Here is a 72,089-nt window from a genome sequence, read left to right as displayed (position 1 = left end):
TGCATATCGCTAAATGAAAAAGTCAGAAACTGTCATGGAATTCAATTGCTGTGATATTCTGGAAAAAGTAAATTATAGAGGTGGTAAAAAGATCAGGGGTTGCTAGGGTTTTGTGGAAGGGGGATATTTTTATAGTAGTTAAGCTCTTACATATGATACATAAAGCTGAACCTATGACACTTTGCATTTGTCAAAACCTGTGGTAATTTACAGCCTTAGTGTACATAAGATTAAATTTAAAAATCATTTACAAGGTTGGGAGGATCCCAGAATGGAATACAGGCTGTGACAAAAAGAAATCTAACTATATTAAAAATATACTAAATATCCTCATTTATGAGGGTAGAAGAGAACATTCCAAGCTACGTAACTTTGGAAATGATTGGTGATTGTACATTTAAAAGCAAAAGGAACTACATGTAAGCACTGTACTCTAATTGGTACATTTTATCATGGCTAAAATCTCACATATAATGGAATCAAACAGTTGAGTAAATTTGTGGCAGATGGTGAGATCCAGTTTTATCACAGTTGGAATGGAACATTATAAATGAGCAAAGAGAAGGCTAGAAAGACTTATGTAGTATTAGAGTTAAAGACATTAATATTAACACATGCTAAGCCTAATAGAGAGTAAGGTAGATACACATAAAAATATTTGCAAATGTGGGTATTTACACAGGCTAGAATATACATATGCTTTCTTGTTCTTTTCTTTGAGAGGTTCTAGAACAGCCGTGGGCAAACTACGGCCCGTGGGCCGGATCCGGCCCGTTTAAAATGAATAAAACTAAAAAAAAAAAAAGACCGTACCCTTTTATGTAATGATGTTTACTTTGAATTTATATTAGTTCACACAAACACTCCATCCATGCTTTTGTTCTGGCCCTCCGGTGTAGTTTAAGAATCCATTGTGGCCTTCGAGTCAAAAAGTTTGCCCACCCCTGTTCTAGAAGCAAGAAGAGCTCAATAGCAATGAGAACACTTAGAGTCCAGATTTTGGGTTCTAATACCACTCTCCAATCAAAGAAAACAAGGCTCCTTGGATAAATGTCTGATTCTTGAGCTGGGGCAAGAAATACATTAGATGAAGATGAGGCTACAGTATCTTATAGTGCTAGAAAGTAAAAAACAAAAACAAAACAAAAAGTTAAAAATAACACAACAATGGAAAGTTGTCAAAGGGACACAGAAGCCAACTGGAAGAACTCCCAAGGGCTGATGCTGGAATAATTTGAGCAAGAAAAAAAAAAAAATAAAGTAGTATTTATTATATAAAAAGCCTGTGGTCATCACACCAACACGCCATAACGACCAATCAGCAGGAGGCTGCGTGTGCGGGGTGGGCGTGACTGTGTGTGCAGCAAGGCGCTTATGGGTGGGCGGGAACTTGACTCTGGAGGACTTGACCAGAAGCGTGGGCGGGTTTCTGGGTCCTGCCTCCTGTGGTGGCCATGGGACTCTTTGTAGGTCCCACCTCCTGTGGTGGCGGTTGGAGCAGTGCCGGCAGCAGTGGCCACGGGGCTCTTTCTGGGTTCTGCCGAGCCACGGGACTCTGGGTCCTGGGTCTTGCGTGATTTCACACGCTGGGCCCCCTAGACTATTTATATAAAAACCTAAGTGACCGTTATGATAGATTGACCAAACAACCAGTCAACTGGTCGCTATGACATGCACTGACCATCACAGGCCAGACGCTCAATGCAGGATCTCCCCCCTGGTGGTCAGTGTGCCTCCCACAGCCAACCTCCCGTGGCGGGCTGGCCCTGATCGGCCCTGATCACCAGCTAGGCCGAGGGACCCCACCTGTGCACAAATTCATGCACTGGGCCTCTAGTTAAATTATAACTCAAAGTACAAAATAAATATCCCGGAGTCTACACTGATATAAATAAATGAGTAACTTTAAAGGTTTTAAGCTTGACAAACAGTAACTTAATCAATTGGTCAGGGCCAACATCAACAGTGTTAAGTCATATCGATAGCTTGTACCTTGAGATTATGTGATGAGAAAAGCACTTTATTTCTGTTGTCTTTTTCCCCAAAATACATAACTTCAGTCTAACCATAAGAGAAGTATCTAATAATAGATATTGGATGTATCCAGGAGGGTTTAATGCATTTATAAATGCTATTTTATAAAATAACTTGATCAGTAGCTCTCAAAACCATCAAGGGGTCATTAAAAAAAAAAAAGCAAAGTCTGAAAACCTGTTACAGCCTAGAGAAGCCTAAATAATATAATTAAATGTATTATGGTAGCCTAGATGGCATTCTGGAACAGGAAAATGACATTAGGTAAAAACTAAGGAGACAAATAAAATTTATACTTTAGTTTATAATAATGTATTAATACTGCCTGATTAGTTTTGATAAATGTATCATTCTTATGTAAGATTCTAACAGGAGGAAAACTGGTTATGAAATACATGTGAAAACTCTATATTATCTTCACAAATTTCCAGCTAATTTAAAACTATTCTAGAAAAAAATATTATTTTTAAATCATTACAATCATGAATTGATTGTACTCTTATGGAAAAATAGGTAAATTATTAAGTTTTGAACAAAGATATTTTTCTAGAGAATGTCCTAAGAATAATCAGTATTTACGTTGATTACCAATATGGTTATTGCCAATTGTATTTATTGCCAAAATGTATATTCTTTATACCTTCCTATGCTTACATATAGATGTAGATAAGTTTAGGTACTAAAACTCCATCTTTCTTTCAATAATTCAGTGTATGTCATTGATCCCATTATCAATTCACTAGAGGCCTGGTACATGAAATTCGTGAGTGGGGTAGGGGGTCCCTCAGCCCGACCTGCACCCTCTCTAATCTGGGAAAACTAAACTGGCAGTTGGACATCCCTAATGCAGTCTGGAACCACTGGCTCCTAACTGCTCATCTGCCTGCCTGATCACCCCTAACTGCCTCTGATTACTGGCCTGGCCGCCCCCTAACTTCCCCCCATGCCGGCCTGGCCACCCCCTAACTGTCCAGAAGGAAGTCGGATGTCTGATCAACCTTGTCTAATTAGCATGTTACCCTTTTATTAGTATAGATTTTACCTCTGTTCATGATGATTGGTAGCATATTTATATACAAGGGGCCTGGTGCACGTATTCATGCACCTTTGAAAGGAACTGTGGGCCATGAGGCTGTGGGGGGACACAGGGGCAGGTCTCAGCCCATCCTGCAACCCTCCTGCCTGGTGCCTCTTGCTCCGGTTGCCTGGCCCCTTCTGCTGTGGCTGCCAGGGCTCCTGTCTGCCTGCAGCCCCACTCTCACCACTGCTGCCGCTCCCACACGCTGACAGTGCCCACCCCACAGGCACCCTCTGATGGAGCAGAGCAATTGGGGCTGGCACCAGCAGCAGGTGTAAGCGGGATTGGCGCTGGCACCGTCAGCGGGTGTGAGTGGCGGCTGCTGCCCCAATCGCCCCTCAGGAGCAGGGGGAGGTGGAGAAGCCTTGAGAGGCGATAGGGGCCAATAGCCATCACTCACACATGCTGATGGCGCTGAGAGATTGGGGCCGGTGCTGGGCACCAGCTGCAGGTGCGAGTGGCAGCTCTGGCTCTGGCAGCGGGTGCAAGCAGGGCCAGTGCCGGCAGCAGCTGTGAGCGCTGGGTGGGACCGCGGCCCACAGGAACAAAGAATTTTCAATAACCACCAGAGGCTTGCCCTGATGACAGCAACAGGTGCCCTGCCTTCGTCTGGTGACCCCACTCACCTGCTCCACTATCCTGTTGCAGCCAATTCCTGCCATGTTCCATGCTCTGCTGCCTTCTGCTGACACCCACCATGTTTTATGCACGCCCCCTGGTGGTCAGTGCACATCATAGCAACTGGTTGTCCAGTTGTTCGGTTGTTCGGCCATTCCTTCTATTTGCATATTAGCCTTTTATTATATAGGATTATTCAGACTATCTATATTTAAAACTTAAACAACTGATATTACAACGTGCAGCATTACTTAAAGTTACATACATATGAATAAAATTACATCAAATTAAAATTGCATAAACTTATACTTAATTTGGTTAGGAACACATTTCTGTTCTATAAAAATATAGTAGTAGTCCTTACAAATTTGGGTTTCATATAAAATGATAGTAGTATCAGCATTAATAAAATGAATCTTCTACATTTTGTAATCTATTTCTAATGTTTTTGAGCCAATCACTAGATTATAACAAGAAAGTGAAAGAGAAGTCATAGAAATTTATGAAAGAAAAATAGAATAGATGAACAGATAGCAACCAATTGTTGAAAGAGAAAATGTACCTAAACTTAAGATTCAGTCTACAGCAAATTATTTTTTAAACCCATTTTCCATTCTTTCTCATCTTTTATACCTATATTAAGTGAAGAATATATAACATTGAGTCCTAAATATATATCCAACATGATATTTATGTGATATAAATATAGTATCACCTCTAACCCAACAATCCAAGAGTAGGTAATAGTAATAGCTCCTTCATACAAATTAAGAAATTTAAGCAAAAAGAGATTGAGTGATTTACCCAGAGGTATACAACTAATAAATAAGAATATCAAAATATAACTGAGGAAGATTATATTGAAGACTTTGCACCTCTAAACAACTGAGGAAAAATTTCTACTGCTTGTTATCTGTCTTCTTCAAAGTCTTTTTTTAATCTGTTCCCTACACATTGTCTCCAACACTCTCTAACCACTGCCATTAGTAGCTTATCATCAGCCCTTCCCCACTTATCTCAGCCTTATTAAAATGATTTATCTATAAATATGATTAAAAATTGCATGCATTATTTCTTTCTATCTATTAAATATAATGTCCCTCAAAATGTATTTATTGCAACAATAATTATTTAAAATATAAACTATAGCTTTCAATTTTTTAATAACTTAATGCTCAGTTAACTTGGTTACTAGCTCACTTATTTAAAATTTTAGTGAGTTAACATAGTACAAAAAGGACTTAAAGTTAATTGACATATTACTTAAATAAAAATAATGATTTGTTCTATAAAATGTCTAAACTATCTTTCTGCTTCATAAATTGTAGCTCTATCTGGGGCTCCTTCCTTTTGACATAAATAAGTGCAATATAAGAGAATATCACTGTCACATTTCCTTAGGCAATTTGACAGTAATCATTTTGTGTGTTTTTTTTTGTTTTTTTTGAGGTTGAATGTAACTATTGTCTTGGTTTACCACAGCTCTCCACAAAAGCCGAATAGTCATTAAATAACACCTCTCTCAAATCAAGTATTTCATAAGGAATCAATTATATGATAAAGTAAACAGAAAATGCCCTGAATGTAAGAAATTATTATTGTTGTTGTTTTTATTTATCTTTATTGTTGAAAGCAGCTCTCATATTATTCATTTCTGAGTCTTAGTCTATAGCTTTTCTATTAATGTGAACCCAATAGGCTTCTAAAATAAACATATAAAGCAAAATAAAACAAAAAAACCTTGCTTAAATTAGCAAGAATTGGTTTTGTTGTAACAAAAGAATCTAAGTCAAGTTGATAAAAACCAAGTACCCATTAAAGGACCAGCTAATATTCCCTAGTTACTCACATGCTTTTTTGTTGTCCTAGTCACACGTTATTTCCTCCATCATAAATTTCTTGCTCCGAAATAACAACAGACCCCACAGAAATAAGATTGTAAAATTATATTGCCTAGCCGGTTTGTCTCAGTGGATAGAGCGTCGGCCTGTGGACTCAAGGGTCCCGGGTTCGATTCCGGTCAAGGGCATGTACCTCGGTTGCGGGCACATCCCCAGTGGGGGGTGTGCAGGAGGCAGCTGATCGATGTTTCTCTCTCATCGATGTTTCTAACTCTCTATCCCTCTCCCTTCCTCTCTGTAAAAAATCAGTAAAATATATTTTTTAAAAAAGATTGTAAAATTATATATATATATATATTAAAAAACAACTCTATTCCAACAAACTGGTCAACCTAGAAAAAACGGACATATTCTTAAAAAACTATGACCTTCCAAAACTCAATCAGGAAGAATAAAAAATCTGAGTAGGATGATAACTATGGAGAAAATAGAAGCAGTGATCAAAAAGCTTCCAGCAAACAAAAGCCCTGGTCCAGATGGCTTCACAGGGGAATTTTATCAAACATTCAAAGAAGAACTAAAACCTATCCTCCTCAGACTATTCCAAAAAATTCAAGAGGAAGGCACACTTCCAAGCTCTTTCTATGAAACCAACATTACCCTAATCCCAAAATTAGATAAAGATTAGATAAATACCAAAACTACAAAGAAAGATAATTACAGGTCAATATCTCTGATGAACATAGATGCTAAAATCCTCAACAAAATTTTAGCAAATCAGATCCAGCATTACATTAGAAGATCATACACCATGACCAAGTGGGATTTAGGCTGGGGATGCAAGAATGGTAAAATATTAACAAATCAATAAATATGATACATCACATAAACAAATTGAGAGATGAAAATCACATACTCAAATCAATCAATGCAGAAAAAAGCATTTAACAAAATTGAACAAACTTTCTTGATAAAAACTCTCATCAAAATGGGAATAGAGGAATTATACATCAGCATAATAAAAGCCTTATATGACAAACCTACAACCAACATCATACTCAATGGGAAAAAACTAAAACCATTTCCTAAGAACCGGAACAAGATAGGGATGCCCACTATCACCACTTCTATTTGACCTAGTACTGGAAGTGCTAGTGAAACTAAAAGAAGAAATAAAAGGCATCCAAATTGGAAAAGAAGAAGTAAAACTGTCATTCACATATGACATGATATTGTACATAGAAAACCCTAAAAATTCCATAAAAAACTACTAGATTTAATAAATAAATTAGGCAATGTAGCAGGATACAAAATTAACACCCAGAAATCTATGGCATTTTTTATAGACCAATAATGAACTCACAGAAAGAGAAACAACCAAAACAAACCCATTTACCATTGCACCAAAAAAATTACGATACCTAGGAATAAACTTAACTAAGGAGATAAAAGGCCTGTACTTGGAAAAGTACAGGACATTGAAAAAAGTGATAGAGGAAGACATAAACAAATGAAAGAATATACCATGTTCATGGATTGGTAGAATCAATATCATTAAACTGTCTATACTATCCAAAGCAATATATAGATTTAATGCAATCCCCATTAAAATACCAATGGCATATTTCACAGACCTAGAACAAACTCTCCAAAAGTTCATTTGGAATAAAAAAGACCCTGAATAGCCACAGCAATCTTTAGAAAGAAGAACAAAGTTGGAGGGATCACAATGCCAGATATCAAGCTATATTACCAAGCCACTGTTCTCAAAACTGCCTGGTACTTGCACAAGAACAGACATGTAGATCAATGGAACAAAACAAAGAACCCAGATTGACCCAAGACAGTATGCTAAATTAATATTTGACAAAGGAGGCAAAAGCATACAATGGACTCAAGACAGTCTCTTCAATAAATGGTGTTGGGAAATTTGGACAGATACATGCAAAAAAAAAAAATTGAAACTAGACCACCAACTTACACCATACTTAAAAATAAACTCAAAATGGATAAAGTACTGAAATGTAATACGGAAAGCCATAAAAATCTTAGAAGAATCCATAGGCAGCAAAATATCAGACATATGTCATAGCAATATCTTTACCGATTCAGCTCCTAGGGCAATGGAAACTAAGGAGAAAATAAACATATGGGATTACCTCAAAATAAAATGCTTCTGCACAGCAAAAGAAATCATCAACAAAACAACAAGAAAGCCCACTGCATGGGAGGACATATTTGTCAATGTTATATCTGATAAGGGCCTAATATCCAAAATTTATAAGGAACTCATATATCTTAAAAGGAAGATAAACAATCCAATAAAAAAAATTGGCAAAGAACTCAAATAGACTCTTTTTGAAAGCGGTCATACAGAAGGCCATCAGACACATGAAAAATGCTCAAAGCCACTAATCATCTGAGAGATGTAAATTAAAACGACAATGAGGTACCATCTCACATCTGTCAGAATGGCTATCATCAACAAATCGACAAATGACAAGTGTTGGTGAGGATGTGGAGAAAAAGAAACCCTCTTGCACTGCTGGTGGGAATGCAGACTGGTGCAGCCACTGTGGAAAACAGTATGGAGTTTCCTCAAAAAATTAAAAATAGGAGTTCCATTTTTAATTTTTTGAAGAAACTCCAAATATTTGACCCAGTAATCCCACTTCTAGGAATATATCTCATGAAATCAGAAACGCCAATCAGAAAGGATATATGCACCCCTATATTCATAGCAGCACCATTTAGAATAGCTAAGGTTTGGAAACAACCTAAGTGCCCATCAACAGATGAATGAATTAAAAAACCATGGTACATCTACACAATGGAATACTATGCTGCTGTAAAAAAGAAAGAACTTTTACCATTCGGACATGGAGATGCACATGGAGAGCATTATGCTAAGCAAAATAAGCCAGTCAGAGAAAGATAAATATCACATTATCTCACTCATTGGTGGCATATAATGAACAACATAAACTAATGAACAAAAATAGATCCAGAGACAGAGAAGCATCGAACAGACTGTCAAACTTCAGAGGGAAGGCAGGGGATGGGGTGGGAGGTGAATAAGAGATCAACCAAACTTGTATGCATGCATATAAGCATAATCAATGGACACAGACACTAGGGGGGTGAGGGCATGTGCTTGGGGGGTGAGGGTGGCTGGGGAGAGGTCAATGGAGGAAAAGGAGTCATATTTAATACTATATGTAATACTTTAAACAATAACAAATTAAAAAAATTATTTTTCCCAATGTCCAACATTAAATGTATGGTTGCTGAAGCCAGACTGTTGAGTTTGGATTCTTCTTCATCCACTTAAATAGCTATGGGTTATGTCACTGTCACCTAACCTCTTTTATTCTGAATTTTCTTTTTCAAATAATGATAACAGACATACCTAACTCATAAGGTTGTTATGATGATAATTAGTTAATAAATGTAAAGCCTTGGAATAGTACTTGACATACAGTAACTACTTCATGAATGCCACAATGTGTAATAAACCAAAATGCACCCTAACCGGTTTGGCTCAGTGGATAGAGCGTCGGCCTGGGGACTCAAGAGTCCCAGGTTCAATTCCGGTCAAGGGCGCATACCCAGTAGGGGGTGTGCAGGAGGCAGCTGATCGATGTTTCTCTCTCATTGATGTTTCTAACTCTCTATCCCTCTCCCTTCCTCTCTGTAAAAAATCAATAAAATATATTTTAAAAAATTATTATGAGTGGATTCTTACATATCCTTTTGCTAGTCCCACAAACAGATAGTGATTTATTACCAACATGTCCTTATTGTTTTCATCTGTAATCAATATAAAATTAGCAAGAAGACATTTTTATTTACTCTCTCATAGTAAGTGTTTAAGTCTGGTGTGTATTTTGCACTTACTGCACATTTCAAGGACTCACCAGCCACGTGTGAGTAGTGGTTACTATGTTGAACAATGCAGACATGGGTCCTAATATTTGCTTAACTTCTGGCTCAAAATTAAGCAAGTACTGTTTTTATTTGTTTGCTTGTTCTACCCATTTATATCTACTGAATTTTGCTTTAAACTAAGAAACTCTTTGATTCAAGATGGCAATTAATGAAATGAAGTTCTCTGCCTATCTAAATCTGAGAGTTCCGTCTTATATACGCCCTACTCTCCAGTGGATGTGGTATTCTATGTAATTTGTGTGTGTGTATTTTACCTACATGTTTTAGAAACAAATGACAATTTTTAGTGGGAAAAACAATGGCCCAATCCTACAATGATCCCAAGAAGCACTTCTAAATAACAATGTTTATTCTCCTAGAAGAAAGAGTTAATTAGTATCATCTTGTAATAATTTCCTAGGATGAATAATGTAATCCGATTTGAGCTCATGTAACTTCAACTTTATAATTTAGCTTTGTAGTGTATTCAGACCAATTAGTGTGTACTTCTGACCCGTGGGTTTTGTTATTTACTCAACACAATCAGTACAGTCTCTTACTGGAATTGCTCACCATGACTTCTCTCATCTGAGAATACCAGGTCCTCTTGAGCAGTTGTTTTTAAACTTTTTAATGATGATTTTTTCTTTAAATAAAATCTCTAAACATTAAATATGATTTTATTGAAGAGAGAAAATAAAACCTCAATTTAGTTTCTCCTACTTTTGTCCCCTGAGACTTCAAAGAAGTTCTCTATGGCATCCCTATGGTGGTTGGAAATCACACTGAGAAAACAAATGGAGCAATTAAGAATGTAATTACAGTCAAATTATGAGTTAAGTTTCTCTCTTCATCAACTGTAGACATTCATGTACACAAAGGGAGAATATCCATCTTACCCCAAATCCCCCAACAGAAAGGTAACTTACATAAGGTATCCAAAATCAGAACCTAGCCAATTAAACATAAGTATAATCTGTCATGTGTACTTATATTTTGTCATGTAAGATAGCCACAAAAATTCACACGGAAAATCCTGAGTCTTTACAGAAATAGAGGAAGTCCACATGGCATTACCACAAGTTTCTTTCTCCTTGCTATCTTGCTTTTTGTGGTATAGCTCTGGTTATATTTCTTTTCTGTGGTGTGCTTCTGAAAACTAATGAGGAAATGCCTCTCCACTGTAAACAAGCTATGTTCAGACTCCTTGGTGGCTACTAACTACAATGGGAGCCGTCACACACAAATGGTTTGTAACATACTGTACAGAATGGGGAGATAAAGTTGGCTATAACTAATGCCAAGGATAACATGCATTCTGAGATCATAGACTCTAGTTCCAAGGATATTGATTACTATTTCTTTCCTCCACTATTTGACAGATGACTCTCTTCAGCACAGCTATTGTAGCAAGTTAGCAGAAATATGACTTTGTTCAAAATATTATTTCCAATTCCATGGATCAAAAGTATCTTTACAGAACTATCAGATTTTTAAAAAGTCATTGGAGTTAGTAAAATATTTTAAATATCCAGTTCATTTTCCTAAGAAAATATAGAAGACTATCTCTTTTTATTCACATTACTAGAGACCCAGTGCACGAATTTGTGCAAGGGTGGGTTCCCTCGGCATGGTAGGCAATCAAGGCCTATTGGGGCCGATCAGGGAGGGTGGCCAGATGAGGTGGGGAGGGGCCGAGGGCTGGCTGGTTGGGGGAAGGGGCTGCGTGAGGTTGCCTGTGGGAGCGCACTGACCACCAGGGGCAGCTCCTGTGTTTAACGTCTGCCTCCTGGTGGTCAGTGCACATCATAGTGACTGGTCAACCAGTTGTTCTGGTCATTCCAGTTGTTTGGTTGTAATGGTCACTTTGGCTTTTATATATATAGAACATAGGTGGTATGAATTGAAACACACAAAATACATTTTAAATACATTTTTTCATGTACTGTTTGTTGTGCTTTGGAAAAAATTAGACTACAAGTTCTCTATGTATAAATAGTTGTTTATATGTACAAGTTTCTTTGAAATTGTTAATCTTTCATAAAAAAGAAAAGCAAAATTAAAGGGATATACATTATATGAGAACAAAATTTATATGGGGTAGCAGAGACTTAACAAACAAGTTTTTAAATGATAAAACATAGAATGATATTTTGATATGCTGGTCTCTGCAATTAATTGAATGCTTAGCTCTTACATTGTACACTGTATTTCACGCACATTCCCTGCTGAAGAGACTTAAAAATAGTACAAAGCTCAGTCTCTGCCCTCTAGAATATTATCAGTATATTCTCAATTTTATATTTTACATTTCATAATAATCATACAAGTTTATAAATAAAAATAGGTCTTATCCAACAAAAAATCAACTTTATATTAGAATTCATCATTTATAATACTGGCAGCTAAAAACAATACAATAGTATCTACACACATTTATTAAGTAGTACAGCCATCTTTTTAATTCCTATCACTTCTCAATATAGTAAGTGGCTGTTTCCATTGCCCATTCCAAATTTTAATTTTACACTATTTTGTGGGTAAGATGTGTGTTTTTCAGGGCATTGTTTCATTGCACCTGAAATAAAATAGGTTCCTTGATCAAATGCTATGTAAGCAAAAGGTCCAAATTGAGCTATTTTCTGCTTTAGGCATTAAATAGTGTTAGAGGTATTTTTCCAGTTAGTGGGTAAATAAATCCAAATATAGAATAAGTGTCTAACCTGATCAAGGCTTTTTGGTATCCATCCAAAGTCATGGGTAATAAGCCAATGTGATCTACAAACTATGGGTCTGCCCGGATCTGCTCAATATTCAGCCCATGGGTTCTTTCAGTTTCTGATGTTCCTGTTGACAGACAAGCAACTGCTGTAAGATCCACACTGTTCCTCATGCTGCATGTTCTTGAATATCCCATTTCTACTTACCGGGGAAAGTCTCTTAGTGAAAGGAGTTTTTAGGGGTAAAATAGGCAGGTTTAGGGAGTTTTAGGAATTAGGGGGCCCATGGGGGAGAAAGGCATAGTTGGTTGGGGCTTGGAGCTGCCAAAAGGCATACATTCACAGAGAACAAAAGGTGCCACAGGATAAGGGGAGAGGAAGGCATCCATTCACAGAAGATAGGGAAAAGCCGCAGGGTATGGGAAGAAAGAGGAAACAAATTTCCACAGAGAATAGAGAAATGCTGACAAATGGGAGAAAGGAAAAACAGATTTTCATAGGAGATAGAGAATTCTACCACTGAAAGGGGAGAAAGAGATGGGGCACCTTGTGGGTTTTGAGCTTTGAAGTTAATATTCTACCAATTGAAAGGCAGCATCAAGAAACAAAGAACTGTAGCTTTTATAAACCTTAGGAAAAAAAGGACTTAGTAGTAGGCTACCCCCTTTGGGGACCCCCTCCCTACGTGGGAGTCTGTACTTGTTTCCAATAAATTTCTATCTTTTCATCTACCACTTTTTGTCCGTGGCTTCATTCTTTGAATCCACCTGGACAAGGACCCGGGAAAGAAATCACCCTTACATCCTGCTCAGGAAAAAAACCATCGGACTCATTAGGACTTCCTTCCCTGTTCCAATGATGAGCTGATATAACACAGACCATAACAGGTATTTAATTGTATGACATTCAACAGTAAAAGTTTCAATTAAAGCCCAATAACTAGTCAGCAATTGTTAACTAAATATGTAAGTACATTCAGTACCGGTGCCCAGAAATACTAATAAAGTTTCTTCACAACTCCCAAGCCATTTTGCCTATTCAGCCATAAATGACTTGTAACTCCTGATGACTTAATTGCTCCATCTCTAAGGAATTTAGATTAAGTGATCTCTACAGTCCCTCAAAATAAGAGACTTCTGAATATCTTGAGATAGTTTTTCCCTTCTTTAATTTTATTTCCTTAGCCATCCAGGGGAATTAATTATGTAGATGAACCAATCAACCAGTTTCTTTCTAAGACCATGGAGAACAATCAGTTCTACAAAAATTTGTCTTAAGAGTTAGTTCTACAAATAAATTGCATTGTTTTATGTTTACTTTGTGAGATTTCAGAAACACAGTTTTAGTTACAGCTGAGCAGATAACATTTTTATTGCCAAATAACAAATCACGTAATCAAAAAGAGCAGTGGTAATCATCGCATAGGCTAGGATCACAACTTTTCCATTTAAGAATGATTTACTCAGGTCGCCACCCTCCTCCAAAATATTACTCCTGATCTCTCCAACACAATAAGACAGAAAAATATCAATAAGTCTATTAATCTAGTATTTCCAGAAAAATAAGTTTAAATCTCTGGATAAAGATTAATAATCTGCTGAGTAGAATGCAAGACCTCAGGTTGAATTAAAAGTCTGCCATGTAGAGTGGAAATTATCTCCTAAGGTTAGAAAAAAATTCGTAACCCCACTTTTCACACCTCTACTGGGATTCAGGAGGAAGGCAAAAACAGAGTAAATGTGGTCTTCTGGTGCCCCAGCATTTTAATAGTCCTGCCAGTTTCCAACAATGGGGTTGTGTGTGTGTGTGAGTGTGTGTGTGTGTGTGTGTGTGTGTGTGTGTGTGAGAGAGAGAGAGAGAGAGAGAGAGAGAGAGAGAAATATCAATTGGCTGCATCCTGCATGCCCCCTACTGGGATCAAGCTCCCTACCCGAGCATGTGCCCCACCTGGGAATCAAACTGGTGACCTCTGGGTGCATGGGATGACAATCAACCAACTGAGCCACAAAGGCCTGGAAAAAACTTCCCATTTCTTAAGAAAAGTTGACAGAATCCAGAATCCAGTGAGTACAGCATCCTTCCACTCAGTCACACACTCCATTTTTCTCTTTTCTTCCCTATTTTACTCTTTATAATACTTGCTTGAATGTCAAAAATGCTAATAGACTGTGGCTCTAGGACAGTGATGGCGAACCTATGACACGCGTGTCAGAGGTGATACGTGAACTCATTTTTTTGGTTGATTTTTTTCTTTGTTAAATGGCATTTAAATATATAAAATAACTATCAAAAATATAAATCTTTGTTTTACTATGGTTGCAAATATCAAAAAATTTCTATATGTGACACGGCACCAGAGTTAAATTAAGGTTTTTCAAAATGCTGACACGCCGAGCTCAAAAGGTTAGCCATCACTGCTCTAGGAGAACAGGATTCATATCTGACTGTTTCATTGCCACATTCTTAGTATTTGGTACAGCTCCTGGAAAGAAGTATATTCAAGTCATACCTGAGGAATGAGTGGGACAATGAATGAACAATGACTACCCTCACTACTACCCTGGAATACAGAGAGAAAGGCAGATCTGGAAGGAAAAGCATGACCTGGGTTCCTCTTTTCTTCTGAAAGGAAAGATCTCTTTAAGCTCCTTGCATTGTAACTACTTCAATTTCATAATTACCATTTATTTTTTGTCATATCATCTACACCCACACGTAAATCCAAGGAAAACAGAATCACAGACTTATGATACTCTGTATGGATAAATAAAGCAAAAGTGTAAACTGAATGAATTTCTGCACAACCAAGTAATTTTACAACTTAAAACACTTGATCAAAATATACATAATTACCAAATCACTGCAATGATCCATTTTATTATATTTTTATTTATTTTAATGTATTTTTTAAATTGATTTCAGGGGGAGGGAGAGGGAGAGAGAGATAGAAATATTAATGATATAAGAAAATCATTGATAGATTCACTGCTTCCTGCACACCCCACACTGGGGATTGAGTCCACAACCCAGGAATGTGCCCTGACTGGGAATTGAACCATGACCTCCTGGTTCATAGGTTGACACTCAACTACTGAGCCATGCCAGTTGGGCAATCCATTTTATAATTTTAACTAGTGGCCCGGTGCACAAAATTCATGCACATTAAAAGGGGATTAATTAGAGGACAATTTTAATATTGCTATTTGCCCTTTCTCTATAATAGAAGTGTCAGAGATAAAAGAAAATTACTAAAATATATATGAAAATCTTCCTCCTGTCAGAGTCTGGGGCATGCCACAGGAACCAGACCCAAGTCCCCGCCCACCCACAGTGCCTCAAAGTCACGCGAGACCCAGACCCAGCTGGACCCACCCCCACTGGGCGAGATCCAGACTCAGCCGGCCCCATCCTTGTCAAGCCCAGATAGGCAGGGGGCACAGCCTCAGGATCCCCCATTGCACCCTCAGGTCCCCTGGCCCAGCGCTGGGGCAGGGGGGCATGACCTGAGGTGCCCTGTCAAGCCCCGTTGGGAGGAGGACACAGCCTCTGGTCCCCCAGCCTGGCATGGAGGTGGAGGCGCAGCCTCAGGGCCTCCATCAAGCCTCACCCAGTGGGGGAGCGCAGCCTCAGGTCCCCTATCAAGCCCTGCTGGGCGGGGGACGCAGCCTCAGGTCCCCCGGCCAGGCACCAGGCAGGGGTCATGGCCTGAGGTCCCCTGTCAGGCCCCACTGGGCAGGGGGTGCAGCCTCAGGTCCCCTGCCCCAACCCAGAGCCACTCAGCCTCAGATCCCTGCTGATTGCTCAGTAAGGCTCGTTACGGGAACTCGGCCTCTGTGGTGGGTGCAGCCATCTTGTGTTACGAAAACCCCGCCTCTTCTGTGGGTACAGTCATCTTTGTGATAATGTGACAGTCAATTTGCATATTCCCTCTATTAGATAGGATAAATGGTGTGTACCATAGAAAGAAATTTTTAAAAATTCATGATTTGATTAGGGAAGAAAGAGGCTTTCATTTGTAACTCAAGTAATTTCTAGGTGGTAAATTGGCAGAAAGAAGTAATTTGCCTTTAAAATTTGTTTAATTTAGAATTAGTAAGCAGGAAATATGAAATCTCTGTTAAAATCGCTTATCATTTATCATATATTTTCACAGGCCTCTTTGGGAAATAATAACCTTTGATAATTACCACGTTCAGCATGCATTTACCTTGAAGCAGGGTTTTGTCAATGTAATTATCAGGTTGCCTCAAACTTATTTCTATACACTACTGTTTTCATCATTAAAAATATAAAATGGAAAATACTAGTCATGACCAGTCACCCTATGTCCATTTGTGCCATAATCATTGCAGGATTTTTAAAGAACATATTCTGAACTGGGAAATTAAACAATACAGAATATTCACAAATTAGAAAGTACCTCTGTTTGAAGTAAAGCAAACTCCCTAAGATTCATTTTACCTGAAAGCATTTAGATGAAATGCACAACAATAACAAGAGGGAAATAGCTAATACTCACTGAGATCTCCATCTTGCCTAGTGTTGTTGAAGGAATCCGTTGAAACCACTCATCCTTATAATTACTCTGTAAAATAGATATATATTTTAATTTTAATTTTCAAATGAGAAAACTGAGGCTGGAAGATTCCAAGTGTTTTCAGGAGATTGCTAAATGATGTTTAACACGAAATCCCTGCACGCCTACCCCAAGAAACTAATAAAGGAGAGCGTAGCCTCTGGAACACACGGATGCATTGTCTATAAACTCTATCTAATCGCAGACTATTTTCTCCAGCTCGCATTCCACAGTGCGCTCCAGCTCACCGGCTCCGGCCAAAGCTCAGAAGTCAGGCCTGCCCTCCTGCCCAGGAAACTAAGGATATTGCCGTTCATCTTCATCACTGTGTCCTCACGGTCAGGCCTTGAAAACCCAAGGGCCAAATGTGCAAAACTGTATAACAAAGTGTATGCATTTAGATTGCTTACAGGATACGTTTATACCAGAGAAATAAAGAAATCCAATTTTTGTTGTTGTTTTTTTTTTCAAGAAAATACAGCTCGCGGGTTTCTGGTTTACCCCCTGTGCGTCATGGCATGCCACCCAGGGCAGAATCCTCCAGGGGAAACCACCGTCTGTCCCGGAGACGGAGATTAGAGGAAGAGGGCGACTGGATTTGAAAGTGGGAAATAGACGAAAAGGGATCTGAGAAGTGATAACATAAACACACGGGCAGAAAGTTGAGTGAATTCCTAAAGCCAGGAACACAACACACCTGGCATGGCTAGCTGTGCCCACAGCCCTCAGCAAGCTACCCCGCTGCGCTCCCCCGCCCCCCGCCCCCAGAAAAAATCCCCTGGGGTGTGCTTTTGATTTACCGGTGAACAGTTTAATTGGTTTAGAAAAGGAACAATAAACGCCTGAGAGGAGGGACCTCAGCAAAACATCTTGAAGTTAAAAGTGGAAAAACAATCTTGGAGAGATTTTAATTACATCTGTGACAGTGCAGCCCCTCCCGGAGCACGACCTCCCGCCAAGCCCAGCTGCTGGGAGGCGGGTAGCGAATGAATGAACTCGCAAGGGCGGGTGGAGGAAAGGAGCGCATCGAAGGGGTTGGTTAGCTTCAAAGCCCCCACGACGTCACCAAAGTGGGGGACTAGGAGACTATAAAGCGCGCCAGGCGCCCGGACCTCAGTGCTCCAGCCAGTGCGCGGAGCTCCCGCCAGGGCGAACCCCGAGATCCCGGCGGGTGACAGCCCTAACATCGCCCCAACCATCTCAATCCTGCCAAAGTCTCAAACTCCTTGGACGAAGTGGCGCCCGTCCTCCCCATTACTTGCTGGCTCGTCGCATCCCTTCACCAGCCAGGGGAGCCGCTCTCACCTTCCCTGCGGCGCTTCCAGGGACCAGGAGGCGAAGAACTTCAGGAGGCTCGGCTCGGGCTGGCCGAGGGCGAGTGGGCAGATCCAGGGCTCCAGACCCGCGGCGATGGCCTCTCTCCCCGCAGCCTGGAACTGGACGGCGGGCGCGGAAGGAGCTGGCGCTGGCGCCCCGGAAACCTGAGCGAGGCGCTCGCCGCGGGGGCAGCCGCGGGGGTGGCCGAGGCTGCGTGGCTGCCGCTGCTGGCCCAGGCCAGCAACCTGTCCGCCTCGTCCTCCACGCCCGGACTGCTCGCGACCTCCCCCGAGCCCTCGCAGCCCCGGGCCAACCTCACCAACCAGTTCGTGCAGCCGTCCTGGCGAATCGCGCTCTGGTCCCTCGCCTACAGCGTGGTGGTGGCCGTGGCGGTCTTCGGGAATCTCATCGTCATCTGGATCATCCTGGCCCACAAGCGCATGAGGACCGTCACCAACTACTTCCTCGTGAACCTGGCTTTCTCCGACGCCTCCATGGCCGCCTTCAACACCTTGGTCAACTTCATCTACGCGCTTCACAGCGAGTGGTACTTCGGTGCCAACTACTGTCGCTTCCAGAATTTCTTTCCCATCACAGCGGTGTTCGCCAGCATCTACTCTATGACGGCCATTGCGGTGGACAGGTAAGGAGGTAACAGGAAGGAAGGAGGGAGAAGGGAGCAAGGAGAGCTGGGCTGGGGGGATAAGGTTATAAAATGGTGACAAGATGGGTTTGGTGATAAAAGGAATGAGTCTGGGAAGGAGTTCTTGGAGAAGGGAGGTCAGGGACCCATGTGTAGTCAGTCCTGCAGGGGTGAACCAGTTTCTGTTTCTACGGCCTCCCCCACTCCACCCAACCTCTCCATCCGCATTAAGGGCATCTAGAGGGACTGAAGGAGGCCGATGAGGGAGATGAGAAAACCTGCCATTCCAAGTAGGACAAAGTCAGCTAGAAACAATACTAGCGAGTTTATCAAATGGCTTCAAACTACTGCCGCAGAACTTACATCCCTGTGAAATGAACTTTAGGGCCTTCCATCTCTCTGTTAGAGGAATGGACAAAGAGTCAACCTCTACTCTAACTTCTGCTCTTGGTTTGCTGGTCCACACCCCCACCCATCCATTCCCTATCTTTATGCCAGGGCCAACACCGGTTTGGCCTCCCAGTCATGGAGCATCCATCCATCCGAGCCTAGAAACTCCTTCCCAAAGATTGCCACCAGCCAGTGTCTCCGGTTACAGGTTACTTCCAGTAGTCTGCGGAGACTGTGAGCTGGGTGAACCCTGTGCCTCAAACATTACATCCAAATCTTTCAGATAATGAGTAGCAAAAAGTTGAAGGAATAAATGGTTAGAGAACAGACTGACAGCTGTCAGAGGGAAGGGGAGTTGGGTTGGGTAAAAAAGGTGAAGGGATTCAGCAAAGGAAAAACAAAGCAAAACTCATAGACACAGACGGCCGAATGCTGACTAAGAGGGGTTAAGGGAGACAGAAGAGGGTGAAGGGGGTAGAAATGGTGATGGAAGGAGACTTGACTTGAGGTGGTGAACACAATACAATATACAGATGATGTATTGTAGAACTGTCACCTGAAACTTATATAATTTTATTAAACAATGTCACCCCAATAAATTCAATAAAAATTTTTTAAAAAGAAATGAGACATACTAACTTATAGCTGTTTAAGGTAACTTTTAGGTTTTCCCTCATCTACAGAGGAGATTCTGAGATGCTCAAACAAACTTAAAAAGCTGGATGGGCCTCCAACACTTGTTCTCATGTTTAAGTTTTAAATGTTTCTGTGTGCATTTGCTTTCTTATATTGGACATCATGAAATATGCATGCCTGTGTTAGAACAATGGTAAATTCCCACCTGTTATTGAAGCTGGTTACACTTTAATTCAACATTATGCTAAAAAATGAACCAGGCCAGTTGATTTCAGTCTCAGTTTTGTGATTGACAGGTGCATGGAATATACAGGGATGATTTCACTTTAACTGCAAATCTCAATATTCTCACCGCTGGAAAGGAGCATTTTTTGACATTAACAAGACTGTTTCAAAATAAAATGAGGCTGTAATATTAATTCTTACTGCATTAAGCCACCAGCTTAACCCAAGTTCTTTCCATAAGTGTATCCTTTGTGTTTACTATATGGAAATAGTGAGCACAAAGGTGTTGATAGCATCTTTGGAGAGTTTCAAATAGACCCAGAGAGTTAAACGGAAGGAATAGTGGTTACTTGCCACTAAATAGGAGAAATAAGCACAAAAATAACTTTTTTTTTTTACTATCTCTGAAACTGTCAATCATTCCTTTCCTCTTTATCTCTGATTTTCTACATGTGTCTCAACCCTTCATTTCAGGAGGGACAGAAATAAAAAGAAGCAGCAATATCAGTCCCAAATTGGGGAACGGGCAAAATTGCTTCAAGATAGAAATGAATGTTGCTTTGGTTTGAGCACCTTTCTTTTTTATTTTGTCTTTGTTTCTTCTCTTTTTTTTGTCTTTTATATTTCCTGCAAGCACGTAATTTTTAATGTGATCAGGAGAAGAGGCATTAGCATATCATATTAAGAAATTCTCACTATATTCTTTTTATTATTTGTAAATCAATGTATTTTATTTTTAAAAAATTCTTTATTGTTTAAAGTATTACATGAGTATCCTTTTCCCCCCATTGACCTCTCCTCAGCCGCCCCCACCTCCCAGCACAGGCCCTCACCCTCCTACTGTCTGTGTTCATTGGTTATGCTCATATGCATGCATACAAGTCCTTTGATTGATCTCTTACCACCTCATTCCCCACTCTACCTCCCCCCACCCCCGCCTTCCCTCATAGGTTGGACTGTCAGTTTGATGCTTCTATAACTCTGGCCCTATTTTTGTTTCTCACTATATTCTTGAAATTTTAATAGTGCATCATGAAATTGATGAAAATTTAGTGTGTGTGAAATTGGTATTGAATGGCACATGTCATAAGTAAATAAAAATGACAATATTTTTATTATATTATCTGTTCTATTAATACTTCTTTAACATCTACATTCTCAATTAAGATATACGTTATATATATGAAAGATGTGTTATACATACATGTAAGGTATATAGCATAAACAAATCCTAAATTCTAATTTAATTGAAGGAAGAACTTTGTCTAATTAAACCCGGCAGTCATCACGACTTCTTAGGAGCCATGATAGTGTAGAAGCATAGGAGAGCATTGGCTGGGAGTAGACTGCCTGCAGTGATTTGGATGTTGGCTCTACTGCATGATCCTGGGAAAGCTTAGCATCTTTTAGATGTTATATTTAATTGTTACATTTCAAAATGGCAAATTTAGGGACGGTGGTGGGAAAAGTGATTCTTCATTGTAATTCCCCTGTGTGTGTGTGTGTGTGTGTGTGTGTGTGTGTGTGTGTGAATGTGCCATTCAATATATGGAGATATTAGAAAATAGGAAATATTTTCTTATATTTTCTAAGTACATTTTTAGTTTAAGTTAGAAACGAACTAAACATAGAGTAAAGGATAATTTCTGGGCACATGGTCCAGTATTGATTGGAATATTCAATTACAGAATTTTGAAGATGACATTCACTATTTCTTACCTGAAAACCTTAAGTAATGTAATACATTTTATTTTATATTTCAAAAACATTAACAAAGATAGCAAAAATAATTTACATTATTTAAACATAGGAACATACCTGACATGAATAATTATTAAAAATATTTAATCTAACTGAACTAAGTTATATTTTATTTATTTATTTATTTTTAAATATATTTTTATTGAGTTCAGAGAGGAAGAGAGAGGGAGAGAGAGACTGAATCATCAATGATGAGAGTGAAACATTGTTCGGCTGCCTCCTGCACATCCCCTACTGGGGATCAAGCCCAAAACCCAGGCATGTGCCTTGACCGGAATCAAACCTGGTACCCTTTAGTCTGCAGGCTGATGCTCTGGCCACTGAGCCAAACCAGCTAGGCCTAAGTTATACTTTTAGCCAAATAGATAAAAATCTATGTTATATACTACTCTTTGTTTTCTTAATTTCTTTAGGAATATTATTTTTCATAAAGCTAACTTATGCAACATATTCATAGAACCTCCATTTTTTTTGAAATTTATTATGGGAAATTAAAAAAATACAGTTAAAAAAAATCATGAAGCCTGAATCTCACTCGAAGTAATCTCTTACACTTTCATGGGTTTGTTTTTCAGTTTTGAATAGAGAGCTCCAATTTATTCTCTTATCTAATTGGTTTTCTTCTGGATTATATGACATAACAATTTATACAACAAAGTAGATGTTATAAATGAATGAAATTAGTTCAATGTATTGTGGTAAATGTTACAATGCTATACATATTATGGATATAAAAACTTCGGTCAATTTTTCCTATGTTTTAGGAAAGGTTACTTTTAGGAAATTTATGAATCACTGGTGCTTTCTACAATTTGTACTTCTTATTCAAAGATAGAAAAAAATCAGGTTTGAATATAGAATCAATTTTCCCAAGTCTCCAGACACATGTTTATAAATGTGGTAACATTAACATGAATATTTTTTATTCCATAACCTTTACTTATAAACCATTTCTTGCTATTCTCCCAATTATTTCAAAGACTCCCTAGGGAGGTGTGATAAGAGTGTATCAATAGTCAATTTAGCACTTCCATTCTCCCAACCACACCCTGGCCAGAGAGAAGAGAAGAAGAGAACAGAGGAGAAGAGGAAAAGAGAAGAGAGTAGGGGAGGGAAGGAGTATGGAGGGGAGAACAGGGGAGCAATGCCAACCTCTGATACAGAGCATGACAGTTTCTTGGGAGGAAGAAACCATGTCTGCCCAACTTGAGTTGCTCAGTGGTTGAGTGTCAACCTATGAACCAGGAGGTCACGGTTCGATTCCTGGTCAGAGCATGTGCCCCGGTTGCAGGCTTGATTCCTGGTGTGGGACATGCAGGAGGAAGCCAAGCAATTATTCTCTCTCATCATTGATGTTTCTATCTCTCCCTCTCCCTTCCTCTCAGATATCAATTTAAAAAAAAAAAAAAAGCCATGTCCTTCTCCAGATAGCTGTTTTGGCACATTGTTACACCCAAATCTGCAAAATTCCTAAGTTACAAACTTTGTCCTATGCTTGAAATATTGGTGATGTCTATCTGTGTTCCAAATAGAATTTGAAAACAAAGAGTCTTGTCCCTTACCTTCGCTCCATTAACAATTTCTTAATGACCAGTGTTCTTTCATCTTCTACTTGCAACTCTCACTTGCTGGGTCTCAGCTGCGAACCATTTTTCCAGAACGGTGAACTGTCCATACCTTTTTCCCTGTGCCTCATTGCTCTAAGTGTAAATCATTTTTATTGAAGCTTGATCACTGGTACATTAAAGAAATGCTGTAAAACAGACAACTGGGGTGTGCAGCCTCACTACTTCATTAGACACAGGTGGAGCCATGCTAGACTCAGCAGGATCTCTAACACATGAGGAATTTTTGGACCAGAGGTTTAATAGTCTGATATAATTCTATATGTGCAATAAGGTTGATGTAGATTTGATTTGCTCTGAATCATGAGACTTTGGGTAATTTTATTTTCTTTTATATTTTTTCTTTTATAACTATCTTCAATGAAATGCACATTTTTACATAAAACCATATAAAGTTTTAATTAAAGTTCTGAAGATGGATGGTGCTGATGATTGCACAGTACAAATGTCCCTACAATGGTCTGTAAGAATTTATAGTAACTGGTAATATGCTGTTTTCTGACCTTATTGTCTACTCACCACTCCACCACTCTGCTCCACTATCATGGGTCCCCTCTATTTCATCAACTTACTAGGCATGTTTTCACCTCAGGATCTTACATCTGTGTGAAACACTCATCCTCCAGATGACCATGTTACTCATTCCCTGAACTATTTCTAGACTCTGAATACTCTGTTTTAAATTGCTTTATTTTTTCTTTATCATATGTATCATCTTCTAAGATACGAAATAACTAGTTCATAGTTAATGTTTATTGGTTGGCTTTTTTTGTGTATTTTATTTTGGTCTGTCTACCCATGTAAGGTCCATGAGAACAAAAAAGAAATTTTATTATTTTTCATCTGTATTGTTCAAAGTATTACATATGTCCCCTTTTTTCCTCTATTGACCCCTCTAGCCCAGCCCCACCTTCCAACCCAGGCTCTATTACCTTATTGTCTATGACCATGGGTTATGCATATATGCATACAAGTTCTTTGGTTGATCTCTTCCCATGCACCTCCCCACCCTTCCTTCCCTCTGAGATTCATCACCCCTGTCTTCCCTCTGAGATTCGTCAGTCTGTTCCATGCTTCTATATCTCTAGATCGACCTTGTTCATCAGTTTATTTTGCTCATTAGAATCCATATATGAGTGAGATCATGTGGTACAGATCTTTCTCTGACTGGCTTATTTTGCGTAGCATAATACTTTCCAAGTCCCTCCATGCTGTCTCAAAGGGTAAGAGATCCTTCTTTTTTACTATTAGAATAAAAGTATATTACATTTGTAGGTTTGTTACAAGAGGACAGAGAAGTTATTCATACAAAGGAATGAATAGTTATCTTTTCATTTCTCAGTGTAGCTCATGTGTGAACTGATTACTATCTAAAACAGTAGCCTCATATCATTTCCTATCTACTTATTCTGCTTTATTTTTCTTCTATTTACTATTATTTGTTTTGTTTACTACAAATTCATAGCATCTAGGATAATGACTGCATATATTTGACACTCAATACAAATTGTTTTCCTATCATTTTCTATCATTGAATAATTTATATTCAAATTACCTTATTGAGATGTCATGAAAATATAATTTAAAATTTTGAATTAGATATGAAAATAGCCTCTATTTTCTATCTTTATTTTCCAAGTGTAGAGGTTATCTACTACCTAATTTCTTCCATTAACAGTTAAATAAGCATTTATTCCATCACAATTTAAATACTCAAATATTTAGACATCCTCTGCTTGATGTACACCATCATCTCTATGAGTTTAAGGATAATACAATGGAACTGCTACCTGCCACTATTTACTTCAGGAAAAAGTTTTACCTGATGTAGATCCACATTAGACAAAATTGAAAGCAATTAACTCCTACTTTCCCCAAAGAACTTACAGTCTCCAACTGTAACATTAAATATTTTTATTTAATCACTGACTCACTCAGAACAAGTTGTCCTAATTAAAGTTGCATAGATCTCATTACTCATTGCTTTCATACAGGAATTTGTTTAAAAAGGAGAGAATTAGAAGAGAAATCACCTATACTATAACTCTAGTGCCCCAATGGACTAGGTTTCTGTTGAAGAGCTAGAGACAATATCAAAAGAAGCTTTTTAAATTCTTACATCAGAATTTTGGCATAAGCTTATTTCTCTTTCCATGCCAATCACAAATACCAAAGAACTATTTAAAATAAGTTATTTTTTGTTTGCTTTTGTTTCAAGATTATCACTATAGCTGGGTTTTTTGTTGTTGTTTGTTTGTTGTTGTTTTTGTCATAAGTGTTAATTTCATGTTATTTGACATAGTTTAGGATAATTTAGATTGTCTACTGTGCTTGACATTGTCTATCTCTTTGTATACATTATGTTATTTAATGTCATTTTTACCTTCTAATCATACTCTATGTTTTGTTCATTATTTCCATTTAGCAATTTAAAAATTTATATACTATGTGTTGAAATTCTCATTTGTAAACAAACATTCAATAACCATTTGTAATCACTATTCAACAATCATTTGACTACTACAGATACTGTTTAAGTGCCAAAGAACATAGAGAAGAATAAAATCAGTATCTCCAACAAGCTAAAATCAAAGTAAGTGCATAATGTGCTGGAGCTCTGAGGAGGTAAAAATTAACTGGATGTAGAGAAGGGAAAGAATTCACAGTGAACATTTTGTAATCTGCGTAGAGCTCAGTTGTGGAACTTTAGAATAAGGTGTGAGCCAGGGGAAAGTCATTTCAGTCAGGAAACTAGCATGTGAAAAACATGAAATTGTGAAAGGATATTTGAGCTGGGTGCTTTCCCTCTTTCAGTTGGGATCTATTCTCTACCTATTGCACTCTTTTTCCCTCCCCATCCCCACCTGGCTATTTCTATGGACTAACTGCATGGATGGGGTCCCTTGCTGTCTGGCCTCTTCTTGGCTTTGCCTAATGGGAGACACCTGGAAGCTGTAGGAGGAAGAGAGAATAGCTTGAGGATATATGAACCACACCCTCTTTTCAGAATTGCTGCAAATTTGCTAAAGCCCAATTGTAGCCATATCTTGTGTCAAGAGCTTCTCTCCAAAGGCTTCACCTCCTCACTTCTGATTATAGGATTCTTTCATCCTTCGGGCCCGGGGTGGGGGACACCCACTCTTTGCTATTGCTAATCCTAGGAACATTGATATCAATTTGGTGTCCTTTCATCATTTGAAAATGGGACTTTCAAATGGTTTCTTTATTGAATTTTGTAAATGACCTATTTATTAAACTCTCTTCAGTTTCTCATTTGAGTGTGCCTTGTTTTCCCTGGAGCTCTGACTTATGCATTATAGTCAGTTTGAGGAAAGGGTAAGATATTTAGTGTCACTATAGTAAAGGGTGTGCAGAATTGCAGTTAATCCTGTTGGAAGTGAAGAAACAGTAACATATTTTAGAATGAGAATTTTGAAGACTATGTGAAGAAAGTTGGAAAAGAGTAGCATCAAAGAAACCTACAATGATGGTGTTCTAATAGTCCAGACATTGATAGTTGGAAGGGAAGTAAGGAACATAACGGGTAATGTCAGAAATTGGGCTGATATTATTTAGGACTGCACAAAGGAAATGAGAAAGGGGAAGAGGTTCAGAAAAACTCATATGTACATATGAATATTTACAATGAGCATACTCAAGTAGTATTAGTTTTCCAAGAGTAAAAGAACTTCTTTATGAAACACACATATTCTTATATACATTAGTAATAGTCATGTTTCTTCTGAAGTAATTCATACTGAAGGAGAGTAGATATAAAATTGTTTCCACTCACTTTCATAGAACTCAGTGCTGCTCTTGGTTAAGAAAAATATCTGGCCCTAACCAGTTTGGTTCAGTGGATAGAGCGTCAGCCTGTGGACTGAAGGGTCCCAGGTTCGATTCCAGTCAAGGGCATGTACCTTGGTTGTTGACACATCCCCAGTAGGGGGTGTGCAGGAGGCAGCTGATCGATGTTTCTCTCTCATCAATATTTCTAACTCTCTATCCCTCTCCCTTCCCTTCTGTAAAATATCAATAAAATATATTAAAAAATATATAAATATATATAAAAATATATATATAAAAGAAAAATGTCTGCCAGAATTTGACTTGTAGTGCCAAATATAATATGTAGCTTTATTTAATCACATGCCTAGAAGGCGTATAAATAGGGAAGCCAAATCATGAAGTTGATGGAAGGGAATTTGGTCTCATACTATTTGCTATGTGAGTCACATTTGTAGTACTCTGAAAATTATACAGTTACAATTACTTCAAACATATATAATTTTCAACATACTAGCTTGTCTTCATCAATCTGATTCCTGTCATAATTCTGATTATACTAGTAATTAGCTTTCAGACAACCTTTCTCTGATTAAGTTTGGAATCTCAAAGTTGTGATGGAGTCTACTTTCTTCTATTTCATTTGGAAGTTTATAGTCTTTTAATTCATCAAAAAAATTGCCACTCATTCTATTCCTGAGTACCTTTAACAACGGAGCCAAAAAAAAAAAATCTTAATACCACTGAAGACAATCCATATACCCTTGGAGCCTTGGAGAGTATATGTGATTCATCTTTCTCCAGAAACTGAGCTCTACCCTCTATAGTGATATCAAACTGCTCTAATATTTGTTCTATATTATAGCACTCCATATATTTGACTAAAACTAGCAAGTGTCCTGAGATTCTTCTGTTTAAAATTTTCACTTCCTTTACCCATTTATTATTATATAACATTTCCATCGATCTTACCTGAGGGTTTCGTTAGCTGGTATTCTCTCTAAATCCACTTTGGGCAACATCTTGAATTCTTTCTTCATCTAAAAACTGTTCCCCTTATAAAGTGAAGTAAAATTGATTTACCTTTATTTTCTATTGCCCTGAAAAAGGGCTTTGTATGCATATTACCTTATATACAAATAGAATATCATGTACAGTTATGCATACTGCACACTGTTATTTATAGTAATTTGTTTTATCTTTATAAAACATTGAATACTGGAAATACTTATAGTGAATGTGAACTTTTTTTTTAAAATATATTTTATTGATTTTTTACAGAGAGGAAGGGAGAGAGAGATAGAGAGTTAGAAACATCGATGAGAGAGAAACATCAACCAGCTGCCTCCTGCACACTCCCTACTGGGGATGTGCCCGCAACCCAGGTACATGCCCTTGACCGGAATCGAACCTGGGACCTTTCAGTCTGCAGGCCGATGCTCTATCCACTGAGCCAAACCGGTTTCGGCATGAATGTGAACTTTAAATATATTTTTATAAAGGCATTACTTCCACAAAGATTATCTGCCAAGAGTTTTAAAAGATTTCCATTGGAAATGAATATCTTAACAAAATTAAGTATTCAATATATGATTGACTTTGTGAAAGCAGGGCTTTGGAAATGGTATATACAAGGTTATATAACATATCATATCATTAATTTCCTGACACAGTATAGAGATGATACAGGTAGTAAATTATACAACAAAAAAAGTAACTTAAAATTTTATAATACTGGTATACCTGAATAAAATAACCTATTATATTTTGATTTTTAAATTATTTATCATCAGAGATAGTAGAGGAAGCAGAAAATAATCTTTAGCAGTAAGTTTTATATTGTCAACATAGAAAACCACTTATAAATCTGTGTCTGAAATTTTGTGGAGAAACTGTTTTATGTAATGTTTATCAATAAGGTAGCATTTTTTATATAAATAGTTTTAAGGTTGCTATAAATAATTAGAATTTAAAGTTTAAATGGTTTCTATATAAGGCTCTTAGAACAGTGTCTAGTACATAGTAAACATTTAATGTGCTAGCAGTTACTGCTTTTGTTTTTAAAAAAGAAAATCTAAGTTGATATTGACTATATTATATTGATGAAGCCATCCTTAATACCTACATCTCCAGCTCATTTGATTCTTCTGCTTTTCTCTTCCTCTGGGTTATAGAAAAGCTGGCCTTCTTTTGTTCTTCAAATACCTCATGCTTTCTCTAACCTCAGGGCTTGCTGTTCCAGTTTCTCTTCTAATCCCACCTTCATTCTCATTAATTCTGGGAGATCACAGAATGTTTCTCCCATCATTTCAACCTATACCCCAGATTAGGTCAAATTCTCTATTTTAAGCTTTATAATTACTAATATATCTCTTTATAACGTCACAGTGGACACAATGGGAACAATTTTATTCAGGAGAATTCCTAAAGTATTGAGCTAGACAGAGTTGCTTGATGATGAGATGGGGAACTGGGCTAAATTTCTCAAAGATTATAAGTGACAGGATTACTGATGGTGCATGTACTGTTTTAGAAAATGACAGAATAACAGGTTAGTTATTAACAAAAAAAGAAAGCCAGGTTTGGGACCATCAGGATGAAAAAAATGGTGATCTAGTTTTTCCTCCTCTGAACATGTAAATCCAATAAAATTGTGAAATCTGAAATGCTTTCTATAATTGGCTTTTTTGTGGAAATCACATGACAGTACAATTTTCTAACAATTTTATACTGAGATGAATGTATGTTATATATATTCAAAAATGAAAACAGAGGGCACCAAATAGGTCAGGGAGCAGGTTTTAGAAATCGGAGGGGTGTGTGCTGAACTCACACAGGCATTACACTAAAAATCCCAGGAAAGTTTACCTAATATTCAAACAACAATCCTATCTAATAATAGACAAACATGGTAATTAACCATACCTCCGACACGCTTCCCATTGGCTAATCAGGGCGATATGCAAATTAACTGCCAACCAAGATGGCAGCCGGCGGCCAGGCAGCTGAAGCGAACAGGAGGCTTGCTTGCTGCAGTGATGGAGGAAGCCAAGGTTCCCCGCCTGCCGCTGCTGGCCCCCTGAGCTGCACTCTAAGTAACAATGTTGCAATTATAGACGCTAAACAAACCCCAGAAACCTGCTTTCAGCCAGCTGGGCCTCAGAGCTGGAGCTGCAACAGTGTTTCAATTATAGAAGCCAAACAAACCCAGATACCTGCTTTCAGCAGCTGAGGTCTCAGAGTTGGAGCCGAGCCCCAGAGCTAAAGCTGGCTCTCAGCTCCAGTGACAGCCATAGAAGGTAAATAAATCCCAGAATAAAAAAAAATAAAAAAATGAGAAGTTGGGAGCGTCAGTCACCTGCCAGCCTGAAAACGGCCCTCAGCCCCTCACCCAGACTGGCCAGGCACCCCAGTGGGGACCCCCACCCTGAAGGGGGTGTGACCAGCTGCAAACAGTCATCAGCCCCTCATCCAGGCTGGCCAGGCACCCAAGCGGGACCCCCACCCTGATCTGGGACACCCTTCAGGGCAAACCAGCCGGCCCCCACCCATGCACCAGGCCTCTATCCTATATAGTAAAAGGGTAATATGCAAACTGACCCTAACAGCAGAAAGACTGGGAATGACTGGTCACTATGACACACACTGACCACCAGGGGGCAGATGCTCAATGCAGGAGCTGCCCTCTGGTGGTCAGGGTGCTCTCACATGGGAGGAGCTCTGCTCAGCCACAAGCCAGGCTGATGGCTGCCAGTACAACGGTGGTGGTGGGAGCCTCTCCTGCCTCCTCAGCAGCGCTAAGGATGTCTGACTGCAGCTTAGGCCTGCTCCCGGCTGGCAAGTGGACATCCCCTGAGGGCTGCCGGGCTCCCAGAGGGATGTCTGATTGCCATCTTAGGCCCAATCCCCTGGGGAGCGGGCCTAAGCCAGCAGGTGGTCATCCCCTGAGGGGTCCCAGACTGTGAGAGGGCACAGGCCGGGCTGAGGGACCCCCCCCTCCCCCCCGAGTGCACAAATTTTTGTGCACCGGGCCTCTAGTCCTATCTAATAAAGAGGTAATATGAAAATTGACCATCACTCCAACACACAAGATGGCCGCCCCCATGTGGTAAGAGATGGCTGCCACAAGATGGCCAGCAGGGGAGGGCTAGAAGTTGAAATTTTATAGGTCATGAGCAACTGTTGCAACTAATCTTTATTTTACATGGAAGCCAAACAGCAACTTATGTTTGTCATTTACAAGCTAAAACATTGTCTGCTGTGGCCAGAATCAAACTAGAAAACAGTAAAATCCATATCACTTCAGACAAATGTTCTTTGCATGGTTAATATAATCAAGTAATCATCTGAAGATAGTACTCTGTCTTCATTTTGAAATGTGTAGAAACAAGTAAAGATCCAGAAAGTTTAATAAAAATATTATCAAAAAAAGGATTATACAAGATACCAAGAACAATTACAAATGGAAAATGATCATTTACTGAGTAAGTAAAGTTATATCAAAATAGTATTCTGCAATATACCTCAAAGTAAAGAGAAAAGAACCCCTCAATTATATCAGAAAAATAGTAAGTGGTAAGGCAAAGTGGTCTAATAAAGTGGAAAGGAAAACTGATTTTTAAAATGTCAATAAAAATATGAGCTTCCACTCTGCACAGTGTTGGTCAGTGGTTAGCCCACACACCAAAGGGTCACAGATTTGATTCCTGGTCAAGGGCACGTACCTGGGCTGCAGGTTCGATCCACAGTCATGGTCAGGGTACATGCAGGAGCCAACCAATCCATGTGTCTCTCTCACATCAATGTTTCTTTCCCCCCCCCCCCCCGCCCTTCCTCCTACTCTCTCTAAAAATCAATGAAAAAAATATCCTCGATGAGGATTAACAAAACAAAACAAAACAAAAAAACAAGCTTCCAATGGATGCATCCAAGAATTTCAGTTTCTATAAAAAGTGATAAAAAGTGACTTTAAAACTATTTTAGGTGATATCCTAATTGGTACAATAAGAACCCAATCTTAGTTATTATCCATGAAATAATCATACTCAGGAAACTAACTTATTTGGGAGTCTGTTTGGTGAGGGAAGAATGGTAGTGAGAAGCTCAGAAAAACACCTAGGAAAAGCTAATATGACCACATCAAAGATATATATTTCTTTAAAGGAAGAAAAAAGTACTGATATTTGAGTGAGTTTATATCTGAGATTCGATCATTTCTTCTCAAGGTCCAGAGAATGTTTATCTGGATGAGCTTAAGCAGCCATCTTATTACCAGAGAGAGTCACAGAACAGGGAATAATGCCACAATGGATTCCAAATCACTAATTTCAAATTGGTCTTCAGCAGTGCCTGGCAGTTCTACCCACTACTTTGGACAACTGACTCTTTCTGCAATATTTCAACATTTTTTTTTTACTTTCCTCAGACTATTACCATGTAGCAACATTCTATTTTAAGCATCAATCATCTCTCACCCAAAGCAAAACAACAGTCAGGTAACTCATTTCCCTACTTCCATTCTTCCCATCCTTAAGTCCATTCCCCAGACTAAAATCTGATTACTCTCCTTCCCTAATTGAATTGCATCAATTACTTTCCATGAGACAAAAAAAATCTATAACCTGTATTACAAGTTTGTCTCAAACCATTTTCCCCCTTCACTTTCTGTGTTTCAATTACCCTTTCATTACTCAAGTGTATAATGCTTCTCTCACCCTGACTCATCATGTGGATTCCTAGGGCTGCTGTAACAAAGTGCATAAACTGAGTGCCTCAGAACAACAGAAATGTATTGTCTCACGTTCTGGAATGATGGTGTTGTCAGGGCCATGCTCCCTCTGAAAGCTGTAGGAAAATCCTTTCTTTCCTCTCCAAGCCTCTGGGGATTTGCCGGCAGTCTTTGGAATCCCTTGGTTTGTAATGCATCACGCCGTCCTCCATCTTCACATGGCCTTCTCCGTGTATTTCTGTTTCCAAATTTCTTCTTTGTACCAGTCACTGGATTAAGACTCACCCTCATGACTCATTTTAACTTCATTCCCTATGTAACGACTCTCTTTCCCAGTGAGGTCACCTTCTCTGATACTGGGAGTTAGGATTTCAATGTATCTTTTTTAAGGGGACACCATTCAAAACTTAAAAGCCAACCATTAGCATAGGATTTTTTCACACAGTGCTTCTTCTCCAAGAAGTCTTCTTCGCAACTTCACCCTTCTGCCACCTTGCATAGCCACCTGTCCAACTTTCAACCCAGAATGACTTTTCCTAGGGAAGATTGATTCACAATCCTGATATATAAAAACCCAGGGTCTGTAATGTCCAAAACGACCGAAGGCTCGACCGAATCCAGGCTGTGTATGCAACAGGCTCTGGTGGGTGGGGACTGGAGAGCGAGCTGAACTGCTGACCTCTCTCGGAGAAAGAGGCAGGGCTGATCAGTGGCTACCACGGCTGCTGGCGAGGCCCAGAGAGAATGAGAAGCAAGCTGCAGATCAGATCCTGCTTCTTTCTCTTTCTGGGCCTCGCCAGCAGCCGTGCCTCTCTCACTCATCGAGAGATCATCAGTTCAGCGCACTCACCAGCAGCCTGAAGGTGGCTGTTGATCAGCCCCACATCTCTGATCAGTCCCAGAGATAGGCCCAGAGATGCTGACTGGCATAGAAACTGACCTATCAGAACCTAATCTAGGTGAACTGCAAAGGGAGAACCTACGGTGGGGCCTGAAGAGGGGTTTTAAGGGCAACCGTTGTTTGGTGTAAGGTATAAGAAAATGGTTCAATTTTTTAATGACCAGTTTGGCAGTATAGTGCATATAGCTGGCTATCAGTCCAGATATAGGGATTATGTAATTTGTCTGCCAAGAGCATCTCCTCCTGCTGAAAATGGCTTTTCCTCCCCATTTAAGCAAACCTATCCTATATAATCTATCTATACTAATAAAAGGGTAATATGCTAATTAGACTGGGTCGACCAGCCATCTTCCAGATGTCCGACTTCCTTCCAGACAAAGCCAAGGTGGTGGGGGCCGAGGCAGAGGTAGTTAGGGGCGATCAGGCTGGCAGGGGAGGGCAGTTGGGGGTGAGGTCAGGCCAGCAGAGGTTTAGGGGCAATCAGGCCTGCAGGGGAGGATAGTTGGGGGTGAGATCAGGCCAGCAGGGGAGGGCAGTTGGGGGCGAGATCAGGCCAGCAGGGGAAGGCAGTTAGGGGTGATCAGGCAGGCAGGCAGGTGAGCGGTTAGGAGCCAGCAGTCCAAGATTGTGAGAGTGATGTCTGACTGCCAGTTTAGGCCCGATCCCTGTGGGACATCCTCCAAGGGGTCCCCCATTGGAGAGGGTGCAAGCTGGGCTGAGGGACACCCCCTCCCTCCCCATGCACGAATTTCATGCACTGGGCCACTAGTCTAAATATATTTTCTCAGTAAATGAATTCACGTGATCATATATGCCTGGCCTTTGTAACACCATATCTATAATTTCACATTTATTGGTGAGATTATTTGATTAATATCTATCTACTTCAGTAGACCGTGAACTCTGCCATATTTCCTCATGTTTGTATCACTACAGTGTTTGGAATACCACAGCAGGCATTCATTAAATGTTTGGCTGAATGAATAAACAATAGCTCAGATCAGAAATGACAAAACTGTCAACTTGAAGTTTCAAAATTTCTACTTTTATTAAAGTGTTAGTGAGAACATAAATTGTTTCCATATAATATTCTACCTGTTAGGGAAATTTTCCTCCATCATTAGGCTAATTGTCTAAAAAAATATATAAGAAATTTGCAGTTTATTTTGAATTATCCATGCTACAGTAGCTATACAGGACTCTAACCCTACTCATGTCACTCAATTTCTCTTTTCAGTCTCAAAAAATCAACTGTTTAAACATCCAAATTGTGTTCAGAAATTCCAGAGCAAAAGATTATAATAGAGTTTGAGAAATATTCAGTTCAGTAAAACAAAATTTATTGATAATTGCTGTGGTTGACTCTGGAAACATCCAAAAAACAACAATTTAATACAATGAGAAATACTATGGTGAGTTATAATCAGCAATAATGGAAACAGAAATGCCCAACGACAATTATTATCTTTATATGTTTGACTTTTATTTTTTACATTGCACATGAATACTTTTGGATTCATAAGGAAAAATGCAACTTCTGATTCTTTGGAAGGCATCTAGCTCACATATATTTTTTCTCTCACAATTTCTTACCTAAATGGCTATATTCAAAGCCATAATATGTATCTATATGGACTTTGTAGACTGGCAGAACTAGTTGAGAATTCCAGCTCTTACCATCTGAGTCATTTTGAGAAATTTACTTAATTTTTTTTTAAGCCTCAGTTTTCTTTTCTGCTAAAAAAAAGATAATATTATTTTATTGACTGGATTAATCTAGATATTAAATATATATAATGTGTGCAATTGTAATAAAATGCCTGGTAATGACTGACAATCAATAAATGTTGCTATTATCTTCATCAACATAACCATGAGAAGTAAATTTTAAAGTTTTCATTTTACATTCTTTCTATGATTTACTTTATCTTCTTAAACCAAGATACTGTTTTGATAATTGCTTATATATTCAACATTCACTTTTACCTATTGACTGTCATATATAATAAATTAAGAATATTTCCTTTAAGTAAATTATAACAAAAGTTAATATTACGAATAGTATACAGATAAGTTCCAATATTCTACTGCAGATAAAAAGCCTAATAATTACAAAAGCACAAAACAAACATAAATTAATTAATTATCCTTATTTTTATTCTTATTTTGAGGTATTTATTCTTAAAGTTAAAATGTTTTTGCTTAAGTAATACTACCTGATAAACGTGTTGCCTTTTAAAATTTGCATAAATCAGTATATGTTTGAGACACACAAAATGGCCAACAGTAAAAATAAAACCATTTAAATAATGTGATTTATAACTAGAAATGCAAAAATGTAATTAATTTGTTGTACATTATTTTTTTCTCTAATAGCCAAAATTTGGCAATTAGCCATATTACGCAATTTAAAACCAGATTTTGATCCTTCCGGACATATTGTCACTATTTTACTAGGTGAATAAAACTTGAATTTGGTTACCATATTCAGAGATTTGACAACTTCTAAAAAACTACACTCTAAAAATCATATGTAATGTGTGATTTTTAGAGCCTCAAAGATATTTTTTTAAATATATTTATTGATTTCAGAGAGGAAGGGAGAGGGAGAGAGATAGAAACATCAATGATGAGAGAGAATCATTGATCGGTTGCCTCCTGCACACCCCCTACTGGGGATCGAGCCCGCAACCCAGGCATGTGCCCTTGGCTGGAATCAAACCAGGGACCCTTCAGTCCGCAGGCTGACGCTCTATCCACTGAGCCAAGCCAGCTAGGGCATCAAAGATATTTTTATAAAAATTATATGTATTTATGTTGATAGATACTATGAAAATTTTCATGATGCAGTATGAATTCAATTTTGGAGGTAGCAGGAAGGCATAGCCTCAATCACACTTGATTTATTCATCTTTATTTGAATCCTGAACTTGTCTCTTCATGCTTTTAGATGGAAATGTTGATGATATCCTTTATAGGGGTTCTTCATCTTGATCAATCATGTAGATATTACCCATATTGTCACTAGAATATCTTTTAAAAACTTAAACATACCGAAGAAAAAATGGAGGTCTTGAGGTACTGAATTTATTTTCTAAGCACTTATTACTCACATTTCCAATTCCATTCAGCAGACCTTTATGAATGCTGATAATGTGCAAGGCACAGCACCAAATAATCAAAGCCTTTAACTTACATTATTTTTATTGATCTTGTCTTCACCCATAAGGGGTGGATGTTCTTATTTCTATTTTTAAAATAATGAAGTTGAGGTTCAAAAAGGTTTAAAAAAATGACAAAATAGGATTTGAACCAAATTTGTCTGATTCCAAAGACTATGTTGTAGTTATTACTCTATGCTGCCTCTACCCAAGCAAAATCCTTATCAACTTGTTTACTAGAAGAGAAAGAACCCTGGCCACTGAAACTCCTTTGAAACTACTTTTTAAACTTCACTAACAAGAGACTGACAAAATGGTTTATTTGTTTTCATATAGGTATATGGCCATTATTGATCCCTTGAAACCCAGACTGTCTGCCACAGCAACCAAGATTGTCATTGGCAGCATTTGGATTCTAGCGTTTCTACTAGCCTTTCCTCAGTGTCTTTACTCCAAAACCAAAGTCATGCCGGGCCGTACTCTTTGCTATGTGCAATGGCCAGACGGTTCCAAACAACATTTCACGTAAGTTAAGTTAGTTCTCTATTGTAATTTTCAATTCAATTTATTGAACAATTAAGGAACTGTAGGTTGGGAGCAACAATTAAACAGATAAGACATAGGCGTTTGCCTCAATGTCTCACATATTACTTGGGAAGACAGACACATACAAATATTAAAATACATTATGATATGGTCACTAAGTTGGTGTAAATCATAAAGATTTATAATTGAAAAAATGTAATGACTTCTGTATGGGACAGCTCTGGAGAATTTCTTAGAGGAGGTAATAAGCTCATTGGAGATGAAAGCAATACCCAAAGGAGGGCAGGGTTGTTATTGACTGAGAAATGAGTGAGAAGGGAGAAACTAGAGGCCAAAGGTGTTGATTGCTCTTTTAAGAAGCCTGGTTGAAGGGAAGGGGAGTCCTGGTAGGCTCTTGGTTGTGTTCCTTTGTTTTAACATTAAAGAAATTTAAACACTAGGTTGAAAAGAAAATAGGAATGTTGTATGATAGAATTTGACATTTCATATTTTGGACCCACCTTAAAAAAGTAGAAATACTGCTATTTGTGACAACATGGATGGGTCTTGACTCAAGAATATTGTGCTAAGTGAAATAAGTCATAAGGGAAAAAGTCAAGAACAATAGGATTTAACTCATATGTGGGATATAAAACTGAAAGCAACAAATGAACAATCAAGACAAAGAAATAAGCAAAACCTCATAGACACAGACAATAGTATGGTGCTGATCAGAGGGAAGGGAGAGTGGGGAAGTAGTAAGGGGTAAAGGGAGTAAAAAGAAACAAACACCAAAGGTATTGAGAATATTAGCATACCAAACTCTGTAATTACTTTAAAGCCTCTTAAGAAAGAGGAAGCCAAACAAAAGTTTATACAAATTCTAATTTGACTGTTATATTATTGTTTACCTTCTATACCTCCCTAATTGCCTCATAATTTTGATTGAAGGCTATGAAATCCTAGAATTTTGTTTGATAATGCATAGCATCATGACTTGGTTGTGACTGATACATCTATATATTATTTACCAAATTAACAATGCAATGAAATGTTCCATGACTTTGGAAAAATACATGTAAATGTCTTTACCTGATTTTTAAAATCACTGTAAATAGCTTGTGAATTCAATGTGGCTCACAGTATCGCTTAACATTTTTTTTTCATTTGGATGAAAAATAATTTATTTCAAATATGAATGATGTCACTGGATATATAGAATAGTTTTACATAGGAGAAAATATCGTCAGTTGATTACTTTATTCTGCCCCATCTCTTTTCTTCTGATGATACATTTAATTAGGTTAACCCACTAATTACCAAGCAGAGGAAAGGCATTTATCCTGACCCTCTAGGCAAGGAGGTGGGGATGGGGGCCGGTGTGGTTTAAATGAACACTGCAGCTCAGCTATGTTTTTCATGTATAAAGTAAAGATGGATTGAAATCAACTGGTAGCATTTGGATAACTGTAGGCGACAATAGCTTGGTATGTTAATGAGTGTGAAATGAAGACTTAGAGAAAATGTGGAAATATTCTTTAGCATTTTAAATTATGATTTAAAATGGCATGAATTCAAAATCCCACTATTTCATCCCAATATGCTCTTCAGCATGTGAGTTTTGTTGTTGTTTTTTAATTTCAGGTACCATGTTATTGTCATTATACTGGTGTACTGTTTCCCATTGCTTGTCATGGGCATCACATACACCATTGTTGGAATCACTCTCTGGGGAGGAGAGATCCCGGGAGACACCTGTGACAAGTATCATGAGCAGCTAAAGGCTAAAAGAAAGGTACTGTTACATATAATTTGCCTAGCATTTGTGTAAGTTCTGGCACATCAGAGATAAAGAATACCTACCTATGGTATCTTAATACTGTATAATATTATTTGATGCTTTGCTTCTACTTTTATTTGTCTCATGTTTTCTTTCTTTTTATCCGATTTTTCTTTTGCTTTTTTTTAATCTTCTATAAGCCACTAATCATGTGCAATTTCAGTCTGTGGTAGAATAGTCACTTTCCTACAGAAAGACTTTTTATTACCTTGTTCAGAGTATCCTCAATTACTCCACAAGAAACTTCTGAAATCTTACTTTAAGTGGAGTCTCATTTACTATATTTCTGAAGTTCTAGCTATGTTTCTCCTTTATTTAACAGAATCCTCTGATGCACTTTATAATTTTCCAGAAGCTTCTTTGATCCCAATAATGGCATCTCTTTTATATTTTATAATTTCCTAATATCCATTTACCTATCTCTCCTTCCCTACTTTCCTGACACCTTTCCTCACCCTTTCCCTTGCCCCACATTTGATTTCTACACAGCCATCATGTATATCTGATTAAAAGATAAGAGTTGCATTAATACTCTTCTACAACTTATTGGGTGACATTATAAAGCCAACTTCTGAATATTCACATTAAACAAGAAATGCTCTAAAATTATAATATTGACATTTACCAGTATTTTTAATTAAGATTTTATTTAGACTACCATTATGTGACTCGGTGAGTGAGATTTTTTTTTTTACTCTTATATATATTTTTTTAATCATATATCTCTTCAGGACAAAATAGACACTATTGAATGTCTATTACATCCTATGGAGAACTTCAATTTTAGGTGAGTGAGATTTTTGATAAATTTGTAGAGTTAAAAAGAATCACAGTCACGTATTCCATCTTCCTCTCTCCAGCTGCTGTGTACCTAATGCAAATCTGAGAGATTTTTCCAAGGATAAGAGAGTCATGCTAATTATGCCAATTATTATTTATTCAATTTATGATTCACTTATTTATGTAGAACTACCAACTACATGGATACTTCCCTTAAAAAACACTTAACATCTTAAAAATCCCTTACCTACAAACACTCACTTAACAACAATAAAATTAGGTTTTAAAAATTTAATGTAGAAAATGGATTCCATTTTAATACTAATATGTTTTTCTTCTGTTATTGACAAATAATGGTAGATAAGACTTACGTTCAGTTAACAATTTATTATGATCTCTAGTATTTGAAAACAAAAAGTATACATGATCTTTTCTACCTCACTAATTTCAGCCTATAATACTTATTTTTTATTTTATTTCTCTTTTTTAAAAAAATCTTACAAATGAAGTGCACAAACCACCACATTATGCTTTTAGCATCTAAAAAGGAATCCTAAAACTAGGAGAATTTCAATAACTTGGTTGTCTTAAGTGAACAGTTTCTCTTTTGCAATTTCAACCTTTATTTCATAACATCCTACTCATATTGAAAGGTGATCTTTAGGGGGATATTTTCTTATAGCTATGTTTTAGGCAACATCACATATAATAACTGATGTGATGTTCTACATATTTCAGAATAATTTCTGCCTTGCTATTACTCACTTAGTTTCCTGTCTTTTGTTTCTTATTGGTTTAGGCATCTTTTTTTTTTCCTTAACAGTTTTCCCCTGTTCACTCCTAGAAAATTTTAAATAAGTCCAATAATTGTATATTATAGCTCCTTTTTCTTCATATACATGTAATATTTTTCTAGCAAGAAATTAAAATTTAATGAATGTTACTTTTTATTTTTGCACTGAGTCCCAGAAGGAACAAAACAAGAGAGGATACTCTGCCTTTGCCTCTGTATAACTTATAAAAGTAAGACATAAATATTTCCTTATAATTTCATTCTATAATTTTAAAGTATAAATATCAACTTAAATGGAGAGTGTAATCCTTTTGGAATGTTTAAAAAAATAACACATTTAAATTTTTCAGTCCATATGTCTTTCTCTCAGATTGTGTTCTAGGTTGAAATAATACAAAATGACATTTATGTTATGGACTTCCTATAATAAATTACCTTGTTCTTAGAGTGCTTTCACAGTCACTTATTGGTATTACTGTGAGTATCTCAAAAGTAACACTGTTTTCCAAAAATTTGAAATTTCAGAATATAGCTAGCTCTCCTCTAAATTGCTTTTTTTTAAATCCGAAATTAAATATTGTCTGGTATGTTTGAAAGAGTTATTTCTAGTAATTGTGTTATATTTATACTTTAATATGTCTACTTAGGTCTAAGATATAGTAAGTCCTCTGAATGGGCCAGGTAATTATATACTGTCTCGTAGAAAATACATCTTTGAAGTTACAGATTTGACTTCAGAGATAAAATAAGAGAGTTATTGATTAAAATAGTGCAAATTCATTCTGACTGTTGGGATAAACAACAACTCCATGAACAACGCTGAGCCAACCTCCTAGCAATAAAAAATAGTGAATGTTGATTGAGCTCCCAAATACATATGAACTGGAATAAATAAAAATTTGTCAAATCACTGAGAAAATCTTTGCAACTATTGAGAAGCATTGCTTCCATCAGTCTTTCTCCTACAACTTTAGGAATTATGCTTAATTTCAAACCTTATAGATTAAATTCTTTAAAGAACAGCCAGTAGAAATAAATTACATATCTATTATACAGAACCTTGTAAAAAGTTTCAGAATAACAATCCCCACTTGATCTTTGCATATGTTCTGCCAAAATATGTATTCCCTTTGAAAATAATGCTAGTAGATCCAGCTAGCACTAAATATTAAAAAGATGAAATATTAGTCTTAAAAAATAAATTAATATCTCTAGAAATATTTCCTTATTATAAAAATTAGTTTGTTGAAGAACCTAAAAATCAGTATTAAAATTCTAAGGCTCCAAACAACTTACTAAGGTCTAGAAGGTAATCTATAGAATTGACTAACATTTGAGTCACATGTATAGTATACTTTCAAAAATGTTAGCAAGCACATTAATAAATTTTCTAATATAAAGTATTTTATAATTTAAAAAGACTTTGAATACCTCATAACACAGCCAAAGATATTCTCAATTTATAGCAAATATTCTAGGTTTTAAAATTCTGCAGGTTATATATCCATTGGCTTTAAATATGTCTATTTAAATATGTATATTGACTTAATAGTCTCTTTAATGTAACAAAGTAGTTAACATAAGAATGCCTGCAGTTGAAGTAGAAATACCTTCAGACAATTGCAAAATATAAAATATCACACAAAACTCAAGGTCTTGTCTAAGTTAGTGCTTTTTTTGTGGTAATTACTTAATATTTTTGCCAACATCTTCCTTCAGGAAATGTGTACAGACTACTGTAGGATTGATATAAAATGTTTTTGCAGTTCAAAAAATCTCTTCTAGAATGATAGATCTTATAAGAACCTAAAATTTCATGAGTCTCTTTTGCCTTATTGCTATTTTGAATTAAAATCAAATGCAGTATAAGGAAAAATAAGTAAAGGAGGTTAACAGATCTCATATTTAGGATGTTTTGGTAAAGTAAATCAAATACACTCTTTAATTTTTTTTCAGTTTTGGCAGTAACATCTGTTTCCTAAATATCTAGATGTAAAACATAGATGTTGACTCATAAGCCATTGAATATTTATTTGAGTTAAATCTTATGTATAACTAGAGGCCCGGTGCATGAAATTCATGCACTGGAGGGGGGTATCCTTCAGCCTAGCCTGCACCCTCTTCAATCTGGGACCTAAAAGAGCAGGGATCGGGTCTAAACTGGCAGTCGGACATCCCTCTCACAATCTGGGACTGCTGGATCCCAACCACTTGCCTGCCTGATTGCCCATAACCGCTTCTGCCTGCCAGCCTGATCACTCCCTAACCACTCCCCTGCCAGCCTGATCGACCCCTAACCACTCCCCTGCCAGCCTGATTGACACTTAACTGCTATCCTGCTGGCCCAATTGCCCCCAACTTCCCTCCCCTGCTGGCCATCTTGTGTTGGCCATCTTGTGACCAATGGGAGAGGTCACTGTCAATTTGCATATTACCGCTTTATTATATAGGATTAGTATATTCAGATGACTCCAATTTTAACTCATGCACTTCAGAAACAAAAGATTTGCAATCCATCTCTCCTAGTATTATCCCAAACTAAGACTACATTCTTGGCAATTTGGGTGAAAAAAATAATGGAATTAAAACAATGACAAAATTTATCCCAAAATATATCTGAGTCTGCCAGCATCTTGGAATAACTATTTAGAAGATAAATGCTAGAAGTCTAGTGATTAGCAAGATGGGAAGAAAATAAATTATACTAATTAATAGATATATAAGTTGGACATAAAACATACATAATATATAAATGGTTAAATTATTAAATTTATCTATATGAAAAATAAATTGTGGCTAGATAGGGAATGAAAATAGTTATATCAATTTCAATTCATTCATCAAAGGCTATTTATTAAATGTTTCTATTGTGGAAGTACCATGGACGAAATTTTTCTCATATCAGGAAAAACATTTGCAGTCTTGTGATATCCTTATAAATGGACTATTATAAACTGTATTACTATTGGTTGAATGTGGACACTTCAGGTGTGCTGATGAAGAGAATGATGTCCATATGAATGGAGTGTTTGAGGGACATGCTACAGGGCTCATACCTCAGTATTAACTTGTTCAAATTGATCAAAAACAAGAATATCAGTTCTGTGACCATGATAAATAAATTGACAGGTAAAGACAGAATATTAAATGACTGAATTAGGAACTGAGCGCCGTGCCATGTGACTGGTAGGTTGCATATGCTATAGGGTCTAGATCTCTTGGGTGACTAGAAAGAATGAGGTCTTGGATGTCAAGGATCTGTTTTCTAGTTCTTGCCCTGTCTATGTGTGATCTTAGACACATCTCTTTAATTTTCTTAGGCCCTGTTGACTGAAAATTGTGGAAGTTGTAGGAAGGACCTTTTGGAATTAAAATCTGTAGTTCTAATGCTCAGCATGATGCCTTTTATATAGCAGACACTTAATTCGTATTGATATTTCCTCTTTCTTCTGCCATTTTCTACTTTTTTCAATATAGAGAGCCTAAAATTACACGTAGAATTCATGTCCAGACATTTATATCTCATTCTCATATTACGCTTTTTAGTTAATCAAGAATTTGTATTTAAGACCATTGTAGATTTTATCAAGATTTATAGTCAAGATAAATTACATTAAGGCTAAAATCAATTTCCAAGGGGCCTAAAGTTGCTTGTTTTTTTTCTAATTATTAGTTTAACAAGAAATATAAAGGGTAAATTTTCTGTAACTATATTTCACCAAGAAACAACAGCAGGTCAACAAAAAAGTTATTTTCAATTGTTCAGGTTTAGCCTATAAACCTCTTACTCTTGGAGAAATATTCATTAAAACAAGGTGACTCAAGAACTTGATAGCACATTTCCTTCTCTGTGTTTTAATATTTACATTATAGTTTATGCTATAAATCTGAATTTTTGCTTCACCATTATCTTTTTGTTAGCTACCCAGATGTAGCAAATAAAATAATACAATATGAATATATTTTTCTAAAAGAGAGCTTATTGTGCAATATCAGTATTGGTAAATGTTCAGAGTAATTGAGAAACCGCTGAACTATTGGCTTTGTGAAGGAACTAGAATTTTTCTGTCTGGCATATTCCCCATAACCAATTTTTTATCTTTATGTACTTCATTTGCTTGTTGTAATAAAAAACTTTGATATTATCCACATGTCTTAGATTTTAAATATTAATACATTATATAGATGTACAAGTTTGTATATAATGCAGTGTGGTTTACTTATCTTTCTGTCCCTCCTCATTTCCATGCCTTTAGGACACATTTTCATTTATTTTCATGCATCTTTCCCCAATCATTTGTCATAATAATATTATATTATTAATCATAAAACCACATATTCCTTTAAAATATTTTTATATTTTTAAAAAATACATACCTCATGTATCCTACTTTCTTTTGAAAATATGTATTATTATCCAGGAGTAAAACCAACATTTCAGTAGTAGATTTCCTAGGGAAATGAAAATCAAGAACCCTAAAATATGTTTGTAAATTTCTCCCATGTATCACAACCTCTCTCCTCAATGAAGAAAAATATTATAAACAATTTTATACAGAAGTTTTCAATTATCTACCATTATTCATGCACATATTTTGGAAAAAGTGTGTGTTTTTATAGATAAATCAATAAACACCAATAGGACATATTTGTTTTTTCTATTTCTAAAATTATATACCTAGTTTAACCCATTGGAATATGATAAAAATGTATCCAGTTGGGTCTTTAAAGGCCTCATTTTTATAAAAGAAAAGAAGTAAATCAAAACAAAGTTAAAAAAACAAAAACACCTGAAATTTATGATAAGTACGAATAATATTACCATGAAATACTTCTAATTAAAACACTGGAACTTAAAGAAAACTAACAGCTATTTGTTCCCACTGGCTAACGTGGGCCCTCCTTGGGGCTGTACCTGCAATCAGGAGTGTCTTCTACACCCGAGCTTCCCATTGATTGCAATTGTCATTTTCTTTAAACCCCTCGATTAAATCTTTTCCAAGCTCTGTAAGTGTGACAGTGGATGGGAAACATTTTGAAAAGCCTAAAAAGGTTTCTGTGTGTTTCTTAACAGTAGTACTTGGAAACTAGGAATGTTATTCCTTTTCAAAAGATAAAAGATGGCACTTTAGAAGGAATTACCTGCTGTCTCTGAGAGCTTGCAATCACTTGAGATGGTTTCTGTATGGGTTACCCGTTAACATTTCTCATCCCACAATTACAGGGGCCGGAAAATTAGAACTAGGTTCAAGCATCATGGATTTCTGAAAGAAAAATGGAATTTAGCATATAGATGTAGGAATCATTGTAGATGTTATGTAATTTCTAAATAGATTAGATTGAGTCACACTCTTCTAATGATTTCATAATGTGTTTGTTATTTAAAACTTAGATCCATCTGAAGTTTATTTATTTAAGCTGTGGATGAGACTTCAGTTTTATTTTTTAGATGCTTCCTGTTTTACCTACTACCATTTATTGAGTAACCATTTTTTCCAACACTAACTTAAAATTTCACAATTGTCATTCTAATGTCTCAAATGTGTTTGAAATTCAGTCAGTATTTTCTCTTCTGTATCTATAGCCTATCTGGCTGTAACATGCATTATCAACACACTGATTAAATTAATCAAGCTTTGCCGAAACCGGTTTGGCTCAGTGGATAGAGCGTCAGCCTGCGGACTGAGGGGTCCCGGGTTCAATTCCGGTCAAGGGCATGTACCTGGGTTGGGGGCACATCCCCAGTGGGAGATGTGCAGGAGGCAGCTGATCGATGTTTCTCTCTCATTGATGTTTCTAGCTCTCTATCTCTCTCCCTTCCTCTCTGTAAAAAATCAATAAAATATATTTTTAAAAAAATTAATCAAGCTTTATAATGTATTTTAATAGCTATCAGGGCAACTCTCTACCCCTACTTATTCTTCTTTATTTTTCCAGAATTTTATTAGATATTGTTGCTTGTTTATTTTTACATATAAAATTTATAAAATATCAGTTTGTCTAGTTTAAAATTATTTTTATTTATGAAATTGGATTATTTATTAACTTTGATGTGTGGATAAAAAAATGGCATTCCTTTATGTAACTCAGGCAATTGAATGTAGTGACTAGAAATAGATTCATAGTAGGTGTGCCAAGTTCAAAGGCTCACTCTGGCACATATCTTGAGCAATATAAAATATTGCTCTTCGGAGAGGTTGCAATCCCTATAAAATGAAATGAAATAATAATACATACTCATGTAGTTGCATAGAGATTAAATAAGGCAACATATCAAGCATTTTAAAAAGTGCCTGGCTTATAGAACTGATCTCAGTAAATAGTACCTATTACTTCAGGCAATATATTGTGAATATATATGCCAGTATTGTGAACATCAGGAAGCATCATATGGTAGAAAATAAAAAGTTATCAAACTGGCCATTTATTTTTTTAAACATCATAGTGACCTATATTTCATAGTGAGTCATAGTTTGCAAATAACTTACACATATGTATTATTTATTTCTCATATTTTTTTCTTTTTTTTTACAGAAAAATAAAACTGAGTGACATTTTATCCCTGAACTAGAGGCCCGGTGCATGAAATTTGTGCACTCAGGGGGGGTGTGTGTCTCTCAGCCCAGCCAGCATCCTCTCGCAGTCCAGGAGCCCTTAGGGGAGTGGGCCTAAGCCAACAGTTGGACATCCTTAGTGCTGCTGCAGAGGTGGGAGAGGCTCCCGCCACCGCCTCTGCGCTCACCAGCTGTGAGCCCGGCTCAAGACTTCTGGCTGACCGGTGCTCCCACAGGGGGAGTGCTCTGACCAACAGGGGGAAGCTCCTGCATTGAGCATCTGCCCCCTTGTGGTCAGTGCATGTCATAGTGATGGGTCGTTCCACCATTTGGTCGATTTGCATATTAGTCTTTTATTATATACTAGAGGCCCAGTGCACTCGTGGGGGTTGGGGGAGAGGTCCCTCAGCCTGGCCTGTGCCCTCTCGCAGTCCAGGAGCCCTCAGGGGATGTCCGACTGCTGGCTTAGGTCTGCTCCTCGCATTAGTGCTGCCATGGAGGCAGGAGAGGCTCCCGCCACTGCCGCTGCACTTGACAGCCATGAGCCCGGCTTCTGACTGAGCAGTGCTCCCCTTGTGGGAGTGCACAGACCACCAGGGGGCAGCTCCTGCATTGAGCATCTGATCCCTGGTGATCAGTGCACGTCATAGCGACCAGTCATTCTGCTGTTTGGTCAATTTGCATATTAGCCTTTTATTATATAGGAAGATATTTGTTGTATTACACAAGGTGCTTTTTCATCCATTATCAATACTGATCTTCACAATATCCCTGTGTAGTAGGCCTGGGACAAATTTAACAAATAAGGGAACTGAAGTTCTGGGTAGGTGAAAGCTGCCCAAACTCATATGGCTGGCAATTGTGCAAATCCATTCAGTCCTGTAGAATGCAAGACAACCATTCATTCCATTACAATGAACTGAAAAGAACTGGTGGCTACTCTTAGCCACTCTCTTACCCATTAAATTTTTTTGCCCGTTATTCCATTATACTTCCCGACTTACTCTAGAATATAGTCTGTCTAATGGAAATTACCGCAATAATGGAAATGGCCTATATCTGTACTATTTAATGTGGTAGCTATTAGCCACATGTAGCTAAATACTAAAATACTATTTCTTTTTTTAAAAATTTTTGATGAGGGTTAATCAAGTTAATGTATGTGTTGAAGCATCCGGTACCTAATGCTCATAAATATGCAATCCCAATCTGCATTTACTTTTGTCTTTTCATAAGACAAAAATAAACCTACTTATGATCACTAATAGCAAGAATAGTGCTTGTGATAGCTCTATTAAAGAAACTAGCATTTATTGTGCTTATTACTATGCCAGATGCTTGATTTACGTGTGTTGAGTAGATAGTTGAATTCTGACAAGTGCACAAGGTAGGCGCTATTGTTATTTTCATTTTACAAATGAAGAAAGACTAACCAAATAGATTAAGTAATCCCACTTGTTTATTTTCTCCTTTGTTTCCCTTGAGCTAAGAGATGTATCAGTAAACATATTGCTATGAGAGATATCTGAGATTTTGCTGCCTACATTTTCTTCTAGTATTTTTAATGTTTCACGACTTACATTTAAGTATTTTATCCATCTTGAGAAAGACCCGATTTGTTTTTAAAAAAGCCAATTTAGGGAAATCTATGATTAAAAAAATAAAGCAAATACAATTATTTAACCTAAAACCCAAGACGATGAGCTTAACAAAAAAAAAAAGCAGGCTTTTTTTATTGATTCAATTAAAGAAAGAAATTATCTCATTTAAATCCAAGGTAAATAAGCTACCTTGGATCTCTGTTACATTATACACCTAGAAATAAGTGACCAGTAAGATTATAAAATCTGGATGCATATTCCTTCAGATGCTCAATTTTTAATTTAATTTTTTATCTTTAACTATAAGACCATACGCCTAAGCATTGTTAGTCCATATGTTATCTCATTTAGTAACCTCATTAACATTCTGAGATATTATTATACTTATCTAACTAGTGATGTAATACAGGCTTAGGGAGTCTAACTTGCTTAACATTATGTTTTCAAATAAGTAGAGGAATCTGGTGTAGATCCCAAGCTAACATTTAAGTACAAGAAATAATCCATGGCCTTTTTATATCTTTTTATACAGTTAAAGTGTATTATAGATAATGTCAGTAAAAGAGGTTAAAAAAGGGGGGGGGGAATAATTCATAATATCAGCATTCTAACACTTTTTTGCCTTTATATAATGTATACTCAATGCATAATTTTTTAAGAAAATAAGTTCCTTTTAGCCCTAACCGGTTTGGCTCAGTGGATAGAGCGTCAGCCTGCGGACTCTAGGGTCCCAGGTTCGATTCCGGTCAAGGGCATGTACCTTGGTTGGGGGCACATCCCCAGTGGGAGGTGTGCAGGAGGCAGCTGGTCAATGTTTCTCTCTCATCGATGTTTCTAACTCTCTATCATCTCTCAATTCCTTTCTGTAAAAAATCAATAAAATATATTTTTTAAAAAAAGAAAAGAAGTTCCTTTTATAAACTAAATTTCTCTAATTCTATTGTCCATGTAAATCACAGTATATCTCACCCCCTTTACTTATCTATGAATAATCCATTCATAATCGAATAATCCATTTTTATATTTTTATTTAATGCTAAAATGATTCTATATGGAATCTCTTATCTGGAAATGGATTGACCTTTGTTCTTATATGTATTATGTTTTTTGTCCATGAGCTTTCAGTGCAGCTTTTAGACAAGATTTTTGTCAGAATTTATTTCAATGTTTCCCACTTCTTGTCTGACAAATTGCCACAAACTTGTGTTCCCTTCCCGTTCTAAGACTAATGCCCATTTCTACATGTTATCCATATTCTCCTGTTCTGCTTTGCTTGCGTAGTTTTTAATGTAAATTTAAGTAGTTTTGTTATGCCCAGATTTCAAGACCCCCAACAGAACCACCAAGGAGCGCCGAGTCCAATGCAAAAGCATAGAGCCTTTATTCAAGCTGAGCTTGGTCCCTCTGCCTCCACTTATGCAGTGGCAGGATGTGAGAGAGCCCCGAGTCTCGAAAAAACAAAGATTTTATAGGGCTTGGGGTGGGGGGGTGAGGGCTCACTCGGACCACTGATTTGGCCGATTCCGGTTAGTTGAGTGAGCGCCGGGGGCTAGTGACGCAAGGGCAGGGTGCAGCTAGGGTCTGGTTACACAAAGACAGGAGGGTGGTCAGCATACTTTTGGCCTTGGGTTTGTTTCCCTTGCATTCCTATTGGCTGAGATAAGGGCAGGCTGAGTAACTGATACATTCTGTGGCTTTTTCTTGGAAGAGGAGTTAGGGACACAGCTATCAGTCCCGTTCTGTCCTTTCAGTTTTAACTAGGTTATGTGTGAATACATGAAGTACTTACTTATATTCACAATGATACATTGTCTAATAACCCTTTACAAGTCTTCAGTTTAAAAATTAAACTTCATTGAATAATAAGTTCCAATACTGTTAGAGTATACAAAAAAAAAGAAAAGGAAAAAATAAGGTGGTTTAAATTAGGTTAAAGTAAATGTCTGTAAGAAATGTGGAGGCAGTCCTGTGCCTCACTGTGTGGAGAGATCCTTGTGGGAGATTCAGCTTCCCCTTTTGGCTGTTCAGAACGGAGAAGAGCCGTCTGCTGCTGGGTCAGGTCCTGGCTCCTGCAGTCCTGTGCCAGATCTTTGTGGAAGGTTCTCCTTTCGACTTTGGCGCTACGAACCGGACAAGAGCCCTTTGCTCCTGACTGAAAATCGGGCATCTTATACACGGAAGTTAACGAAGGAGGGAGCCATGCGGGTGCGTACCTCATCAAACAGGCTTCCTCCAATGATGAACCTTATTGTTACTGACATCAGCTGATGCCATAATTGGAGAGTGTGCAGATGTAACAGGAACTGGAGCGTTCTCAGCATACAAAGATGTCAAAAAATAGATAGATGCCGCAGCATAGTATTTCATCGTGTAGATGCACCACCACAGTTTTCTAATCCATTCATCTACTGATGGGCACTTAGGCTGTTTCCAGATCTTAGCTATGGTGAATTGTGCTGCTATGAACATATGGGTGCACATATCCTTTCTGATTAAGAACAACTTCTTAAGGTGCCAAAAAAGAAGAAGGCCTTAAGAGGAAAACCAGCAAAACGTTTAAAATATTGATTTCTTAATTTTGGGTTGGAAAAGTGGGGGGCGACTTATACATGGAAAAATATGGTAAGTCATGTCAGCCAACAAAGGTCATTGCTCTTTCCAAATGGGAGAATATGTAAACACAACCAACAGAAAACATTGTACAGTTTCAAACGCCATAACCTATTAAGAGAAACTGTTATGTAACTGCCGGAAGCCGGTCCATCCTTGCTGCTTGACACAGTCGCTGCAGGAAAGAAACATCTGCACAGCATATGTTTCAAGGGACCTGGCATATAGAGCATATTGTTCTTAATATGTTTGCTCTCCTTAGCCCCATGTGTTTTAACCAAGGTCACCTCTCCAAGAAAGGTTGTTTCCCCAGGTGGGGATTTTTCCCTGAGGTTAGGGAGGGGATACAACCCCTTAACTAAGTGCCAGGCGGGCAGTTAATCACTTTAACTACAAACAATCACGCTTAAGCTACATAATCTTTACTCCCTGGAATGGAGATAAGAAACGCCCTAACCTTTGCAATAGAAATTGACAGGATTAAAATCGACTGGTATAAATACAGATGTAACAAGACAATAAACATCAGATCCTAACCAGAACTTGGCTGGAGATCCTGGCTAGAGATCCTGGCTAGGCTGCTGATCAACTGAAGGCTTTCTCCGTGTCATTCCTTCTTCGCCGACTCCGTCCACACCTTTGGGGACCCCTGGACCTCTGGCGCCCGAACAGGGACCCTTAGGGTCAACACACTGTCCTAAGAGTCCACCCTCCCAAGAAGAAGGGACAGAAAGAAAGGTCTCTTTGTAAGAAAGCCTTGTGTAACCCATGAACCAGACAGCGAAAAACGGATTGGAGTACATCAGGACTCCAGAGCCAGAAATACGGCTCAGAAAAGGACTCCAACTTGATGGTACAAGGAGAGGTGATAATGACAATCACCAAGGAGATTTGGAGCCTGTTTTAGAGGCATCTGTTCTTTCTACCCATCAGAAAAAAAGCTCTGAGGAACGTGAGTGTAATGATGAAGCTTCTCAGGAAGAGGAGAGGTTTATGGGCATGTCCCCTCTCTTACAAGCCCATCATGCTATGGAAAGAATGGAAGAGTTTGTTTGCAAGGTTTGGGAAGGTCGATGGCGAGTAATCCCTCATGATGTCCTACCAGACTGGCTCAAGGATAATGATTACCTTTTACATGGACACCGGCCCCCTATGCCTTCTTTCCGGGCCTGTTTTAAGAGCATTTTCAGAATACACACAGAGACAGGCAACATCTGGACACATCTCTTAGGTTGTGTATTCTTCCTGTGCCTGGGGATCTTTTATATGTTTCGCCCAAACATCTTCTTTGTGGCCCCTCTGCAAGAAAAGGTGGTCTTTGGGTTATTCTTCTTGGGGGCCATTCTCTGCCTTTCTTTTTCATGGCTCTTCCACACAGTCTACTGCCACTCAGAAGGGGTCTCCCGACTCTTCTCTAAACTGGATTACTCTGGTATTGCTCTTCTGATTATGGGAAGTTTTGTTCCTTGGCTTTATTATTCGTTCTACTGTAAACCACAAGCTTGCTTCATCTACTTGATTATCATCTGTGTGCTGGGCATCGCAACCATTATAGTCTCCCAGTGGGACATGTTTGCCACCCCCCAGTATCGAGGAGTACGAGCAGGAGTGTTTTTGGGACTTGGCCTGAGTGGAATCATTCCTGCCTTGCACTATATCATCTTGGAGGGGTTCCTGAAGGCTGCCACCATAGGACAGATGGGTTGGTTGATGCTGATGGCCAGTCTCTATATCACGGGGGCTGCCCTGTATGCTGCCCGCATTCCCGAACGCTTCTTTCCTGGCAAGTGTGACATCTGGTTTCACTCTCATCAGCTCTTCCACATCTTTGTGGTTGCTGGCGCTTTTGTTCACTTCCATGGAGTCTCAAACCTCCAGGAGTTCCGCTTCATGATCGGCGGAGGCTGCAGTGAAGAGGATGCACTGTGACACCTGCAGTAACCAGGGCTGGGACCCTGAACCAGGGCCTGCTGAACCTGCAGGCTTTTCCCTTCCTGCATGTAACTGAAATAATAGCAAAATAAAGGGGAGAATATGTCCAGCAAAAAAAAAAAAGAAATGTAGAATTTTATCACTGGTAAATTCTCAACTCTGTTGTAGAATACTGAACAAAAAATGTACTTTACTCGCCATTGTGTCCTCAGTGCCTAGCATAATGCCTTCTGGGTTGAATGGATAGATAGATAAATGGATGGATGGGCAGATGAATGGAAAAATGAAGGAAAGAATAAGGCTTTATGAATCAATGACCTTCTCATTTTATGCATAGGAAAATGTGCTGTTATGTATGTGATTTACTAAAGGTCAAAATCATTAAAAGGGAGAGCCAGTTTTGGAATTTAAGCTTCCTCAGTACTCTGCTTTTCATCCCAGTACAAAGAGGAAGGCTGAATCTTCAGGTCAAAGGGAATGTCTTCAAGAGTATATTAATAATCTCAGGACTGAACATGAGACTTACTTTTCTATTACAGAATGAATTAAACTGTTCTTGAAATATTTCCTTATTTCATTGAATAAAAATATTTCTTCACCTTGCCACAAGAAAAATATATGAGTATTCCTCTTGTATAGATTATTGATATAGCATTCCAGTAAACAAATAATTCTAGTAAGTAAAAAGTTTGTATTATACATATGCTACTCATTATAAAATTCCAAATTTCCTCAACATTAAATTATGCTGAAGGGGGGGACACCTTCTTTATTTCATAGAGGAGAAAACTGCTTCAGTGTTGTGCAGGACTGACTGCATTAGCATCAAATATAAACTGCCTGGTCAAATAATGCTGATCACCGGATGACAGATAGCATCTAGTACACTCCACAGTACACTCAGGTATAAGTGTTGCAAATCTCCATAGCATATTTACTAGCCTAACAAACATTTCCACAAGTCCCCCATTTTACCCCAGACTCTCAACTAATAAAATCTGCTATAAATGTTTTTTTCTGAAAACAAAATTTTTTTTCCAGAAACCCAAAGAATACACAAAGGACAGGCTTTTCTTTCCCCGTGTCCCTTTGGTTGACATCTAGGACACAGGGATTGACATAGTCAAGGGCTGTCTCTGCTTGAAGTAATGAATAATATATGCTCGATTAAGTTAGCTATTTCAGTTACAGAAGCAGCTATCTGAATGACAATGTATAAGTATATGGCTCACCTTGGTTAAGTAACAGAATACAAATAGAAGTCATATGTCATGATATCTGCCACATATGATTTAGAAGTGGATGAGGTGATGAGTGAGGGAAAGTGGAAAGAAGAGTCTATTGGTTTTGTTAGAGATGCTACACAAGGTACCACAGACTAAATGCCTTAAAAAAAGAAATGTACCCTCCTGTAGTTCTTGACAATAGAAGATCAAGGTGTCATCAAGTTGGTTCCTTCAAGGTCTCTTTCCCTGTCTTGTAGATGGCCGTCTTCTTCTAGTGTCTTCATGTGGTCTTCCCTCTATCTTTGTCTGCATCCTAGTCCCCTCTTCGTATTAGGACACCAGTCTTATTAAATTAAGGTCCATCTATATCAGTGGTTCCCAATCTTTTTTTTTACTATGCCCCACCCAAGTATCTCTAAAATCTTGATGCCCACCCCCCCCCCCGTGACATGTAATTCTTATTATTCAAAAAGTGCACTCCTATTCATGTGGAGAAAGCCTAAAAGGCCATTAACTTGCTCTAAACAAGCTTCCAAAGAACATGGCATCCATGAAAGAGAAAAATAAAAGAACGAAAGGACAGTTGAAGTACTGAGGAAGAAATCACTAAGAAATTGTTTAAAAAATAGTAATATGAAGTGATATGAAAAAATAGCAAATAAAGTCTTCAAACATATAATAGAGAACAGAACTGAAATGCATAAATATGTCACAATATGTATTTATATACCGTACATGAGGAACCTAGTACCATAAGAAATGTAAAAAAATTCACTATTAATAACTCATTCTTAAATTGCCCCCCTTAAAAATCAAATGGCCCCCCGTGGGGTGTGTGCTCCACGTTGGGAACCACTGATCTATATGACCTCATTGAAACATAATTAGCTCCTTAAAGACCTATCTCTAGAGATAGTCACATTCTGAAGTACTTGAGGGTTAGGGCTTTACCATATGAATTTTAGGGGGACACAATTCAATCTATAACAAAGTCATTACTTAAGATTTTTAGAAATGTGTCCCTCTGGTTAAGTCATTTCACAGTTTCTGGTAGCTTCCTGGAACTAACGAGGATCTCTGCTCTGTTTTGCAGATGTGAGGTCTTGGCAAGTGTGAGTGGTATTAATTGAGGAACTAGGGTGGTGCTTCTCTCCACTCCATTCTGTAACAGTTCATCCTTTAGCTGAAAGGAAATTGAGGAAACTAATTCTCTGTTTGACTTGGATATTTTCCTTCTTTTTCTCATCCCTCGTTGGCAGTTAGCTACTGAGCCCTTTTCATTTTACTTTCTATTCTAGCTCTTTCTTCATTCCTGCCTTAGAGGAAACAGTTTCTGTTAAAATTATTGCACCTTTCCATTTTTACATAATCTTTGCAGAAATGGACAATGCCATTATTTAAAGTGCCTAGCATGCCATAGCCGGGTTGGCTCAGTGGATGGAGCGTCGGCCTGCGGACTGAAGGGTCCCGGGTTCGATTCTGGTCAGGGGCATGTGCCTTGGTTGCTGGCGCATCCCCAGTGGGGGGTGTGTGCAGGAGGCAGATGGTCGATGTTTCTCTCTCATTGATGTTTCTAACTCTCTGTCCCTCTCCCTTCCTCTCTGTAAGAAATCAATAAAATATATTTAAAAAAAAATAAAGTGCCTAGCAGGACAACTTCCTCCCTGCAACATAGTGCCTATAAGTAACTTTTACCCCTTCAGTTTTTTATGATAGCCTGTTCCCAGTAATCTACAGTTTCTATTTACCATTATTTTTTGTGACCAAGATTTTAGCAAACGTCACATATCACTGTTTTTCATTTTTGTGTGTCCTGAATGAAAAATGAATTTCACTGAGGATTTTGTAAATTAGTTCAAAGGGGGTTTGCCTCTCAGAACTTCATACCCCTCAGGCAATTGTGTGTATGACTTTTCCTCTTTATCTCCTTCTCCACCTTTCCCCCTTCCTGCTTGCCGTCACCTCCTTAATACATTTCTATGCTCCAGAAAAACCTTTCACCCACAATTTTTCAAGACAAACTTAGCACTGTTCCTACTATTCAAACTGTAGCCCTGTTATTTAAATAATTCCAAACTTGCAAATTCCCATCTATATCTATTCCCTGTCTCAGCAAACAAAATATCCTTTATATACTCAATTTCACTTTCCATCAAGTCAGGAGAGCTTATAAATAGAAAAGTAATGTTGTTGTTTTCTGTCACACTATTTTGTACAAACCCTTTACATGTGTGATTTTAATTACTTGTTCTAAGTCTTTTCAGATGTCTTTCTGTTACTGATTCATATTTATTTCATTTCTGTAAAGGTTTCAGAGACTTTTCTCTCCTACTTTGCTTAGAGATTAGATCCCAAAAGGACTATGAGTGTCTGTACTTCTACATGCTGTATGCAGTGTATTTCCAAATGATTGGGTTTTTCTAATCCTTTGTAGTCCTCCAAACCCTGTCTTTAATCTGTTTTTATTTGGGAATACTTAGAACAGTTGAAATAATACATTGTGAATGCTTCTTACCTTTTTATTCTCAGGTATTAACCTCGGATTATTTCAGCTTCATTATTTCATCATTCTTCAACATGATCTGGCAGCATTTTACAAATCTCTGAAATAGGAATTTCTAAATCCTTTTGCCACAGCCAACTAAGCCTAGATGATAATGATTGTCGCTGACACTTTAAAGAAACACCAGGCATGCTTCACATGCTAAATCTGTAAAGGAAAAGGGCACCCAAAAAGAACTGAGGATGATGGACAGAATAGCAGTTGCATACCAATGGGAATAGGGACGCCAATATTAATTAGAAGAAGGAAAAAGGTCCTTCAAGTGCTACCATGCTGATTAAAAAGCAGAAAATCAGTTAGGAGATCATAATTCCCTTCATATACAGTGCCTTGCTGAAAACTGAAAGCTGATCATTGTAAGAAAATAAATGTCTGTTATTTAAGCCACCACACTATATGATATGTTATTATAGCAGCCCAAGCTAAGACAGTTATTATATGAGAATGTCAATCATTACGATATTATTCATGTATTTATTTATTCATTTATTTTAGCTATTAAAACATAATTATAATTTTGATAGTTTTCCTCAGATCCTTAAAAGCATCATTTTTAAATAACCTTTATCTCAATGCTGTGAGATTCATCTCATTTTACATATGAGAAAACTGAGACTTAAAGAGGTTAAATAAATTCTGCAAGATCACACAGATAATTTGCTAGAAAAGTTGTGACTAAAACTTATAGCTCCTGGTTCTTCATCCATTCATTTATCACAGCACCATAGTTAACTATATGAAGACTCTTATGACCAGCACTACCTATGACTGCTAAAAATATGACCAGTGTTATAGACTATAATGCACAGTGCAAAATTATCAATATAATATTGATTTTTGCAATATAGAGAGAATCTGAAGAGAAACTTGATAATGTTCTCTCAGTAGCCTGTATGAGGTTGAAGGTGTATTTTATACAAGCTATCATAGCCCTATACCCTATATAAGAATGTCAATCATTACTATATTGTTCATGTGTTTATTTATTCATTTATTCAAAGGAGGGCCATCCTGTGCTGTGTGTATTCTTCTATGCTATAGAGATATAGGGTAAACAAAACTGATGTGGCCAAGGCCCTCAAAGGATTTGCATTCTGGCAGGACACAAAGACTCTCTAGAATCTCTCTATATAAAACCTTAAGCTACTGATTGACGGCTTGACTGCTCAACCAGTAGCTATGACACACACTAAAAACCAGGGGGCAGATGCTCAACACAGGAGCTACCCTCTACTGGTCAGTGCACTCCCACAGCAGGAGCACCACTCAGCAGATGGGTGTCAGATGCTGGGCTCATGGCTGGCAAGTCCAGCTGCAACAGCATGAGCCTCTCCTGCCTCTGTGGCAGCGCTACCCAGCTACCCAGCCGTAGCAGCAGGTACAGTGGGGCCAGGATGAGCAGGAGCAGAGCGGCACTGGGCCCGGGTTCTGGCTCCTCCCCAGCCTCTTGCTGCTTCGTGCACTACTAGATCCCTTGGGGGGATGTCAGACTGCCGGTTTTGGCCCGATCTCTGAAGGCCCAAAACCAGCAGTCCAACATCCCCTGAGGGGTCCAGGATTGCAAGAGGGCACAGGCCAGGCTGAGGGACCCCACCAGTGCACGAATCTGTGCACCAGGCCTCTAGTAACAAAATAAGGACCAATCGTACTTGGAATGCTGAAGGAAATAGAGTAATACGGAAAAAAAAATAACTGCAATGAGGGTCACCTTTAAACAAGGTGATAGTATTAGGGTCACTATTAAACAAGGTGATACCTGCTGGAGAATATATCACTACAGCTGAGCTTTTATCAGTTAGAAGAAATAAGGCCAAAAAAAAAAAAAAGGACCTGGATGAAGAGCACCCCAGACAGGAAAGACTAGGTCTGTGGTCAGCAAACTGCGGCTCACGAGCTACATGCGACTCTTTGGCCCCTTGAATGTGGCTCTTCCACAAAATACCACGTGTGGGCGCGTACGTACAGTGCGATTGAAACTTCGTGGCCCCATGCGCAGAAGTTGGTATTTTGTGGAAGAGCCGGTATTTTGTGGAAGAGCCACACTCAAGGGGCCAAAGAGCCGCATGTGGCTCAGGAGCCGCAGTTTGCAGAGCCGCAGTTTGCCGACCACTGGACTAAGTGATCAATGTCTGGAAAGGGAATGTGACTGATACGTTGAAGGATCAGAAACAAGAGTGCTGGAGCAGAAAGAACCAAAGGGAGTATGTGGTGGGTGAGACTGGAGAATAAGGCAGAAGAAGCAAAACACAGCAGAAGTTTTGAGCAAGAGTAAGTGGATTTGGTTTTATTTTAGAAAGTCACTTTAACTGCTGTTTGGAAGCAAAGTCTAATTAGGTGGTTATTGCAGTTGCCCAGGAGAAAGATAATGATGCTTTCTCAGAGGTTATAGCAGTAGAGATGACAAGCCATGAAAAGGCTCAGGCATATTTTGGTGACTTGGCCATTAGGATTTTCCTAGGTATTCAGCGGTTCTCAACCTGTGGGTCGTGACCTCTTTGGCAGCCAAATGACCCTTTCACAGGGGTCACCTAAGACCATCCTGCATATCAGATATTAACATTACGATTCATAACAGTAGCAACATTACAGTTATGAAGTAGCAACGAAAATAATTTTATGGTTGGGTCACAACTTGAAGAACTGTATTTAAAGGGCCAGAAAGTTGAGAACCACTGTAGGTATTGAATGGGGCAGTGAAAATGGGGGAAAGCAAAGAAACAAGCACGCCTTCTAAGTCTCTAACTTCAGGTATTGGAGAGGTGGTGGCGCCACTTACCGAGATTCCCTTCACAGGAAGAAAGCTTTGGGGTGGGGAGCTGGGCAAGAGAAGGAGCTTGTTTTAAACATGACATTTTGAGATGTCTTTGAGACAGTCACCTATCTGAGGGGCAGCGGTGGCTTAAAGGGGTTCTTTTAAAGTTTTGCTTGTTCATCTGCCACTTGGCTAATTTTCTGGAGTGATGCAGCATCTGCAATAAGACAGTGGGCAGAGCTCAGAGGGATGTGTGAAGTGTGGAGGGTGCTGCAGTGCAGGAGAGAAAGACGCTGTTTTACTTATCTCATTATTCCTTTTAAGACTATGAGAGTTTCAATGCTTTGCCATCCTGGAGGACACATAGCTGGCCAACAGGAGAGGAGCCTGCTCATTCTTTATGATTTGCAGATTTGTAGCCCCGAAAAGAACACTTTCAGTTTAAAGGTACATGCAGCCCTACGCAGTTTGGCTCAGTGGATAGAGCGTCGGCCTGAGGACTGAAGGGTCCTATGTTTGATTCTAGTCAAGGGCACATGCCCGGGTTGTGGGCTCCATCCCCAGTGGGTGGTGTGCAGGAGGCAGCTGATCAGTGATTCTCTCTCATCAGTGATGTTTCTCTCTCTCTCTCCCTCTCCCTTTCTCTCTGAAAATCAATAAAAAAATAATAATAATTTAAAAAATAACAAATAAAAGATAAAAATACATGCAAGGATAAAGAGTTTAGAGTTGGAAAAAAATAAAAACAAATCATAGGGAAATCAGTTGCTAGAAACAAGACAAAGAAGGAGAGGGCCTAGAATAAGCTGTACTTTGTGAACTAAACACAAAAAACAAAATCACTGAGTTATGGCAAGAGAATTATGGGACTAAATAAATGATATTTAAGTTTTAAAACTCCAATTGTTGAAAAAGAATTTGTCACTGTTGAGAAGTGAAGAAATATATCAAAACACAAACAAATATACAAAATACCTAAAGTTCATAAGGGAAAAAAATACACAAGGGTAGTGGAGAGGTCTAGATTAGGGATATAAATTCATGCACTTGAATACCCAAGGATTTACTGTACATAAGAATGTTTTGTTTTGTTTGTTTTTTTGTTTTTTAATTGTTTTATTGCTTAAAGTATTACAAAGAGTATTATGTATGTCTCCTTTTTTTTTCTCCCCTTGACCTTCCCCTCTCATACCCCCCAGTGTCTTGTGTCCATTGGTTATGCTTATATGCATGCATACAAGTCCTTCGGTTGATCTCTTACCCACCCCCCGAAACCCTCCCCAGCCTTCCCGCTGTAGTTTGACAGTCTGTTCGATGTTGCTCTGCCTCTGTATCTATTTTTGTTTATCAGTTTATAATGGTCTTAATTATCCATAAATGAGTGAGATCATGTGGTATTTTTCTTTCATTGACTGGCTTATTTCACTTAGCATAATGCTCTAAGAATGTTTTATTTACATTTACTTCCAGAATCAGCCTCTTCTATGTCTTGACAACACTATTAGAAGAGAAATACATATCTATTAGATTTTTAATTATAATTGAGCATGCTAAATGAGGAAAGAAGCAAAGCCTATTTCTAAGGATCTTGAGAAGCAGAATGTATACAAAATGAACCTTGGGTAATTAAGAATTAAAGTACCCAGTAACTCTATCTATGAACTTGCCTTTGGGATTTTGAGAAATCACTATACCATTTTGGTTTTAAGTCTCTCATCCATAAAATGGATAAATATTGTGGTCAAGGGTTTGTAATGAAGATTTAATAAGTTCATATATATTCATAAGATTTTTAAATGAATGTAAGAAACACTAAGCCTTTTACTAAAATCTGGAAGCCAGCCCACAAGTCGCTGGGGACCTCACTTGCAGGCCCTCCAACTGCCCTGTTATGGAATGAACACACTCTGGAAATCCAATGTACAGCATAATGACTATAATTAACAATATTGTACTATATATTTGAAAGTCACGAAAAGAGTAAATCTTAAATGTAGTCACCACAAAAAAAAGAGAGATAATTATGTGAAATGGTGGAGGTGTTTGTTAACTAATCCTACTGTGATAATCACCTCATGATATACACATGTATCAAATCGTCATATTGTATTTTTAATTTACATAATGTTACATGCCAATTATATCTCAATAGAGCTAGAACTAAACTTAAATAAATAAAAGGGCTTTGTAAACTTAAAAAAGAATTTTCAGGGAACACAATTCAGTTCATAATAAGCCTAAGTTTTTATCTCTAACCATAATCCCATAACACCAGTTTTTATTCCCTTTGCCTTAATGTACTTCTTTTCTATTTCATCTTGTCTTGCTTTTGATGGCTGCACTCCTTTCTTTTGCTATAGATCATTGTAAATCTACATACACAAACTCGTGGTTTGGGCTTGACATAATTACTTACAGGTATTGCTCTAAGCTAATGTTATTTAGATATACATCTTGGATTGGGCAACAGTATTAAATTTCTCAGATAACACTAAAATAATATGCCTATAGGCTCATCTAATTTTGAAATTACTGGCAAAATTCAACTCTTCTGGAACATTGTGCACTTTTTTTCACAGGTGTTACTCCTTAGTTCTTATTTTCTCACTGGGAATGATATTTTTAACCACAGCCTTTGAAACTGAAGCAGCAAAACCCAACCTAAATACCTCAGGAAGTGGTACTGTAGATTTTGATGCTTTTCTTTAAAGTTTTTTTTCATATCTTACTCATAAAAATATTTTACTTTGCTAATATGCAGTTAAAATAAACAGGCCTATAATTTTGACCTAAAAAGATATAATTACCACTTGAGAACATTTGGGCTGACAAAAGGTATAGAGAAGTGATAGGGTATGTGTGGTCCATGGGATGATTCTTCCAATAATATACTCTGAGGAGCTTCTAATCAAAACAAGAAGTTCCTTGTCATGTAGAGTTAAATTTCCATTCAGACATTTTAAAAGAATAAATAATACCCTGAAGACTGTAACTCCTAAACTTATTTTATGGTTGGCAGTATTTTATTTCATTTCCTAGACTGATTTTTTTTTCTTTTATGTCCCAAACCTCAAAATCATCTATCCTGCACTAACTTAACATGGCAGATAAGAACAGCCACAGGCATTCCAGTCTAACCTACACAGGGTACAAAAATCAAAGGTCTTTTTTTCCTTTTAATACATGAAGAAAAGGTACCCAAAGCTGCTTCTCACTAAGGATGACATGCATTTCAACCCTGCCTATGTAATTAAAATGGATTCTTAACTATGAGAAATAGGCAATGTTACTGCAAGTGCTTCTTCATTTGTCCCACCTCCCTTATTCCTCCTACTGGTAAGTTTCTGTGCCAAGGACAATGGATGGCTGCAATGTCCACATTACCATGAAAAATAAATCCCATTGCCTCAGAAGCTGGATAAGTCTTTCAGCTTCATGAATACCCAATATCAATCAATCTTAAAGAAAAACATATAGAATTCTTTTTATTTGAGTAAAGGCCCTAAGGAGAGGAGAGAATGAAGAGGTGTTATTTAATGGGAATAGAGTTTCAATTTCACCAGATGTAAAGAGTTCTAGAGATGGATGGTGGAGATGGCTGCACAACAATATTAATTAGTATAACTGGCCCTAACCGGTTTGGCTCAGTGGATAGAGTGTTGGCCTATGGATTGAAAAGTCCCGGGTTCGATTCTGGTCGAGGGCACATACCTTGGTTGTGGGCACATCCCCAGTAGGAGGTGTGCAGGAGGCAGCTGAGCAATGTTTCTCTCACATTTATGTTTCTAACTCTCTATCCCTCTCCCTTCCTCTCTGTAAAAAATCAATAAAATAAAATATATTTAAAAATATATTTAAAATTTTTTTTAAAAAGTTAGTATAACTGAACTTAAAATGATTAAGATGATAAATCTCATATTATGTACTAGAGGCCCGATGTGTGAAGATTCATGCAAGAATGGGCCTTCCTTCCCTTGGCTGCTGGCACTGCCTTCTCTCTGGCTGGAGCTTCCTTTCCACCTTCCCACACTGCCCAGAGGCCCTGAGCAGCTGGGGTGGTGCAGAACGCCTGCATCATCGCCATGGCGATGCAAGTGTCCTGCCTCGCCCCTGGCCGCTCAGCACCTGCGTATGCAAATTAACCTGCCATCTTTGTTGGGTTAATTTGCATACTCCTGATTGGCTGGTGGGCATCTCAAAGGTACGGTCAATTTGCATCTTTCTCTTTTGTTAGTGTAGATGTTTATGACAATAAAATTTTGAAAAAAAAATCAGGGGCTGTTTTATCTTATCTCTTGATACAATAATTTGCACTTAATTAGATTCAAAAGAAAGTCCCAAAAGCTTACTTTATTTTACTGTATCTGAAACTATGAAAGATACTGGGAGCATACTGGATATGAACTACAAAAGCAGAAATCTAAAGTTACAAAAAAGGATTATCGTACTTAATGCAGATCATTTATCAATCTGGCGATACCACTCTTTGTCAACTGGTATTTCCTTTGTTTGCATCTGTTTGCTCAAAATGAATACACAACCTTCTGAAACCCCTGTTTAGCCCCCAGAAAAGTAAGGTTTTATATCTACCTCTTAATCTGCATCTTGATTAAACCATTAACTGTTACCTCAGTGCATACAGAAATCAGTTGTGTCTTCTCTACCTCCTTTTCATTCAAAGGTCCCTATTTGAAATTTTAAAAAATTCACCTTTTCAACAAACTCTACTAAGTGAATAATAAAAATCAGAGCCTAGGATTTATAGATTAGTCTTTTTTTCTAAGATTTGCCTTTTTTTATTTGGCTTATAACGTTTTTTATTTTAATTATAGTTGGTATACAATATTATATTAGTTATATTAGTTTCAGGTGTACACATTGTGATTCAACATTTTTATATATCATAATGTGATCGCCCCACTAATTCTAGTAATCATCTGTTATTGTCAATCAATCTTTATGTCAAGTTGTAATAAAATTTGTCAAGACATGGTGACAGCTTTGCATCATCTCTATCCCACTCTCTTATCTTGCCTAAAAATCTCAGGAGTTTCAAGAACTCTGCCAACTCTCCTGCTTAGTATTTATACCCTGTCTGTGCTAATGCCACTGTCCAGCCATGACCCACACAGGGGAACTGCTCACAGCATTTTCACGTTTATCATTTCTCAAGGTTTGTGCTGCAAAGTATTCTTTTACTTGACATTTTGTGAGGGACAGGATTACTTTTTCAATTTAATCAGTTCACCATTTCACAAAGCAAGGCATTTTTTGTTCACTCAAGAGCTTGCTTTTGCATTTACAGGAAACCTGGGGTCCTAAGTTTGATATATCTAAAATCACTTCACAAGATTGTGTGAGCAGAGGCCTATGCCTAGGGTCTTTTAGATTTTTTAAAAAGAAACCTTCTAATAAGTTACTAAATGTTTTGCAACAAGATCCTTAAGACCATATATATGTGAATAATAAGTTTTCTGATACCTCCTGTGCATTTTAACTTAATAAAATTCTGCACATTTACTTTAATTTCCCCATGTTCTAGACTTGGCGATTGGAAGCCACTTTAAAAGACTCTCATAGCCTATGTAGCTCTTCATCTACTAGTATTGTTGGAAAGCAAGTTTACGCTTAGGGAGTTTGTGGTCAGTCTGTACAAAAACATTCATTTGCTGATACTATATTTAACATAGTAGCCTGTACTATGCACATTGTCATAGGTAGTAATAAAATATGGCTCTTACTTCTATTCTACAAATATATGAATAAGAAAGAGGAGAGATACAATGCAGAACTCTGAACACAGATCTTTAGGGGGAAAATACAATTCAAAGAAGTCTGAGAAAATCAAAAGACTTAAATACAAAAGACTTTACATGGTAGAGTCAATGATGACATTCTGTGAGCTACTGACCTGGATTTTCAGCTCTGGTGGCCAATTTCTAGCAGCTCAGTACTAGTCACCTGATGGTACAGTGATTAGGCCCTTGGGAAAGCTGTGCCTTCCACACTGATCCATTTCATGCTTTGTCTATTTCTAGAATCGTGTCTCTTATGATCTTCAATCTTGCCAGCTTTCATTTGAATCTCCAGCTTGTAGTCAGATGACGAGTCCAGCCCTGGCCTGTGGGGCTCAGTTGGTTGGGTGTTGTCCTGTGCACCCACCAAAAGGTTGCTGGTTTGATTCCTGATCAGGGCACATGCCCAAGTTGTGGACTGTATCCCCTGTAGGGGATGTGCAGGAGGCAATCAATCGATGTTTCCCTCACATAGATATTTTTCTCTCTCCCTCTCCCATCCTCTCTCTCTAAAAATCAATTTTAAAAATACTTTTAAAAACTGACAAGCCCAGTACACAGATGATATATTTTCATAGTTCTAAGGTGCTATATAGGCCATTTATGTCAAGACTCTCTAGTTTGTGTTCTGATCTAACTGTGGGTAAGCCTCAAAATTATTTTAAGATATTCTGAACATTATATTATTTCTAAACTCCCAAAAGAAGTATGAAAAAATTTAGTAGACAGACCTATTAAACCAAATTTGTTTCAGTTTAATTTAGTGCCACCCATTCACTCAGGTTAGGTAAAGATGGAATGGTGACACAAGCATGTTTCCTTGAGATTTATCATAGCAATGTCCCTTTATTACCTCCCATTTAAAAACATATCTTGACTATTCCATAGGCATGCTATGGATTTAACTGCACTGCCAGGAAAAATATGATTTTCAGGAAGCTATTGAAAGTAATATATTTCATGACTTTTAAATTTTCCAAGTATGACCTTTTCCTTCTTTTCTTCTAGGTTGTAAAAATGATGATTATTGTTGTGGTGACATTTGCCATCTGCTGGCTGCCCTATCATATTTACTTCATCCTCACTGCAATCTATCTAGAACTAAATCGGTGGAAATACATCCAGCAGGTCTACCTGGCGAGCTTTTGGCTGGCCATGAGCTCGACCATGTACAATCCCATCATCTACTGCTGTCTGAATAAAAGGTAAAAACAAAATGGCCCAATGCCAGTTTCTTGTCCCTCCTGGCATCACTGGAAGCATATAATGTTGTTCCAACTTCTTGGTGTGAATTTAAAATGGAAAAATTCACTGAGAGGAGCACAGAGCTGGATATTTTTCTAGACTCTCCCCTATTACATAAAATACCTCACCCTCAAAACAATGCTCTCAGAGAATCTAACCGGACAGTTTTTATAGGGGCCAAATCCTCCCTCCAAGACTTTCATAGTTGTATATGCCAAGGAAAAAGGGATGCACTCATGATGAAGAGGGGGAGCTGAAGATGTGCTCAGGTCCTCAAAGAAATGAAGATACTTCATAGGCCTGCACAGATGATGGCATATGTGAGTGTACTCTACTAAAAGGCGTGTTTTGTAAATAAACTTGTAAATGGAAGATGTTGCTGTGAGTGTGATAGAGGCAACAATACAGACAAGGGGAATTCCAATCTACCTTCCTGCATAAGGAGCTCAGTGAATAAGAGAGGGTGCACCATGGGAATGGGTTGTGAAGAAGTTGAGGTGGTCAGGGAAAAGCTATTTTTAAAGTGAAGTTAAAAAAAAAGAAGGAATATTTACAGTTAAATTTAAGGCTAGAAAAAAAAGTAAAATGTGGTTTCCAGGTAAAAATCACCTAAGTTGTAAGGTCAGCACATGGATGAGTGGGGTTAATTTCATAGGACCGATAATTTCCTTAATAAATCAATGCGTTTTGAGCTACTTTGAGCACAAGGAGAAACGGAACTTCATCTAAGTAATTTAGATGAGCTAAATTCTGAGCTCTCTTTCCAACTGGGCCTCCACCACACTGTGCCTTAAGTTTGTTAACTACTTAATTCTTACTCTTTTTTTACTCATTGCATAAGCCACATATCAATTCAAGCCACCCTACAAGCAGTACATCTTTTTTTGATAAACTTCATTTAATAGTTTACAAAGCCGAGGATTTTACACTTTCACATGTGGTTAGATAAAAACCATCATGATTAGGGGGCATTTGAGATCTTGCTCCCTGGTACATGTTGTCAGTTTGGCTCAAATAAACTCTTCTAAAAATAAAAATAAAAAAACACCCATCAAGTTTAGCAATTAATTCTAACACTAAATAAGACTTTAATTTATAAATGTGTAATTATAACTGAAAAAAGCTGTTTCCAAATATGTCATATTTAAGTGCCTTAAGTGGCAAGACTAATTCAATTGCACTTACGGAAATGTATACAATTATTGAAGAAATGTACACTGTTTCTTTGTTATATTGATTACCTGTCCTTTTACTCTTTGATGACTTGCTTCTCCTTGACGGTATATTAAGATTCAAAGCAAACAAGAAGAACTTAAAAGACTAGTACCAATGCTGTGGCCTAAATTCTAAGAGTGTGACTAGAAAATCAGATTAAAACACTGAGTTGGCTAAATGCCTTACCGAGGGCTTTCTGTGGCAGTGAAAGAAATTTCCTCTTGAAAACATGACTCTTTCTCCCTGTGGCCCACTTCTCAGGTTTCGAGCTGGCTTCAAGAGAGCCTTTCGCTGGTGTCCTTTCATCGAAGTGTCCAGCTATGATGAGCTGGAGCTCAAGGCCACCAGGTTCCACCCCACCAGGCAAAGCAGCCTGTACACGGTGACGAGGATGGAGTCGGTGACAGTGGTGTTTGACCCCAGCGACTCTGTCAACGCCAAATCCAGCCAGAAGAAGAGAGCGACACCAAGAGACCCAAGCTCCAATAGCTGCTCCCGCAGGAATTCCAAGTCCGCCTCCACCACCTCCAGTTTCATAAGCTCACCCTATACCTCCGTGGACGAGTGTCCCTAAATCCATTCCCTGAGGTGAAAGGGTGAGGCCACCATGGTGGCAGCCTAGGCCCCTTTCTCCTCACCATGTATTAGTCCTGTCCTGCCTACTCTCCTGAAAGAGAAGGGCAATTTTTAGGCAGAGATGCTTCAGTAGGGAAAGGTAGCATATAAATATCACAAAGACATTACTAGGATATTTGCCTCCCTCAAAAAGAAAACAGGCTTTAAATTCATCCTTTGAAAATTCTAAATTATTATATGTAACAAACTGAAAAATACTTGTAAAGTTCTTTGTTTTCCATTTAAAACTTATACATTAGTGAAACTAAAGTGACATATGATTTTTCCAAAAGATTAAAGAAGCTTTCAAATGCAATGTTGTGAGTGAATACAATCAAAATCTATATAAAATAAAACAACTTCATCTATAGCTATAACAGAAAAAATGTTAAATGACTAATTTTTCCACTAGAATAATAGAAAAATAACCTCAAAGAGTAGAAATTGATGAGCATTTTTTTCTCAAGAGAACACATTTTATAGAATGATTTAAAAATTTTAATTTAAAAATTTAAGATTTAAAAATTATCTCCTTGAAATGTAACTGAAAAGGAAATCTAGTCAAATCACTAAGGAGCTACATGTCATTCTCTTTATTTTTTTCTGAGAAAGTTGTTTCAAAAGAAAAATAATAATCATTTACTCCTTGACCATTACATATTTTAAAGTGCCAAACTAAGAAGAGTCAAAATTGAACCTTAAAACGACAAAGCAAATTCCTATGATACTCTTTATTTTATTTTTCATAAATACTTAAGATGAAAATTTTATTTAACATATTGGGGTGACATTGGTTAATAAAATTATATAGGTTTCAGGTGTCCAGTTCTATAATACATCATCTGTATATTGTATTGTGTTTACCACCCCAAGTCAAGTCTTCTTCCATCACCATTTATTCGCCTCTTTACCCTCTTGTACCTCCCACCCCCACTTTCCCTCAGCAATCACCATATTGTTGTCTCTGTCCATGTGTAGATTATAAAACACTAAACATGCCTTCTAATGAAGAAGGGAAGAATCTCATTTATCTTTGAAACTGCCTACCAATTTTTAGGCAAGAATTAAAAATACTAATTCATAGTTATGATGGCAGACAGGAGCATCTATCTACTCCAAAGGAAAGTGTGTTTCTCATCCATAACCCAAGGAAAAAGTTTAAGGTGAACATCAACTTTATAAATTGTACAGACCTTTACCTCTCCTCTCTTCTCATTGAAGAAAAGAGTGAGGGCTGTAGGAAAATATCATAATATATGCTTAAAGGCAAACCCTTAAGAAATATACAAATATACATACCAGTAAATCAAGCAAGATGTAGAAAGGTGAATCATCTATTACAATAGAAAGCCAGACAATAGTTTGGATGCATATGAACTAATACCCAGCAAACAAATAAAATACACACCTTCCCACAGAGAGAGCTTTCCTTATGTTTGCTTAGATATTTCAGAAATACCCTTTCCCCCGAAAGAAATGAGCTAATGGTCCTAAAGAAGCATCTATCCTATATAATAAAGAGCTAATATGCAAATGGTTGTCACGCCCTCACACCCTCGGGCCAGGGCTGGGGGACCTGAGGCCTCCCCCCCCGCCTAGCAGGGTTTGACCAGGGACCTAAGGCCATGCACCCCCTGGCACCAGGGCCAGGGGATCTGAGGCTGAACCCCCTGCCCAGCAGCACTTGACAGGGGACCTGAGGCTGTGCCACCCCCCCTCCACGAGGCTTGACGGGGGTGGGGCCGACCGGGTCTGGGTCTCGCGTGATTTCAAGGCACATGTGGGTGGATGGGGACTTGACTCTTGGGTCCCGTGGTGTGCCCCAGACTCTGACAGGAGAGAGATTTTCATATACATTTTAGTAATTTTCTTTCATCTCTGACACTTCTATTATAGAGAAAGGGCAAATAGTAATATTAAAATATTTCCTCTAATTAACTGTCTTTTAATGTGCATGAATTTCATGCACCAGACCACTAGTTTTACTATAAGAAAAATACACTGACACATTTCTGAGAGCCATAACAAAATAAGATACACCATTAAGTGTGAAATTTATCTTCCGGACATCAGTGCTTATAAATCATCTTTCCTTGAATTAGAGATCTTCTCAATCCTGCTCAAGAAAGCAGAAACCTTCTAAGAACTTGAAAATAATCATTTGTATTTTTGAAGCTATCCAGCTAAAATAATTACCTGTAACACTTTACAGAATTGTTATGCCTTCATCAATATAGAACCCACTATTTGCTTGTTGAAGAACAAGATTAAAGCAATTATTCAAGAGCAAATCGTGGTCTTTTGCTGCCAAGACATTACATTTTCCAATCATCCTCTTTATTTTGGACCCCAAACTAGAAATATCTAATTGTTATAATGTGTTAAAAGTCTAAACAACCCTACTACATGTGTTTAAGCTGAATTTCTTCTGATTACACCAATAAGCAGACACACATACATACACACACACTTGAGTGTGCAGACACATACATTTTAATGTATGTAACAAATTCAAAGAACTAAATTATAAATTGAATGCTGAAATAGTCAATGATTATTAGAGTTGCCACAATACTCAGTAAACTGAAGTTTGCATGCTTTAGATAAGCAAATGTATTACTATTTAGCATCTAATTGTTGAATGTAATGCTTTTAAATGTTCACTTCAAAAAAATGTAAATGTTTATGCTTATCATACAATGTGAAAGTGTCAAGAAAAAAGCCTAATATTTTAAAGTACACATTATCCTCTCAAATTTGTGAATGATTATGGGACTAGTGTTAATGAATCCTCTCTGATACATGGGGCCATATTCAACTATAGAATGCAAATGTAAAGTGTGGCCCTCAGAGTCAATGTGGTCAGTCACCAGCAAAATACATTTGAAAAACGACCTTCACACATGCTAGCGAAATTCAGTATAATTTGTTAAGACATCTAAGGAAAAATTTGCTCCAGTCATCCATATTGTTTGTTTTCTTTTCTTTCTTTCTTTTTTAGTAGATTTGTTGTTTTCTTTACCAAGTATCACCCTTCTAGAATGACAGAAATACCTAGGGTCCAGACAGTATCTTT

At 37.8% G+C, this 72,089-nt stretch overlaps 1 protein-coding gene and 1 pseudogene across 1 annotated transcript; both read left to right on the top strand.

The window, feature by feature from the left end:
• The first annotated feature begins 17,780 nt into the window (after positions 1-17,780).
• Positions 17,781-69,184, top strand: TACR3 (tachykinin receptor 3). The gene is made up of 6 exons (XM_006100271.3): positions 17,781-17,832; positions 18,010-18,754; positions 37,304-37,492; positions 39,137-39,287; positions 66,947-67,143; positions 68,660-69,184. The coding sequence occupies exons 1-6, from the start codon at positions 17,781-17,783 to the stop codon at positions 68,970-68,972; spliced, it is 1,647 nt and encodes a 548-aa protein (XP_006100333.3). The 3' UTR covers positions 68,973-69,184.
• Positions 52,378-53,661, top strand: LOC102421202 (annotated as a pseudogene).
• Positions 69,185-72,089: the final 2,905 nt, after the last annotated feature.

The sequence above is a fragment of the Myotis lucifugus genome, unplaced genomic scaffold (genome assembly GCF_000147115.1).
Source record: "Myotis lucifugus unplaced genomic scaffold, Myoluc2.0 scaffold_306, whole genome shotgun sequence".
Taxonomy (NCBI): domain Eukaryota; kingdom Metazoa; phylum Chordata; class Mammalia; order Chiroptera; family Vespertilionidae; genus Myotis; species Myotis lucifugus.
The sequence above is the reverse complement of the archived record's forward strand: the minus strand, read 5'-3'. Positions and strand labels throughout refer to the sequence as shown.

Coding starts and splice junctions, on each gene's coding strand:
- TACR3 (XM_006100271.3), top strand. CDS start 17,781: ATGAATGAACTCGCAAGGGCGGGTGGAGGAAAGGAGCGCATCGAAGGG. Junction 17,833..18,009: donor GGAGCGCATCGAAGGGGTTG/GTTAGCTTCAAA, acceptor ATCCTGCCAAAG/TCTCAAACTCCTTGGACGAA. Junction 39,288..66,946: donor AGCTAAAGGCTAAAAGAAAG/GTACTGTTACAT, acceptor CTTTTCTTCTAG/GTTGTAAAAATGATGATTAT.